The sequence below is a fragment of the Castor canadensis genome, chromosome 7, assembly GCF_047511655.1.
Source record: "Castor canadensis chromosome 7, mCasCan1.hap1v2, whole genome shotgun sequence".
NCBI lineage: Eukaryota > Metazoa > Chordata > Mammalia > Rodentia > Castoridae > Castor > Castor canadensis.
This window is the reverse complement of record NC_133392.1, coordinates 115783143-115852413: the sequence shown is the minus strand read 5'-3', so window position 1 is coordinate 115852413 and position 69271 is coordinate 115783143. Positions and strand designations below refer to the sequence as shown.

Here is a 69271-nt window from a genome sequence, read left to right as displayed (position 1 = left end):
AAATAGCAGCCTCTTCAACAAAAACTGCTGGGAAAACTGGTTAGCAGTCTGCAAAAAACTGAAACTAGATCCATGTATATCACCCTATACCAAGATTAACTCAAAATGGATCAAGGATCTTAATATCAGACCCCAAACTCTTAAGTTGATACAGGAAAGAGTAGGAAATACTGGAGTTAGTAGGTATAGGTAAGAACTTTCTCAACGAAACCCCAGCAGCACAGCAACTAAGAGATAGCATAGATAAATGGGACCTCATAAAACTAAAAAGCTTCTGTTCATCAAAAGAAGTGGTCTCTAAACTGAAGAGAACACCCAAAGAGTGGGAGAAAATATTTGCCAGCTACACATCAAAGGACTGATAACCAGAATATATAGGGAACTTAAAAAACTAAATTCTCCCAAAACTAATGAACCAATAAAGAAATGGGCAAGTGAACTAAACAGAACTTTCTCAAAAGAAGAAATTCAAATGGCCAAAAAACACATGAAAAAATGCTCACCATCCCTAGCAATAAAGGAAATGCAAATTAAAACCACACTAAGATTCCACCTCACCCCTGTTAGAACAGCCATCATCAGCAACACCACCAACAACAGGTGTTGGCGAGGATGTGGGGAAAAAGGAACCCTCTTATACTGTTGGTGGGAATGTAGACTAGTACAACCACTCTGGAAAAAAATTTGGAGGCTACTTAAAAAGCTAAACATTGATCTACCATTTGATCCAGCAATACACTCTTGGGGATATACCCAAAAGAATGTTACACAGGTTACTCCAGAGGCACCTGCACACCCATATTTATTGCGGCACTATTCACAATAGACAAGTTATGGAAACAGCCAAGATGCTGTTTAAGAAAATGTGGTATCTATACACAATGGAATTTTATGCAGCCATGAAGAAGAATGAAATGTTATCATTCGCTGGTAAATGGATGGAATTGGAGGACATCATTCTGAGTGAGGTTAGCCTGGCCCAAAAGTCCAAAAATTGTATGTTCTCCCTCATATGCGGACATTAGATCAAGGGCAAACACAACAAGGGGATTGGACTTTGAGCACATGATAAAAGCGAGAGCACACAAGGGAGGGGGTGAGGATAGGTAAGACACCTAAAAAATTAGCTAGCGTTTGTTGCCCTTAACGCAGAGAAACTAAAGCAGATACCTTAAAAGCAACTGAGGCCAAGAGGAAAAGGGGACCAGGAACTAGAGAAAAGGTTAGATCAAAAAGAATTAACCTAGAAGGTAACACACACGTACAGGAAATTAAGGTGAGTCAACTCCCTGTATATCTATCCTTATCTCAACCAGCAAAAACCCTTGTTCCTTCCTATTATTGCCTATACTCTCTCTTCAACAAAATTAGAGATAAAGGCAAAATAGTTTCTGCTGGGTATTGAGGTGGGGGGGAGAGGGAGGGGGCGGAGTGGGTGGTAAGGGAGGGGGTGGGGGCAGGGGGGAGAAATGACCCAAGCCTTGTATGCACATATGAATAATAAAACAATAAATAAATAAATTCAGGTTCTTACAAAGGTTGTTTTAAGATACAAATTAAGGTTTTAAAGCTTATATGTTTATATATATATGTGTGTGTGTGTGATTGGGTTGGCTATAGTTTAAAGTTTGCCTAGAGAGTTTTCTAAGGTCAAAATTTCAGGTACTAATGTGTATTTTTAAAAAATGGGTTTCTGTTTTATCAAAATAACTGTCGGGGATTTTTGGTGCTATAAGCTGATACAAAATTTTACCAAAACCAAACAAAAGCTTACCCTCCAGATGCAAAAACCCTAAGTTTTTTGTATTTGCATGTATATGTACTAGGGCTTGAACTCAGAACCTTCACCTTGAGGCACTCTACCAGCTCTATTTTTGTGAAGGATTCTTTGAGATAGGGTCTTGCCCAGGCTGGCTTCGAACCGTGATGCTCCTGATCTCTGCCTTCTGAGTAGCTAGGATTACAGGCATGAGCCACCAGTGCCTGGCTGAAACCTTAAGTTTTTTTAAAGTCTACAAAAAGGTAATTAATCCCAAAATACTAAATTATGCACATCATTAACTCCCAGAGGCTGAGTCTGTTATTTTTGGGCTTCAGGGGGTACATGCAGGCCAAGAACAACCCTGCTGTGTGTCCCAAGCCGTGCCATTAGTTAGCATCAATAGTATAGGATGTAATTTCTTAACAACATCCAAGCCATGGCTATCAGTCATTGGGTCTCCTAACTTTATGCTTACCCCTTTACCTCTGTTTCTGTATCTAATCATTTGAGACATTAATCTTAATTGGTTTATTACTAAAAAATATACATATTCCCCCATTTTTCTCAGTTTACAAGCTGACTACAACCCACGGCCTGATGTAAAAACTGACCATGAGCAATGGGTTTGTACCAGCCAAGTTTACCTTGGTGTGACTTGGATTTGATAATTAATTTGGTTAAACAAATTTGGATTTGATAATTAAACTCGTTACAAGAGTTCATACTAAGATGTTTTCCTTTTGATACTCAACAGATTGTCTTCCTACATTTTGTTACCTTTTCACTTTACATGTTGTTTTGGTATCAGGCTCTTTGCCCAATGCATAATAGTTCTGGTGTTTTAATAGTTGGGCTAACATTCAGGATCAACATCCCATCTAAAAACCCTCATGCAGGGGTGGAAGAGATGGGTCTTTAGGAGAACGGTTGATTCAAAGACAGGGTACCCTGCCACTTGTTCCAGAGACATCTAATGGAAATAGGTCAAAGGGACCTGTATTGAGGCTTTTTAAGCTTCAAAGGGATGTTCCACGAATCTCAAAAGCTCTTGGGCAACTTTCCTCCTTTCCTTTTCCTCTCTCTCATTCTCTACCAGCCAGCATAGGGAATTCTAGTCAGGAGCCCTCATGCAGGGGTGGAAGAGAGAATGGATTTTCTCCCTTCCCTTCCCTTCCCTTTCTCTTTCCACCAACCAACATAGGGGAAGCCAACATACTCATTTAGCTGTATCCTTAGGTACTGGGAGATGCTTGGATCCTTCTAACCAAAAATAAGATGACTAGTTCTTTTCATGGCCCATTTGAAACTATTTGCTATTCTCTGCCTCCTGTCAAAACCCTAAGATATTTTTTGGATAACACACACAAAAAAATAAGTTTTAACTAAGAAAAAATTCTTTTAAATGGTTCTAACACTGCTAGTGCCTTGTACATGTATCTAAATGTTACAAATCATTTACAAAGTTAAAAATATATACAGATAAACAGCTATAGTTTTTTTCTAAGTTACATTCTATTTAATAAGGTCTTTCACATTTTTACTATTTATAACAAATGTTAAAAGTTCTACCATTTAGGCCTGACATCTGCCTGTCACATAAACATTGATTTACCTGACATGTTTGTTAGATAAACACTGGTTTATCTGACATTGACTAAATAATACATATGATATACAACTTGAGCATCAGAACAGAGGCTATTTAAAATTACTGATACTGCCTTCTCCTAACCATTGGAAAATTTAGGAGAAATTTTCCAATTGTGGTTGTCAATACAGTACTGACAACCACTAACTTGCTTTACCTAACCAAAATTCAAGGTTTAAATTGTAATTAACCATGGTTACTTTAAGTTTTGTCATTACACTTCTGATCCTTCAAAACATTTACAGGCAAGCCCATGACAAATGGCTCTGACAAGTGCTTATCTATCAACAAGGACAGGCATTCTTAAGTATTGGGGCCATTTTGTATTTTCCTTATAAAAACTTGGTAACTGTTACCTGCTAACATTTTACAGCAATTTAAAAGTTGTCAACACATCCCCTATGGGACAATTAGATTTACTTAGGCCCAGGTTAAGAGATATTTTTAAAATAAATCTCTTTGTTGCTTAATTTGGCCAAAAAGGACACATTAGCGCTGACTTCTGATCTCTTTGATGTGTTGCTTCCCCTACTCTGTGGAACAAAATCTGACTTTCTGGATTTTCCAGGAGAAGCACTCCCACCCCGAGGGACAAAACTGCCAAACTCGCAAAAAATTTCCAAGACAACTGTTCAGAAGACAGTTTAAGAGGATGCAATAGTGAGCATACCCCACCTTCTAAGAGAAACAAGTGGCATTCAGCCACACAAGACAGTTCAAAAGGACTGCAAGAATGAGAGGACTTTTCCAGATCCAGATGGAGTCAATTGCCAGACCTCTAAAAGTCACTAAAGCCAAGAGATTTTAAAAAGGGCTCTTATGCAGGTGTGCTAATATTTAAGCCTTCTAAGCTTCTGGCAAGAAGCCAAGCCATGTCTTTGGTCAAGGCCTTCTGTTTAAATGAAGGAATAAAACTTTCAATGGTATCTAACTTCTGCTTAGGGACACTGTGAATTGTCTTTCTGTACAGAACTAACTCATTGATGTTTATTCTCTAATTGGACTAACATCTGCCCCCGGTACACCTGACCCCTATTGTTGTCAGCCCTTAACTGCCCACTATAGTGACAGTCCAAAATAGAGGGCCACCTAGGAGTTAAAAATAGCTACAGGTATAAACACCTACAGGCAAAGTAACCATAAGACTTTGTCACTTTTCAAAATTACTTTATCCCTCCTGCCACACCTGGCAGGATCCGTTCTAATGCTCCTATCACTGTTAGTGTTCAGGTCATGCCTTCTAAATCAGATTTCTCTCTTCCAGAATAAAAGCCTTTAGGACCCAAATCATGAGGCAACAAGGCCATCAATCTCTACAAATGATCGAGATCTCCATGAGCATCCCAAATATCCATGAGGATCCTTAACTATGCTGGACAATAATTCAGACACCTTGTGTCCAAATGAGCGCCAAGAGAAAGAAATAGGAGAGACAATTTCCTTTATAGGTAGGGTCTGCTGCCCTTTGTCAGCTCGAAGCAGATACTGAAGATGGACTGCCCCCTTCAGCAACCCCCCAAAAAAGATTTAAAAAAAAATTTGCCTCTCAGGGGAATTTGAGGCAGGCTAGAAGTTGAAAAAGTTTGGGGCTCATGTAGGTTGCCCAGGGATGACCCAGACCACACTCACCTGGCTGAGAACCGCCTATGCCCTCCCCACTTGTTCATTATTGGGTGGGAATCTTCTGGGTCTGCCCGCCCATGGGTTAGTATAGGTTTTAAAAGCACCTGAAAAAGAAAAGCACGCTCTCTCTGCTGGCGGATTCCACCTGTGGGCACCATGCTCCCTTTGTATTTCCCTTTCCCTAACTTTTAATAAACCCCATTTATACCCAGGTGTTCGTTCTGCTTGGATTTTTCCACGCTGGAACACAAGAACCAAGGTCTTCTGAAAACAGTTTGCCATCAACATATCCATCTTGGATATGGAACAGAAAGCTCAGTAAGCCACTGAAGTTTAAAAAGAAGTCCTTCTGGCTGCAGTGCAGAAGAGTTGGAAGCAAGGAGATTATGAATTTGTTTTGAAAATATAAGATGTTCTTTATGAATTCACTTCTCCCAGGCTTTGATAGCTATGAGAGAAGATAACCATGTAAACAAACATTTCTATCCACAAAGTCCATCTCTTCTATTGTCTAGGCAACAGACATACCATCACTTGGCTTCATCTCATGCTGGACCACGGGTTGCTCATGGCAGGCAGGCATTACCATGAGGTGCGATTCAGGAGCATGCTACAGGGAATGTGGAAACCTTCACTTCACAATCTGGTCTTGACTGTCTGTGACTTGGGTAAGTCACTTCACTTCGCTGAATGTCAGTTTTTCCATCTTAAAATAGGGAGATTGAACTAAATTGTTCCTTAGTTTCCTTCCATCTCTGAAATCAGTAACATAATAGTTTAGTTAGCTGATTTTAGGGTCATATGGATCTGTTTGCATTCTGTCTCTGCCACTGCTGGCTGCAATGATCTTGGACACATTACTTAAACCCTCTAAAGCTAAGTTTAAAATGAGGGTACAGAAACTCTTCTTGCAAGGTCATTGTGGGGATTAAATGTGATACTGTATGTAAAGCACTTAGCATTCATGGATGCTATCATAAAAGAACTTCTAAAATGAAGATGGCTAATCTGGAGAGACTATGAAACAAGGAAACTCACCCCTGGATCACAACAAAACAAGTGTGCATTGTGGTGCTTACAAATTCAGCCATATATGCAATCTTTTCTGGCTTAAGCCAACCAACATTACAGGTCTGAGGTTGCCAGGCTTAAAACACCGTAACAGAGTGCCCCCTTGTGGCTGTAGACAATAACATTTTCATTAAGATAATTGAGGAGCAAATGTGGCTTTGTGGACATGCAAGTAAACATGGAGGATTTGGGTTTCGTTAATCTTAGATAAAGCTAATAAAGCTAATCTTAGATAAAGCTAGTAAAGTGTCATTAATTATATCACTTCTAACAGTAATTCTTTAACTTTTCCATAAAAGTCACATTCTGGGCATTTATTAGAAAGATCTTGCAATTCTAAAAGAGAAAATTACATTTTAAATTAAAACATAAATTACATTGAACACTTGATTGCACATAAAACCTTTAGGATAGCTCTTTATGCCATGAGATTGAAAATAATCTTGGAATCACCCAAAGGGACTGTGCAATAGTTCTTGGACTGAACAGAACTGGGGTCTGACCAGTTCATAGCTGACGCTGCTATAAACTTGGCTGTGGAACTTTGGGGGAAATTTTTTCATTTCTTGGACTTGTTTTCTCATGTTAAAATACTGAACTCTAAATCTGACATTTCCAAGGTCTTTTCCAGCTTTAACGTTCTTTGAAGGGAATAGTAATCAGTTTTCTTTTAATCATTAGGGTTCTGCCTTAAGGAAACTCAGTGTTAACTTTCCTTAATAAACTTGGGGTCTCAAGCACAGTAGTTTAATGCTCTTCAAAGGAGTATTTATAATGTTTCATAAACTCAGCCTCAGCCATCTGGGGTAAATGGCAAGCCACTAACAAAGACTCACGGTCCCCTTGCATAGGGTAGAGTCTTTCAAGGCAGCTGTCCACTCAGAACTTCATCTGACAACTCCCCCTTTGCATCCAGGTGGGATTATATTACTAGTTCATGAGAATGCAAGCAAAAATAGTATGTGTAGTTCTAAGCTAAAGCAGTTAAGCATGAGCCTGTAATTCTCCATTCTTTCTTTCTCACCTTGTTCTCAGATGGGAACATTTGAATTACCTATCAGAGAGATAGGTCCAGGAGAGCCACCCAATCAAGAGCACCTGTATTGGATTTAGTGAGAGCAAAGGCACTGAAAATTAGGGGTGGTTTGTTACAGCACCTAGTGTTAATTATCCCAACACATGTCATGATGCTGGGATCCACTCTGAGGTGTTGCATAAAAGCAAATGATCTTTCAACTGACAGCGTTAAACTCTGTGGAGGAAGAGAATTGAGAGAAAATGAAACAAAAGTAGGGGAAAAGATTAGTCCAGTCATTATGTTTTATGATTAGGAAGACTGTTCTGTTCTGAAAAGGTCTTGTCAAAGATTTTTGTTTTGTCACACAAAGGGAGTCTGATGTGTGTAATCTTCTAGTTCATTACCTCTGGGTATAAAGGCACAATTACTGCCAGTTATACCAGGTGTGTTGGAATAGAAGTTCAACAATCACTGATCCAGATAAAATGAACTAAGCAGTTGCTTTCTGAAACTTTCCAATTCTGCATTGGTTAAACACAGTAACAGACAATAGGTAAGTTGATGTCTTGCTTCTGACAGCAATAAAATATGGAAGACAAACAAGCATTCTATTTGGTTACATATTTCTGAAAATGGAAGCTACTGACAATACATATACATTTTCAACAAGCATTCTATGGGAAGATAATTGAGAATCAGTGATGTAGAAAAACATCAGCAAGAGTAAGAAAAACCATTACAGTACAAATAGGATTGTGAAACAGTGCAGACTTTCAAAGCCATAGGCTTTTTTTAAGCAAATGCTTAATTAGTAAGAACCCATAACTCTACAAAGGGACTAACTTCCAATGAATAAATGCCTAAAACAATTAAAACCCTCAGGATTCCATTGAATTTTGCTACTTAAATTATGATTTTTACTTAGGAACATGAGTTCAAATTGGTTTCATAAATAGGATGAATATGCCTGTAGTACTATGAAGAAAATTAGCTTATAGGAATTAAAAATTACTTCAGAGATACTAGGAACACTTAAAGGGTATAAAGCTCTTGACCTAGCAACTAAGCTTCTAGAAATCTATTTTGAAAGTATAAAACAACATCACATTTAAATATAAAGATGAGAACAACTTAAAGCTCTACTGTAAACTAACCAAACCCATGATGATAAGTCTGTATTTCAGAATGCTATGCACCTACAGCAAAGAACAAATGTTATCTACCTTCATGTGCTGATAGGGAAGAATGTCTCTTTCCCCCTGATACTGGATATCAAAATCAGGGCCTTGCACAGTCTAGGCAAACACTCTACCACTAAGCTACACCCCAAATCCAGAAAGATGTTCTTAATGAGAGAAATACAGAAGTCAAAGATCAATGATCTTATTTTTAAAATGTATAGGTTTCTCATGTGCTAAAAAAAAAAAAAAAAGACTAGAAAGTTAAAGATCAGCTAATGAGTTAATACTGATTTTAAGGTAAGAGTTTCACTTACTTTACATTTTCTGTAACTTAGTTGATTAGATGTGTGTGGCTTTCATAATTAACATCTTCAGATGAGTGCCCGTAGCTTACACTTTAATCCTAGCTACTTGGGAAGCTGAGATCAGGAGGATCACAGTTTCAGGCCAGCTCAGGCAAAAGTTAGCAAGACCCCTAATCTCAGTGGGAAAAAAAAAAAAGCTGGGCATGCTGGCATGCCCAGCAATGGTGGAAAGGGTATACTAGGAGGATTTTGGTCCAGTCTGGCCTGGGCAAAGTAAAACCCACATTTCCAAAATAACCAGGACAAAAAGGGTTGGAGGATGCCTCAAGCTTAGAGTGCCTGCCTAGCAAGCACAACACCTGGGTTCAAACCCCAGTACAGTCAAAAAACCAAAAACCAAAAACCAAACCCAAACCACATCTTCATATACCTATTCTCTGATGAAACATTCTCAGCAGTCTCTATTTCTCTTTCCTTACCTTCACACCTATGCTAAGATCACTTTCACTCTGTAACATCTTATCCCAAATGCCATTTAACCAAACCGTACCAGGTACCTCTTCTAAAAAAAATTAATCTTACATTACAGAGAATTTCCTCTATTCTATTCATTCTTTATTTACTTTCAATGTCTCTCACAGGCATTTACAGCAACTCTGGCTTGTATCTTAGCTATTTGTATTATTTTTATGTTTTTACACTTATTAGATAATAGGCTTCTTATGGAAAGAAACCAACACTTATCTTTGTGGACTCTACAGTGCTCAACATACAGATGCTCAACAAATGCTTGCTGAATCAACATGAGTTTTCTTTTTGTGATTCAATATGCATACTGCTAATAATTTAGAAAGAGACAAAACTGATTATCCATCATTTTATTTTCAAAATTTTATTTACATGTAATTTTCAGCATGTTGCCTCTTAATTCTTATAAGATAAAGTCCCAAAGCTTAAGGTCAAATATTTCATAGTATGTTACAAATAAGTATGCAAAAAAGAGGTTAATCATTCTGAAGAAAAATCTTTCATAATTCTACAAACAGTGATATTTACAATATTCTTTAATACAGGTATATCCAACATGGCCTAGATAAATGTACAGAATAGTTTAAATCATTATATTGTATTATAGAACATTACAAAATTCAAGCTAATGAAAAAAATCCATCAACACTGATAACATTTGGGAAAAATATACAACAGGTTTATCAACAAGTCATGCAAATATAAATTTATATACAACACATACTGTACATGTCAAATCCATAAAATTTAAGAGATAAATGATCTATTTCAATCATGCTAAAATCTAAATATTATTTATAATTCATAGGTTGAAATAAATATTTAGTGGTAACCTATGAAATAGGAATACGAACTGTGAAAACATATTTAACAGACTTCATAATTCCCTACAGACTAGGAAACCTTGAAGACAACAAATCAGACATTTCCCCCGGAAATTAGAGTTCTTATGAATATATTCATAAGCACCAAAGGAAGAAATGAAAACAAGCCAGATATTATGAATTAATTTTACCTTCTCAAGTTCAGCTCCATATAGAGCTATTGACATAAAACACAATTACAAAGTTAAATAAAAACAAAAACAACACTGAAAACAGTTTGGGGGAACAGCACATACAAAACCTTTTAAGAAAAGGCCAGGAAATAATGAACTAAAGTATACTGCATTATTCTCCCACAGTGATTGTAAAATACATTAATTTATAAGAACACTACTAAGGTACTGGTAAACTGGAGAATCAGGTCAAATTTCTTATAATTTTTTTATTAGCTTGATGGAGCACTGTTATCAAAATGCATGTGCTCTTCTTTGTGCTTTTGTGAAAGTTTTCCTTGATGCCATAATGCGTGATGCTAGATTTGGTCTCTGGCTATTATTGATAGAGGAGTGTGCAGATAAAAAAAATTGGGGGAGTGCCCCAACTCAATTCCCACTGAAAAACCCATCAACTGGATGCCTGTTGGTGACTTGCAGATGGGTGGATCCAAATTAGGTAAGGTGGCAGATCCTGACTGCCTCTCAGCTCCTACAGCTCACCTTGTTGGGACTCAGCAACAAACATGGGAAGAAAGTAAAGAGCAGGAGGCTTGCTTGGGTTAGCAAACTGAAGCCCTGTCTCCTCTCTACTTCAGAGGCCCCAACTGTGCTTACACTCTGCATATCACAGACCTCACTCTACCTGAGGATGGGGAAGGAGGAAGATTCTGAAGAGAAAGCTAAGCAACACTAAGCAGTCACAGGGAAACATGAACAGTTGTATTTATTTTATAGGCCTAGCTTTAAACAAATAATAGAAAGATCTTGCACCTGTCTTTTGAGGTAAGAAGAGGGAATGAGGGTGAAGGAAAAGAATTGGGGAATAAAGAAAGAAAGCAGGATGTTCACTCTGTGAGTCATGGCATAAATTATAAAACCAGGTCAAGGACCAGGAAAAAAATGTCTACTTAACTGCTAAAATTAACCACTGCCCCCATCTTTCTTTCTGAGGATGAGTGGCCCCAAGCAATATTCATGAGTTCTCATCAGAATGGGAAGGATTAAAGTCCTAGTATGTAGACCTGTAACAGTATCTATCAATTGCAGTACTCTTGGACAAGATGGCAATGACTATCCTAGAGATGGTGATATTGTGGGCAGGGAAGAGACTGCTGTTTTTTCAATGACACCCTTCAGAAAACAGGCAGGGCCAATCTATCCATGAAGTACAGTGCCTCAGGCTCATAATATTATGAAAGACCCACTTAAAATGTTTTAATTAACTTCACAAGAAAAAATGAAACTCTTTTTTTTAAATGAAACTGTTAAAGAAAATGTTTCAATCTAAAATTAGTAACTTCATTTTATACCAATAATTATAAAATATAATTTCAAAGTTTATATAGAAAGAATCTAAGAAAGCAAAAGTACTTGGGTTTCATGAAAATTCATACAACTCTGAATCACAGGGCCAAACCAACTGTAGAAATGGAAGTTATAGATCAGTTAAAAGGCTTAGAGAAGAATGATTCAGGCTAAAATAATAGAGGGTGGAAAGAGAAAAGAGTGTTTCATTCTGGTGGTCTTATTGAACTGATTTTTCTTTTCTTGACTGTTATTTTGGAGTATGATTTTTAAAGAAAGCTAAGTCTATATTGGAGAAGCATTAGTATCAATTTTCATTAGCCAAGCCAGAATAAGAAACAAAATTAAGCTCATTATTTTATGGTTGAGTGCAATAATAAAAATCACAGAATTAGAGTAGAGATTCTCAAGCCTTTCTGCACTTCTGCAAATATTATTGGAGGCAGGCTTTTCTTTGGGAGCCTGCCTCCTGCACTTCCTGCATTAAGCATCTTCTTAGCTCTAGTCTTCCTCTATAATTCTCCAAAGCCCTAGGATTCCAACTACCCTCAGGAGCACAAGGTTGGGGGCACCTGCAAAAATGTTTTAAGTATATGACAAGAGAAAGAAGGGATCAGGGAGAATAAGTAGGGGAGGAGGGGGGAAAAAAGTAAATTCTAAAATTATGCAGTCCAGAAAATGGGGAAGAATTTAACTAAGGTCTTAACTGGATAGTTGGATTGAGATATCTGTATTTTGTGTATATTCTCTGTATTTTAAAATATTTTATAAGATAAATGTATTCTACAGTAAGAAAAGAAAACAGTAAATGTTTTAAAAATCATACTCTAAAGGGCTTAAACTCTGATAACTATCATCTCTGAGTTCCTGACAATATGGCTTAGATTAGTAAATACAGTTAGCCACTAGTTTGCAAAAGGCCTAGATTTTGAGAAAGAACTTTTAACTATTTCCATCACCCAAATTCATCAATATTACAGGGAAATATCAATCGAGAAAGCTAATAAATACCAGTTTTCACTGTCCATTCTCCAATACACATGAGGAAACAGTTCCAAAGCAGGGAGAGTACAAAGGAATAATTATTACTGTCTTTTATAGAACCACAGACCTTCTGTACTTGAAAGAAAAACCAAGTCAAAAAAACAGTAACCATTGAGTTAAAATTGAGGAACCTGGAGTTTAAAAAGGTTATGATCTGATCAAGGTCACATAGCAAGGATGGCAACATAATTAGGATAAGAGCTCAGGTTTCCTTAATTTTGGTCTACGGTTGTTATACTCCCAGCCCTCAAGGTAATTTTATAAACTGTTTCATTGTTTATCCTAAATTCAGAGAGATGGAAAAACTACTAGCTTTCTTTTAAAATGTTAATTTGGGGACTGTATAATCTCAAATAGCCTAGCAAACTGAATAAATGATAAAATTTTAGACCTGAAAGGATACTAGGAAGGTAATTTAGAGCTATACAAAAGAATTTAGGCCCAGAAAAAGTAAACTGTATCTCACGAAATCACAAGGTCGAGACAAGACCCAAGTCATCTAAAATTGCAAAGCTGCTTTTTCTACTACTGCCTTATTCTTACAACGAAATAAGCAAAAAACAAAAACAAAAACAAAAACAAAAAACCAGCAGCAGGTAGTTTGAGGATTATGGTTACCAGGTACAGTTAAATGAGGTTTCACAACTGTCAGAGGATACAGAGTTAGAGCTAATTTTATGTGTGTGAAATCCATAAAAAATGTTTTAGGTAGCTAAGAAAATGGCATAACTTATAGTACTATTGCTATAAAATAAAAATAGTATTTATGATTAAAACTGGTAATTTAATTCTTTCCTTTGGTTCTCTCCTCTAAGATTCTCTCCTCAGGTCTCTCCTAGACCCCTACAACATGTTAAGATTTATCAATCAGTAATTCTCAACCATGTTAATTATCTCAGTGACTATCTATCCATACCTCTCATTTGGAACCCCAAATAAAAACACACAAATCTCACAGAACAAGTAGAAAAAAATGGAAGATCTTCTAATGAGCTGAGATGCCAAAATGGAAAATACTAAATGCCTAGTCCAGGGAAGAAGTAAAAATTAGATATTTCAGTTATCAATCTGAATACAACAGTAAAGCTGACCACCTGTGTAAGTTTTCTTCTGTGAAAAGCACCTGTGTTGCTTAATAAAGGACAGGAACTGCAGTGGACCTGGGTTTACATAACATTCTGACAGCCATTACATGAACAAGCCTGTATCTGCTCCTTTCCACATGACTTAGGTGGCAAAGTTTGGATTTCTGTGAATTAGAGGAAAAGCACCACATGGGCCACTATTAAATTACAATCATTTCAACATTGTAACTTTGATAAGTAGGATCTATCATGTTGAGATTAAAATGTCTTACTTTAAAGTAATTACATTAGTAATTCCTTTGTACAGTTCTCTTCAGCCACTTCTTTCCCTTGTTTGCTTTCATAATTGGAAAGGAACAAATTTTCTATTTGAGTCAAGAACTCTTCAGCAATGAAGCAATTGGTTACGTTGCTCAGAGTTTTTCTCAAACATTCCAAAAGCTGGGTAAAAAGAAAAATTTTATATTTCAGTACATAAAAAACATGAGAGTTTGCATAAGTGTCACTATTTTATCTCTTTCCAAACCTAACATTTCTTAAGGATCAAATAGGAAACATTCGCCTTAAATATGATTGAAAATTAACTTGTGTTCAATAATCACATGCTGAGGCTAGGCAGAGGGCTCAAAGGTAGAGCACCTTCCTAGCAAGCATAAGGCTCTGAGTTCAAACCCCAGTGCTGTTAAAAAAAAAAAAAAACATACTGGAACACAGGAAACTACTGCTAAAGAATACATAGCTATAAATGGATGGAACTGGAGAACATCATTCTGAGTGAAGTTAGCCTGGCCCAAAAAACCAAAAATTGTATGTTCTCCCTCATATGCGGACATTAGATCAAGGGCAAACACAACAAGGGGATTGAACTTTGATCACATGATAAAGCGAGAACACACAAGGAAGGTATGAGGATAGGTAAGATACCCAAAAAACTAGATAGCATTTGTTGCCCTCAATGCAGAGAAACTAATGCAGATACTTTAAAGTGACTGAGGCAATAGGAGAAGGGGACCAGGAACTAGAGAAAAGGTTAGTTCGAGAAGAATTAATTTAGAAGGTAACACACATGTACAGGAAAGCAATGCAAGTCAACTCCCTGTATAGCTATCCTTATCTCAACTAGCAAAAACCCTTTGTCCTTCCTATTATTGCTTATACTCTCTCTTCAACAAAATTAGAAATAAGGGCAAAATAGTTTCTGCCTGGTAGCAAGGGGGTTGGGGGAAGAGGGAGAGGGTGGGGGAAAAGGAGGGGGCGGGGGGAAGGGGGGAGAAATGATCCAAACATTGTAGGCACATATGAATAAAAGAAAAAAAAAAAAAAGAATACAGAGCTTGCTTCCCTTACAATGTCACATAAAGGGACAAATTTGTGACTGCTCCTTTTTTTTCTTTTTTTAAGCAGTCACACAGAGCAAAATAATCCTGGAAAATTAATACAAAAGTTATGAGGCTTTCCCTGCTAATAGCACTTCTGAAAAAATGGTGAACATTGTTAAAAACACACTTGATTGTCCCTAAGAAGTAGGGCAAACACCAACCCCACAAAGTAACCCAGGGCAAGAAGGGCAAAGATTCTCTGTATGCTCAGAGAAAGCAGCATTAGGACAGAAAGCACAGGGGCTGCAGTAGGCAGACCAAGCTGATTTTCCAGAAAAAAGCTAAGCCTACAGAGGAGATTGTGCTGGGGCTTGGGCATGCTGAGCTCAACAGCAGAGCTAAGGGAATGCTGGCCATTAAGAGGTGTAAGCATTTTGAACTGAGAGGAGATCACGTGAAGTTTTAAGCTTCATCTTTTGTTTTGCTAAGAAAACAATAAAATCATGAGGTTATATTTAAAAACAAAAAAAAAAAGCTATGTTGCTGAAGTAGATTATGTGGTTACCATATGCATAGCCCTTGGTTCCATACAATGCAAACCACCCCCTCCTTCTCCCCCCCCACAAAAAAAAAAAGAAAAGAAAAAACCAGCTATGTATAAACAAACATAAGATACTCTACTACTTTATTAGGAAGCCAGGGTCTAACCAGGAAATGTGCATATTAGTCTTTCAACAGAGCACATGAAAAAAGTAGGTATTACAGAAAGGGGTAAAAAATAATATTGAAAAGGAAACTTAAATATGTTTAAAGTTTTTTTTCCCAGTTGCTACAACAAATTAAAATAGACAATTGCTGCCAGTCTACTGGTCTTAACTCATTACAGAAGGAAATTAGAAGTGAAACAAAAGAATTCAAAGCCCTCACTTCCTACTAAATAGTTAAGTAAAATGACCATTTAACTTTGCTAGATTTACACTATCATTCTTAAGTATGATTAACTGATAAGGCTAAAAAAGGAAATATGGTGCTTTTGAATTTAATAAAATGGGAAAAATCTCCACTGTGTACAATAAAAATCTGCTAAGAAATTTATCAGTCAAAACTGACAAATTAATTCTAAAATAGTATTATTTCTATGTGCAAGCTTGGGCAACAAAACACATTACTAATTATCTTCTAGAAATTAATTTTAGAAAGGAAAAGGCAATAAAGAACTATACAGAAAATGTATCCACAAAGCACTGGGCATCATGGGAAAACATATTGAGATGAATAGCTTTGGTTTCTATGAACAATGGAACCAATTAAAATGAAAGCAGCTTACTTTCTGCAAACAAGTTAGGTCAGAATCCCGGCGAAAGAGTTTATCCATGGGGACACTGCTGTAGGAAGAAATATGAAAACACACTGATGAAACAAATACTATAAAGTAATCAATTGTGTAATAAACTATCACTGATGCCATACATCAGAATTTTATATTTAACTTGGGTTTTGTCTGAAACATAATTTAATGAGCAACACTGCAGATGTGCAACCATCTCAAGCACATACCTATGGGAGAGTCTGTATTTTTCTATTATCCATCTTGTCTTTTCAAATACTAATCCCCACCGAGGTTCTTCTAACATCTGTTGTATTTCAAATTTGTAAGGTAAACCTAGAAAAGCATAAAGAAGCACATTTTCATCAACTATTTCTTAAATCTCCAATCTCCTTTTAATTACTTAAAATTCTCTTCAGTGTTTTTACAACCACAGTTTGGCAGACCAGCTGAACAGCACTTTAAACACACTGGGCTATCATTTAATATTTATTGCCTGACTGTACTTGGTCCACTAAGCATATTAATGCCAACCTATTAATAATAATGAAGAAAAGTAAGAGTGTTACTTTCCTGACAATTCTATGCAAAGCATTGTGAGAAGTAGGATGATCATGTTAATTTACCACTCAAACCAAGAGATTTTTTGAATGAAAGAAGGACTATTAATAATTAGGCCAGAATCATAGGCTTAACTCAGGACTGTCCTAGGCAAACCAAAACATACTGCCACCCTAGTGGTAAGCACAGGTTACTAAGTTTACCACAATACTGTAACTCAGTAGGTAGCATTATTCCTATTTTACAGATGATAAATCTGAAGCTGAGATGGGTTAAATAAGGTGTTCAAGCTAGCAAAGTGGCAGAGCTTGGAGTTTAAACCCTAAGAAGTTTGCCTGACTCTGAGCCCATATTCTTCTCACTTCCCTACAGGTGCCAATATAAGACTAGACAGAAAATAGGACTAGCATATCCTTCAGATCCATGTAAATGTGTCTGCAGTGTATTAAAGAAAAAGCTTGACTGATTCATTACCAAAGGCTGATACCATCACAATAGCAAAACTTACACAAATGCTTACTACGAGCCAGGTTTTAGGTGCTTCACATATGTGAAGTTATTTAAATGAAGTAGCTATCATTATGGTCTCTGTTTTTTTGTTGTTGTTGTTTTTTGGGGGTTTTTTGATGAAGACCCTGAGCCATGGAAAGGTTATAAACTTGTTCATGGTTGTACATAAGAAACATGATATGAATCCCCAGGCAGTCTGGCTCAAGAACTTATGTTCTTAACTTTTATATTACACTACCTCTCAAATGGGTTTTTGCCATAAGGCTTTTCAAGTAAGCCAGGAAATCAGAAGACATGAAAAAACAAGGGGAAAAGAAAAAAACCCATGAATATAATTCCTTACAATGAAACAAAGCACAGCTTAATTATCAATATGCTATAAAAAAGCCTGCTCCCCTCCACTCCCCTTTTCAGTGTTTAGGAGGAAGAAAGGACAACAAGTCCATTGTTTTTATTCATTTTCATTATCCACTAAGCACAGGTACCAGCTACAATCATAACTACCTACTGAAAACCTATTATTTCCTAAACAATTCACATTCATTACCGACAACACTTAAACTCCCTACCCTATAAGTCAGGTAATGATTTTTTCATATTTTACAAAAGTAGCAAAGGAGAGACCAGGAGAGGTTAAGTAACCTATCCAATGTAAAATAACTAGTAAATATCAGAGCTGGGATTTGAATATAGCTGAGTGACTTCTATTCTTAATGAAGGCTGAAAATGGGAACAAAGAGAGGTGAACAACGCATTTTTAGTCAGGTCTAATAGATAAAACCTACATACACACAACCTATATATAGTTTTATTTGGTATTATTACGAAAATTTTCTAAGTTAAAAAAAAGGAGCTAAGGAAAAATTTCCCTTTGTACAGAATACTTTTATCCACTAAAATATTACGATAAAAGTAATTACTAAGTATATTTCTTGACTGATAAGAACAGAAAATACTTAACCACTGGAGACATTTTAAAGACAGAAGCTGAGTTAAAGGTATTGTAGCACAAGCTACTTACTCCTTGGCTTTTGGAAAACCTTAACTCTTACAGCAGGTTTTGGAGAAGCAAAGCAAAGGACCTAAGTATGATTAAGATCTAATATGCAGTTCTAATAACAGACAAGTCTGTCCAACTGAACTTATCTGGAGATATTTGGCTTGCTGTTTGTTCTTTGGGAACAAGCTGTCTTGGGCTCCTCACCTTGTTACTCAACTCAAGAGTGTGCTAGGCTCTGCTTGGGTTTCTCTTCCTTTTACCATATATGGAAATAAAACCTCCTCCCAGCCCCCAGAACACCACAGCCTTTGGTCTGTTTTGTTTTTGAGGCTGGATTTCTCTAATTTTGTCAGGGTTGGCCTCAAACTCATGACGCTCCTGCCTCCACTTCTTGAGCAGCTAGGATTATAGGCATATAGTGCCCTATTCAGCTACTTCAAAACTCAAGTCAGTACACTAGTATAATTTGGGGCTTGACTGATTTGTCTCCCATCTCTTAGCAACCTTTCTTCACTGCCTGAAGGTGTGTCCTAAATACCATTGTTTTATATATTTTGTCTAGTTTGGTTGCTTCAGAAACACCCTTGTTTCTTCATTTTGGACAGAAGTAGATACACATCAACTGAATTTTAATTTTACTTAATTCTAGTGAACTTAAAGTCACATGTACCTAATATCAACTGTATTAGACAATATCAGAATAGAGGCCTACAGCCAAAATCAAACAACTGTAAGATAAGAAATGATTTAAATTGAGAACAAGTTGTCTTTCTTCTGTAACTTTTTGTATAATTATAATAAGCTAAACAATGATGTATATCACATGCTGTGCTCAGATGGACATTCTGGACTAAAGCCAATACCAGTATTATTCGCTCAATAAAAACCCATCATACTGACCGCCTCCCAGACACTAGAGCTATGAAGATAATTAAGACAGTCCTTGTTTGGTCACTCAAGTTTAACAAGATTTGCTAAACAGATAAATTACATTAAAAGACAAATGTGACCATGAAGACTGGAAATGTGCTACAAAAGTATAAAAAATAGAGCAACTAATAGTAAATGACATGGTGATAGTGCTGGGAAGTCTTTACCAAGTACAACGCATCCAAGTAAATGATTAAGAATGAGGGGAAGTTAAACACATTCATTTATTATCCATTTTATTCCAGGCCCTGTGTTAGAAACTGGATAGAAGGACGAGGGCAATGCAGTATGTACTGGCAAAGATCTTATAATTTAATAGGCAAAGAAGTGTGGCAACTACAGTGAGGGTATCCAGAGGAAACCCGAACTCGAGCAGTGGTGGTAAGAAGTAAATATACTAGAGGTACCAATTGTTTTCTTCCCATTCATGCTCCATTCTTTCTCCTAGTAGGCTATACTAATTATTTATCTAGCCAGAGTTGGAAGGACCACAAGTGGACATAAACCCCAAAGGAATCAAGTTGGATGATGGTCTATACCAATGAAACTAAAATTCTTTCTTCAGTTTGAATGGGAATTAAGACATATATAAAAATAGTCCTTGGTAAGGCTGCTATTATTGGAAGGTGATTTTTCTCTTCCCATTTGTATGACATTGTAGAGAAAGCTAATCTGCATTTACAAAAATATTTTCATTAGAAGAAGACCTTTGTTTTTACTGAAGCATCTCCAGTGTGTACCATACACACTGCTTGTACCTAACTTTTCTCTACACTTTCATTCTTTTGCCCAGTGACCATGGTGACAACAGAGGCTATGATGAAAGGAAAGAGGATGCTTGCACTAGGTAGCACCCTAACAGTGATTCCTTATAGTTTTTCATTAAGTAGTTTTGCATAGTTATAAATTCTTTGTTTTATAAGATTCAAAGAAATGAGGGTAGGAATGGTAAGAAGTTGTTAATGTTGAAAACTTACGATAGGAGCCATCTGGGCTAATTTCCTCACTTATAACCAGGCAGGTAATCTGGGAGTATGGTAAAGGATTGTTTAGATTATAGGGACTAACAATCATCCCAATGAACTTTGCACCTCCTCTGGAAAAGTAACTCTATAATAAGAAAAGTATAATTAGTTTTACTATATAAATTTAAAAGTCAGTATTTACTCACACCAACATTCTAAACATCCAATGGGGGAAAAGCAAACCAAAAGGTACATTAAGAATTTCATATCCAAACAGCAACAAAATGAAATGCCTTATATATTCACTGTAAAAATTTCAGGCCAAAATGGGTCCAACCCAACCTGAAATGAACCTTAAAAAAAATTTTGTATTTGCCATGAATATATTTATTAATTATACTGACCAACTTTAAATGGGAGTAATTTACAAATAGTTACAGCAAAAACACTCATACATGAAACGTAAAATTGCAAAAAACAAAATTTGTTCAGATACAAAATGTATTAATGTTTAAGATTATTTCAATTATACTTAATTTCTGTCCTAGTTATTCCTATTGCATGTATTGTCAATGCTTTGTTCACCACTTTTCTGTACTAATAAAACTGCTGACTTTCCAAATGTAGCTTGCAAATCAGAAAAAAATGCAAGTTATTTCACACACTAGATGTAAAGAATATTAGAATTGCAAAGCTAAAAACATTACAAGTATATTTATTTAATAGAAAGCAATAGGAGGGAGGATGAGTAATAATTTACAGATATATACACATAATACCTATAAACACACCTGGTATTTGGCTTGAGTGTCAATATCTCGTAAGGAAGGATTAGGGTCAAATGCAGGATGAGAATGATACCATCCAATAACGCTGTAGCCTCTAACAGCCAAGGTTTCTGAAGCCTGGGTTTGTGATACAGGGTCCATTTCACACTGTAGTCCTGTACTCAGACTGTTACATGGTTCAGCTGCACAGACCTATAAAAAAAATCGATCCTTACATGATTACACTGAAATCCTGTCAGTTCTATTGCTTACAAGCGAATTACATCCCAAAAGTTGATTGTATGCTATTGACTCAGCATGCATTTTTCTACACTAACAAGGTCATGATAGTGGTTAGTTTTCCAGGTTACACCACATTAATACCTGTACAAAGGTATTCTTTCAATGACTTATTATGACGCTAATTTAAACAGAATGATGCACACAAGTTTCAACTACAAGTATTAGTACTTATTTGTGGTCTCTTAGTTGTAGCTTTTTACTGGTAGTAAAGAGAAAAGGCCTGGTGGTATTCTCTCCTTTTTGGCAGGAAAAGGAAACAGGTGCTCAGTATATGGAATGTTAAGTCACTTCTGAGAGTATATAACACTTTGCATTTGCATACTCTCCCATATATCATAGATGGAGTCTGTATTTTAATTACACTGAGTTCTGTAAAATAACTGGTATGGCAGCTAGAATAAAATAGTGCTTAAAACGTTTTTTAAAAAGAGAGAACTTACTTCAACTATCTTATCATCTTCTGAGTACCTTCCTCCTAAGAGACCAATTACTTCTGCCATAGAAACATGAGCATGCTAAAAGAAATAAAGACAGAATTAAACCACATGCACAAACCCATCTGACAAAAAAATCAGAATAAAACTCACTATCATAGTACAGTCACTCTAAGTATGGTAACCATGCTTTTCTAAAATAAAATAGTATAGCAGGGGAACAAGATACTAGGCCCAGCCATGGGAACTTAAGATTTCAGGTCTACCTTCACTGTTGGCTGAGATGCTTTGAACCAAACACTTAACACTCCATGACATACTTTTTCACTTACGTAGTAAAGATACTATTTGCCTGTTCAAGACAAGCATTATAAGGATACAAAGTAAAACTCACTCTGGGCCCTTCTACAGAAAAACACCACAAACAAACACAACTGTTAGAGGTACTGGTAGTTTAGTACAAACAAGGAACCTCCAAATTATAGGAGTTGTGTTTTCAGTAATCTAAAAGGCAGCAGACATGGGATATTAGAAAATGAAAACAGGGTTAATGATGGTAAACAGTCTGCAAAACTCACATTAATTTATTTTCTCTAAAATATGGAAACATGCAATTGTCTGGCTTTTCTTCAAAAGAAAAGACTTATTTTTAGATTCCTTGTAAAAGAGGATAGTTAAGATCCAAAATACACGTCTTCCATACTCTCTTATGCCTGTAATAAAATACATAAGAATAGAAATCAGAATGACTAAGTAAACACAATAGATTATCCTTACCAAATCCATTATTAAAAGTGCTTCTGAAGCCACTTTCACCTGAAATGGCTCCTGAAATAAAAACAAAACAAAACAAAATATGGGGGAGCATAAAAATAGAGATTTTGTTCTCTTCAAGTGCAATGTCCACCCTTTTCTCCTTTACCTAGCCCACCGAGTTCTCTAGTTTGCTACTGAAGTCACAGCACAAACTAGACTTTTACTTTTTAAATTATCATTCAAAACCCAAGCAGGGAGAAATTCCTTCTCATTTTCCATCTCCACCATTCACCAGGCCATTAAAAGTCCTTGCCTTGGTTGATTCTTCCCCACCCCTAACCAGCCCTCAGTACTGGGGATTGAACCCAGGTCCTCCACTTAAGCCAAGTCCCCAGCCCCATGTCCCTCACACATACAGAAAAAGAAGAAATACTTCCTTTCCATGGGGGGCATTATTTATGGTCACTCACTGATATATAAAGAGTACCTGCTTTTCTTCACTGAAAAAATTACAAGGTATCAGTTGGAAGGGATCGAATGAGCTGAAAAAGGAGAAAAAAAAAAAAAAGAACAACTTACTTTTAATATAATCTCCACATGATTAGGAAGAAAACATTTGTTTACAAATTTGAAAACGTATTGGTAATTTAAACTCAAATTTTGCATGGATAAGAAAAATATTAAACTAGGAAAATTTCGCAGGATATTCCATACATTGCTTTGGAAAGAAGCACTGTTCTTCTCTGACAAACAGAAAACTTTGGAAGAAAGTAACTGTTGCCTTAATTTCCTTAACTAATTAACACCTAAAGGGACATGATAGTCAGAAGTGCCCTACACTGAAAGCAGACTTTAAAAAGTTCAATGAGCCAGGTGCTGGTGGCTCACACCTGTAATCCTAGCTACTCAGGAGGCAGAGATCAGGAGGATCGCGGTTTGAAGCCAGCCCAGGCAAACAGTTCGAAAGACCTTATCTTGAAAAAACGCATCATGAAAATAGGGTGGTAGAGTAGCTCAAGGTGAAGGCCCTGATGCAAACCCCAGTACCACAAAAACAAGTTCAATGAAACATAACTAATTCCCTGACAAGAGACTTGAAAGAAAGGTCAAGAAAGATGGAAGTTTCTTGAAAACACTTCTGTCAGTGTAATAATCTGACTACCACAGAGTAAAGACTCAATAAATATTTGCTGAATAAGTGAATAACAAACAGCAATGTATATATATAAAGTCCTATGATAAACTTATTTTAAAATCTAAAGAGATGGAAAGGGAGGAATCTAAACAAGACTAGATTCAAAACCATGTGCAAGCCTGAAAAAAATGTTACAAAGGCTTTTATCAGTGAAGAATTGAGGTTTGAGAAAAAAATTAATAATACAAAGTTTTTTTAGGCTATGTTTACAGAAACACACTAATGTTAACACAACTGGAAAGAGTAGAGACTGTTACTGCTAAGAGGACACCTTGTTTTGCTTAATACTGTGTCCCAAGAACTTTAAACAGTACAAATTCAAATAATATTTGATGAATTAGAAAGACGCTTAAGTTAATTGAACAAAAAGGAACCAAAGGCCAAGACAGATGAGAAAAATAAAGAACAGAGCTTCGAAGAACATTCCAGAGCACTTAAGAAGCTTGAATGTGAACCACTTTCAGTATCTTTTGAGAGGCTACAGAGAAGCGTAAAGTGATAAGAAGACTATCAATAGGTAACTATTAAGTTATAACGAAAGCATACATCAGAAACAGGAATTAGATGCTGAATACTGGTAAAATTTTGGAAAGGATTATTCAGTAGCTGCTTTTAAAGGTTTACCAAGTGAAGAAATGGCTAAGAATATTAATGGGATTGTGAAAATTAAGTCATAATAAATAGACTATCATAAGACATTTTTGATAGTGATGATCTTCTAGAAACTAGCAGACTACATAATGACTAAAATATTTTATCTGAACTTAACTAAGACATCTGCTATGATTATCTTTCTGCATAAGACAAAACACAGGTTAATTGTAGCACTGTTCACAGCTGAATGAACAATGATGTCAGAGGTTAACATTTTCTTCAGTTAAATATTTTACTTGGTGATTAATTACAGAAAAACCAAGCTTATTGAAATGTTGATAATTCAATGCTACAAAAACTAAAATGAAAAAAGTAGATAATGGGTTTAAAAAGGTCCTAACATGCTGGAATGACCTGAAAATCACAATAAAAATAAGCCTTGCATATAAATTCAGAAAATCAAATATGGAGGTGTGGCCTAAATGGTAGAGCACCTGCTTTGTGAAGTCCTGAGTTCAAAACCCAGTTCCACAAAAAAAAAAAAAAAAAAAGCAAAAAATGAGTCCTGGCTTATGGGTGATTCTATTTTTACACAGTCTATCTACTTCATTTTCATAATGACAGGGTACATTTTAATTTCTTTTTTGGAAAGGCAATAAATAAGGTAATGAATTATATATTACCAGGAATATGGATTCTTAAGCCTTCCTGCCTGGGCTTAAATCCCAGCTCCATCCCTAAATAGCATGAATGGGTTACTACACCTCTCTTTGACTCTTTGTTTTCTCATCTGTAAAATGGGATGATAATGTTAACTACTGCAGAGAATTATGAGGGGTAAATGAGTTAAAATAATTAAAGTGCTTAAAACATAGTTAATAGTATTAGCTAATTTAATTATTATTTTATAAATGAGGACCCAAGGCTTACCCACAGAATTAGATCTGCTAAGAAAATGATCTCTTGAACATCTTGTTTTAAAAGGGACACTAACAAAATTACTCTATTGAAGGGGGGCACCTGCAGGAAGTGAGAGGTCTAGAAAACCAAGGTGTTTAACTTGTTTGGTGATCCTTAATTTCACAAATTACAATTTTTGCCTTATCATATACCCATCAAAACCCAACAAACCCCAACTACTTGCAAACAATAAGCCCAAAGAGAGAAGCAATCATTTCATGAGGTTACCTTCCATAATATCTAGAGGTAAATTACCTGTCATAAACAAGAGTTCTTTGTAACATATATTAGATCCCATGCTCACTCAACCTGAACTTTAGAATTCTGGCTCAAGGTTTCCCAAACTGATAATCAGTGAAATAAAAAAATTTCTGAATTTTTATCAGTTTTCTCATAGTTTCTAAAATTAGAAAATTTTAGCTGATACACCTTATATGTGAATACTATAACTGGGTATTTTCCCATACATTTCTAACCATGTATGGTAAGTTTAAAAAATTACACTTACATAACCTAACACTGTACCTTTTTGTTGGTCTTGACACTTTTGAAGATTTAATAGGTTTGCATTTTTCCTCTTCTCTTCTCTTTGCAAACTCCTCAGCAGAGAGATGCTAAAACAAAACAGTTAATCAGAGTCCACCAACTACCGAAAGGCAGAATTAATAAAAATACTTTTTTTTTCCCCTCAGTACTGGGGATTGAACTCAGGGCCTCATACTTGCTAGGCAGATGCTCTACACTTGAACCCTTCCACCAACCCCAAATACATCAAGGGTGTGTAAGAATAAGGCAGACTAAACTGGTATAGAGAGTTGCCTTCTTACTACTAACAAATACAGAGGAATGTTTTAAAAACTGGACCAAAATACATAGCCCTATCTAAATGAAAATTTGCTCCTTCTCTTGACTTGCCATTTTAATCAATGATATCAGTCATCCAGGCTCAAACACCTCCTCAGATCACCTGAGTCTCTTTTCCCCATTTCTAGTTACCAAGTCCTGCTGTGCTGAATTTTCTTTCACAACTGAGATAAAACACAATGTAATGATTAAGAACACAAATTCTAAGGGGTACAGGCAGTGGTAGAGTGCTTCCCTAGGATGTGTGAACACCAGATTCTGAAGCCAGAATGCTGGCTCTATTAGTTGGTTGAGCACAAGCCAAGTTCTGAAGCTTTCAAGATTGTTTCTCCACCTTTAAAAATGGTAGTAATAATAATAGTAATAACAACAATGTCATGCTGTTATTGTGAAGTAAAATAAGTGAATGTTTATGCTACAGTCATTTCCTTTTTACTACCAATCTTTTTTTTTTTTTTTTGTGGGCCTGAGCTTGAATACTACCAATCTTACACTCTAGTTGAAATCAACTATGCACCTTTTCCAAAATAGCCTGTATTCTCCATGTCTGTAGCTTTGCTTGTGCCACTCCCTCAGTCTCTCATCTGCTTTCCAAGACAATTCTTCTACTGATCCTTTGAATGAGAGATCTCCTGTCTTTTGTTACACCTTCCCAGATCACACCTTTTGGAAGTATCTTATAATTCTTGGACCAATCCTATGGAACTTACCTCACAGGTTTTTGTCTTTATTACTAGACATAAAAAAGTTCATTATAGAAGGAACCATGCACTACTTATTAATATGTCTAGAAGAATGCTCAGGTGTGATACTGAAGCAGGAAATGAGGAAGAAACACAGAAAACTAGTATTTATGGAGTCCCTTGTGCATGCAGGCTTACTGAATACCTAATACTAGGACCTTTTAAAAATCTTTTCAGAGAGGTAAGAGCCACAATTCATAAATTAAAATATGAGCATTCGTGAGGTTAATTAGTTGTTCAAGGTAACTATCCACACATCCTTTCCATTCTATTGGTTATGGACAACAAATTACATATTTAGGACATGTGTGTGCCTGTGCATATATGCACCCAAACACATGCACTGCCTGTGTTTCATTTTAGGATCCCAGTTTATTAGTAGAAATAACAGTTCAAGATTTGTAGATCAGTATGTCTAATTCTTAGAGCAACATTTTAACTGGTATATCAGAACATCATTTAATAAGCACTTAATGAAATGAATTAGGCATACCAACTTGTTGACCTGGCATATATTTGTGAGCTACAGATACAAAGGTAGGACAGAAAATCAGAGTTCTGAAAATAAGTCAGACTCCTAGTTAATTATACCACCAATGCCTTCTACTTTGTTGTTTATTGGCACCTTCTAGACAAAATGACATGGGAATGAAGGCACAAAAATGTAAGCATATGAAATAAATGTAATATATGATATGAAAATATACAAATTGTATACTGACAAAACAGTTTTCATAGATGAGCCATGCAAGAGGTCAAAGTTACCTCAAATGTTTGTCCTTCTAAGTCTTTTGCATCACACCAGTTTCCCCATGGGTCTCGGACCCTACGTCTCCTTGTGCGCTGTAGTAAGAATAAAATAAAGGTAACAAGATTAATCTGGAAAATCACAGCACATCGATACACAAAACCCAAAACAATAATTATCTAAACCAATTACTCGATTTAATATTGTGATCTATGATCAATGACTAAACACATTAAATCTCTGTTCAATAGTTAGCATTCTGCTCAAAAATCTATCAGTGATGATAAGCTAAAACTGGCACTGGCAGTAGGTGGGCAGGCAGGACGTGAGCCAAGAAGTAGCAGCCAGGAATTTTTTTTTTCAAATCACTGATGATTTTCTATATTTTACTTATGTTTCTTAATTTTAATTTCCATCCATCATAAGATACTATGACAAAAATGTTTAAGACCAAGAAAATGGCTTCCCTTTCAACCACTTCTAGTAGAACTTTCCAAGAACACACAGCAAAAGGCACCATATTAAAAACGAATAGCAAAATAATTACATCTCAGCTTTAGAAGGGAGATTGCTGAATCAACACAAATAGTGAAAACCACAAAATTTACTGACTATATTACTAATACCAAGATTTGCAAGCCTCAATACTGAGACGTTTAAAATGGACCCGCCGCCCTAGGGCAGTATTTGACTTGTACTATCTCCAGCTAGTCAATTTGAAAATATTCTTTGTTAAGATAGCATATCTAGATAGAAACTGGTTACACGCTAAATACTCTGAGAAAATAGCTACTCTATCATCTATACTTTTTCCATTTATGTTACCTATTATCAATTTAAACTGTATGCAAAACTAAGAAGACTGTATTATGACTCATAGAAAACATACTGGTTTTTATTTTTTAAATAACAATTATAAATCTTAAAACATGAACTTACTGATTTTAAAAATTATAAAATAAAGGCAAGTTATTCCTAAAAACTGACTCTAAGGAAGGAATTTTTAGAAACAAAAATAAAAATAAAAGAGAAAAAAATGAAGATGAATTATATAGCTTTAAAGGACATAGTAGTTTTAGAAATCAAAACCAAGCAGTCCAAGACCACTTTAGCAAAATAAGGTCCTGCATGGTTTGCAAATGAATTTTGAGGGTGTTATAGTTTGTTTTGCCTCATACACCAAAATGAAATAGAACAGAAACAGAATAGTTAGAAAAGTAAATAGCTAGGTGAGGCAAAAGAGAAAACAGCTTCTTCCAAATAATGGCCAACTGTTAAGCATTTAAAGAGAAGCAGGCATACCTTACCTAGTAGAATTAAGGAGTAAGGAATAACAAGGGGAGATTGTTTTGTGAAAAAGATGGCTGCTCACCACAGACTGCAGACACTGGGCAAGTTGGTATGCTTCTGCTGCGTCTTTTTTGTCTCCGACTCGGACTTTATCAACTGGTTGTGCTCTATTATATACGGCCTGTTCTATTGCAATTCAGGAAAGTAAAACAAGCTATTATTTTGTGAAACTCATTTTTTGAATAGGAAAACACATCTACATTTACTATAGCTGAGCTCCTATGATTCTTATTCCACAATCATGTATTTGACGTGCTACTTAGTACTTCTCAATAAAATAATTCTGTCATTCTAAGGAAATGTCAATAAAATGGAAAAATGAGTAATTCTTAAGAAATGAGTAATTGGCTTAATTTTTGCTAACTATGTCAGTCAAATACAGAAAACATAATTTCATTTTTCTCTTAGTGACTGAGGAAACTAAAATGTCTTGGTTTTCCTGAAAGGCTAGTCTCAAAATACAGGGTTTTGGGCAAACTGAGCCATCGATGTGAAGAACAGATCATGAAGCAGACTGTACGTTCTCTACCATTATATGCAACTATGGCTATTAGCTTTCTACAAAAAGTTTTTGTGGCTTTAATTCAATAAAAGCTTAGAATACATTTTGAAATGTGCATATTCATCAGCTTCAAATTAAAAAAAAAAGCTAGGGTGACAGATCCTTTCTTCCATTAAAATATTTTGGTGCTTTTATTACATATAAGTATAGAGGCGCATAAATTATTTCCATTATTTAATCATTCTAGATAGTATTTCTAGCAAGAACACAGTACAGGTTCAGTAAGCCTTATCCAAAATGCCTGGGACCAAACGCATTTCAAATTTCAGGGTTTTTTTGAATTTTAGAATATTTGCATAAAAATGCTCCCAATATTAAACATTTAAAGTGTCATACTGGCCTCAACCTGTATTTGTATATTAAAAGGGCTATTACTATTTCCATAAAATTATTTTACTTTTACTTAACAAAGAACTATATTTCTCAAATTATTCCTATTACTTAGATCAAATATTTTTTCTTTAAAATTACACCTTCAATTTTCATCATAGATCAAAGGGAAACACAGTTCAATCGGCAGAAATCTGGTTTATATCAAAATCTTATTAACACATTTTTTCCATAATGTTATCGTTTCTCTCTGAATTCTACATACCTAAATCTACTGAATTATAATCATCATAGAAATTAACTATAAGAATACAAAAACAGTGAGTATAAAAGATGTTGTTGGGTTTTCATTTTTACCACATCCAAAATTGATCGCTCCTATCAACTCGAGGTATGTATGAATCCGTCCAATACAATTAACATCCCCACAATTCTTCAGGCCAGGACGTACTGAGGTCTTATTTAAGTATTTCGGTTTGCATATCTTCCTAATTAGGGGATAGAGATACAATTATTTTGGATGAATAAAAGCATGAAAAAATATTTTTTGGGAAAACTTAATATACAAGATACCTTAAAATTTTACCTCCTCTCTCAATGTGTAAATGTGTAGTATATATAATACATAATTCCCAAGCATACTTTTTCCTGAAATAATGTGATCACATACAAGTACATGTATTTTTTTACATGTATTATTCTTATTTGATTATTAGTTTTTCTCAATGTTAAATTCTATAGGTTCAAGTTACCCAAGTTAGCAGCTTATTTACGTTATGAATTCAAGTCTAAATCTTTGAATAAAAAGTCTAAATCTTTGATAATATATTGAAAAGATTTAGTAGTGGATATTGCCAATTTTTTTTCCCCTGTAGTGCTAGGAAATGAGCCCAAAGCTCCACACAGCCTAGGCAAATGCTCTCTACCTGAGCTACGACATCCTCACTCCCTAAACTCCTCCAATTTTTAATATATTACTTAGGTTCATCTACTCTACCTTTGCCACACAAAGATTTCAATTTTAATCACGATGCCAATAATAACAGCTTATTCTTTGTGAAAAACAGAAGTTTTACAGAGGATTCTGAAGGAATCAAGAAACTTCCCAAGATTATGCATGAAAGAAAGATGTTCGTTTAAGAACACATATTAAATATACTTAATGGGTCATGCTAAATAGCAAAATTAAAATTTAATAGTCATAGAGAACTTAGTAATAGTAGAAACCAGTTACTGAATGCTTACATATCTATCTTCACAACTCTATAAGAAAGATTTTATTATTTCTATTTTTGTAAGGAAACCAGTGGGATCGGTGATTAAACTCCTACTTAAGGAAGTGACAGACTTAGGATTCAAGAGCACATATAATAACTAAACATTCAGATATATGTAACAGCTATTATTTATTCAATTATTTTATTCTACGAATAGGCATTTTGTGTCCTATGCATCAGACATTTTTCCAGGAACTAGGGACATGAGCTGGACAACATAAAGTTCCTGATCTCAGGGATCTTCCATTCCAGGGGGAAAGACCATCAATAAACCAATGAATAATATATACTACATTGTCAGACAGCAATAATGCTGAAAAGGAAAAAAAGGAGGATAAGGGGATACGTGTGTTAAACAGGCACAGACTTATTTTAGAGTATTTAGGGGAGGCCTCCCTAAACAAAATTTTAAATTACCTTCAGGTTAGGTAAAAAGTAATTTGTGATTTCAGAGTATCAGAACTTCCAAGGAAAAGCTGAGATTTCAGTGTGTCTTGAAAGAAAAGGAAACAAGCTGTACAAATGAAAGCAAGAAAGAGTATGTCTACTAAAAAATTATGAGAGTATGAAAACTGGATTGATCTAAAGATTATCCAAATCAAAAGGTTAAAAAGAACTCAGTAATTTACTACATTGGTGAGCAAATGCTAAGTACTTTAAAAACTTCTGTTCATCAAAGACTGATGATCCATACATTATTCTTTTTTACCTAACAGAGTTCCTTCTATATTCTAAGCATTATCCTAAGCAGAAGAAATTTAACAATGAACAAAACAGTCAAAAATCTGTTCTGTGTTGCCAGCATTTTCAAGGGACTGAGGGAGGTAAGGAGACAATACACAAAAATGTAACATTTTCAGTGGTAAAGTTCTACTAAGAAAATAAAACACGGTATAAGAGCACAGAACAACAGGAAGAGGACATATTTTAGATAGGGTGGTCAGAAGCCTCTAGTTTCCCTTGAGCAAACCTGAAGGAGACAAGGAGGCACAACTCTCCAAGACCTGAAGGAAAAGAAGATCCAAGGCAGAGCGGTCAAGATTTTGAGATGGAAGTGTGAAGGTACTAAATCAAGACTGTATGTAGCCTTGCCTGGTGCAGTGGTGCATGCCAGTAATCCTAGCACTTGGGAAACTGAGACAGGAAGATCATGAGTTCAAGACAGCCTGGGCTAAGACCCTATCTCGAAATCACCTTCACCTAGGGATAGCTAAGTAAAGTTCTTATCCTACGCGAACTTCATTTTCTTCATCTGTACAATGAAGATAAGGTTGTCAAGAGGACAGGAAAGGATTTAAATATAATGCATGACATTTGATAGGAATTCAATAATGGTACTGGTTACAATTTTAATAAAAAGATTCCACTAAACAGGGAGTCAACTGCATCTGCTTTTATAGAAAGGATCTTTAAGCTATAAACAAATCTGTCAGATCCCTTTTTATTTTTTAAAACTTTAACTTTTTTTCTTTTCTTTTCTTTTTTAGCACCACCTCCAGTCCTTAACCATTCCCTCTTCTATTTCTGAAAAGAATAGATTTGAGCTCTGTGGAAAACATTACTTTTGGCTTTTACACTGTTCTACTAAATCATCATGTTTAAATATCAATATTGAAATGGTTCCATGAACTAAGGTAGATGACTTAAAGTTACAGTAGCTATATAAATTATTTTGCTGCATTTAGAATACAAAATTCAAAGTAACAAGTAGAAATTGATTAAATTAACACTCAGTACAAATTGATTGTATGTACATTTGTGAAATTGTTATTGTTTTGAAGTCCTTCAATTTTGGCTGATTATCCTCCTATTTCCAAAACAAAAGTAGATACCATTAGAATTCTAATGTAATTAGCTTTTTAAAAACATTGTCAATTAGGAAATATAAAACAATAAAATAACAGAAGAGTGATTTAGACAGTTAAGACTTGGACTGATGTTTTCTTGCATGGGTCATTGGCTGGTTGTATAATCAAAAGCAGATCCCTGTACCTCTCCTGATCTAAGAAGGTTCTGATCTCTATTAAATAGATTATACCATCTGCCTATTTCACAGGGTTATTGTAAAGAATAAATGAGATGGAAAGCTTTCTGTAAATGCAAATTCCTATGTAATATCAAGATAAAATAGAAATAGTAATTATGAATGTTTTTATGATGACTTAATACACTACTAAGAAAAATTCAAATTACTTTTAGAGTATATAAGCTAATAAGGTGGGAAGTATCTTGATTTCCAACCTATCCCACATTATGCTACTCAAATAAAATGTACCAACAATTTAGAGTACACTTCAAATTATCAGAAAATTCTTGTATCTTGATAAAGCTGGATGAAATTACTAGCACATTATACAATAAGCTCAAAGTTGAAAACATTTCAGGCAACCTAGTCACCCTTAATGACACACTTCAGGTACATGATAAACCTGGAAAGAAACTGTTCCCTTTTCCCAGTAGAGTTCTCTACTTATAGCTTCCCAACACTGCCCCAAGAAATTCCTTCTTAAAGCAATCATCAGCCTTTTTTTTTTTTCTAAGCTCAAACACTGAAGAACAGACAGATGGGTTATGATAGAAATAGATGACAATGTTTACCAAATTTTAAAAAAAAACTTACTGAGAACTTTTAAGTATTGACTACCAAAATGGTAATGTATATGAAAGCTCTCTGGATCATTAGCAAAATTCTAAATTCTGCATAGGCCTCATTAAAATACTTGAGTATATTAGGTTTTTAAATCATCATCTAAAATGTAATTCTTACCACTGATCCAAAATGTAATTTCGAATTTTCAAATAGCGCTCTGGTGTTTTAGCTTGTCGCCCCTCAAAAAACTCGGGAATTGCTTGTTTTTCTTCTTCTTGAATGCTATTTCTATCTATTTCTACTTCTTGTTCTGGTGGCTTAAGTTCTTCCTCCTCATGGCTTTCCTCCACCATTTGGCAAGAAGTAGCAAAAAACCTTTCGCTGTGACGCCAATCTTTCTGAACCTCACAAGGCTCTGGAGAATACTGCCTTTCGTCTAGCACTCCATCTCCACCTTGTCCGTCACAGTTTTTAATCAGTTTACTACATTTCTGATCATTTAAGTCAACTGAGCTTTTCTCACTGCTGTTCTGCTTTTCATTCCATAATGTAATTTCTGAGCCTGCAAGTATTTCCATTTCATCTTGCTTTATGTTCTGAAGACAGTCCATGGAAGACTTAGAAAAGAGACTTTCTGGGTGTATGACTTCTCCCTGACTGGTTTCATGTATTTTACTACTAGGAATGTCTAATGAGAGACCACTGCTAGAATTCTGTTGTGGTGTTTGAGAAATAAACTCATCCATCTCGTCTGTGATGTCTACTTCTTCATCATCAGATAACTTCTCAATTTTCACAGCATTTAAATTGGGATCAGCACGTCCCCTTAAACACGATGTTGTCCATGTCTTTGTCCCTTTATCATCATTTTTAACCTGAAGATCAATGCTGCTCCTCTGAGTTGGTGTTTCTTTCTCCAGACCCAATTTTACCTTATTAAAAATCAGAATAATATTATTTTATATTAGTTTGATATTATTAAATTGTGTACTTGTTAATTTACATCATACCTTTATTATACTTTTTTTGGAGATACTGATGGTTGAACTGAGGGATTCACACTTGCTAGGCAGGTACTCTATGCTTAAGCCATGTCTCTAGCTCTTTTTGCTTGGGTTATTTTTTGAGATAAGATCTTACTTTTAGCAGAGGCCGGCCTGGACTGAAATCCAACTAATTTTGCACTTCCCGCCGTCACTGGGATAATGCATGTGCACAACCACACCCAACCTTTTCTGTTGAAATAGAAGGCTAACATTTTTGCCCAGGATGTCCTGGTACAGTGATCCTCCAGATCGTAGCCTTCCACATAGCTGGAGTGAGAGGTACACACCAGTGTACCCAGCTATTTGTTGAGATGGAGGTCTCATGAACTTTACCCAACGTACCACTTGCCTCACAAATAGGTAGGATTACAGGCTGGAGGCACTATACCCAGCCATTTTACTTTTCTTTTATGGGCTATAACTGCTCTTTAAATGTAAAAGATCAGCATTTTAAATTTCCATAAATATGACTCATTCATATTTAGCTACTTTTATTAGTAAGATAATCATGACATATATAGAGGTATGACTTATTTATTTCTCAATATTATATTTAAAATAGGATTCTCACTCAGCTCCACCATACTAACATTAACACCATACTACAACTTTCATACTAAAGTATTCTATAAGGTAGTAAGTATTTTTAAAGGCTTATTTTGTAGAATGTCTGATAACCTCAGCTGTTTAATACTAAAATAATCTTTTAATTTAATGGAGTCTATCTCCCATATTTTTCACTCAGTAAATTAAAAGCATCTTTAAGTACAGAAACACTGTTTGTTGCAAGTTCATTTAATAACACAAATATTTGGTAATGTAATAAGAAAAAAAATGAGAGGAAATGAGTAAATACGACTTTTTTTTTGTGGAAGAGTGGGAAGATTGAATCCAGGGTTTCATTCATGCTAGGCAAGAACTCTTTACCACTGAGCTACATCCCCAGCCCCAAAAATGACTTGAAATAAAAATCTTTATAAACAAAATTTTTGATAAACCTTATAAATGACTGACATATCCGAGGATATCTCTTGGTAAGAGATTATCTATAGATTCTTTATCACAGTAAATTCTCAGGATCATGTATTTCAGGTTGAATGGCTTACTATGCAGAGGACAAAAAGGGAAAAGGAGATCTGCATATACAGTCTAAACAGTCTTTAATAACCTTCCTATTTATTTGCAGTTTCTTGTTTTTAATCTTAAAAATTCATACACTTTACATAGATTTCATAAAATACTATTGTCAGTTATAATATTGAAGTGTATCCTTCCACCCCAAGTCTTTGAGTACAACTGATACTCCACATACACTGTATGTTCCAACCTGAGAAGCACAGTGGTAAAAATAAGTCAAACTTTTATTTTATTCCCTAATACCTCCATCTTGAAATTGCTTTTGTTAGTTGGAAGAGGGAGCAGATGATTGCTGTATAATGAATACAGTGCATTACTTACCACCTATCCCTAGCTAACACTAAGCTAGAGAAATCTTCTAAGCATGGAAGAACACATTTACATTAAAACATCAAATTTCACTTAAGACACTTTCAAATTTTATAATCATGTTCCTAGAGCTCAAAGAAAACTTGGAATTAAAAAATTCCAAGTATCAAAACTACACAGCTGAATACAGCACAAATCACTTAAAAGATTAAGGAAATAAACTGTAACTACATCTTTCTGAACAATACAATTAAAACTTTCAGACAATTCTTCAAAACAAGTATAAAAACTCCTTTGCTATTAAATAGATTTCATAATTGTTAGTGTTAATATCCCCTAAGCTTTAAATTTTTTTTAAAGTTTCTATAATGAAAACACTTTAAAAAGGAAGGATATTTTCTAAAGCAAACAGTAAGATAAGAACTCAAAGATTTTCTCTTAGGAGAACTATTTGCTTTGTAAGAGGTTGTTAAACAATATTTTGTTCTTCTATTCAGCCACATGAAGTGCAGTAACATAATTTCTACTTAATACCAACATTGAAGATATGCTCTCAGATGTTTTAACAAAACATTTATACAGTATTTTATGAGTATGAAATACTTTCACATAAAAACTTTTAAGTAAAACTTTAATGTCCACATTAAATATTTCTGCTTTATAATTATGTTTGTCCTAAAAATTACTAAGTAGGATATTTATATTCTGCTTACCTTGTTTTTAAAGTACTGTCTGGCATAATTCTTCACTTGTAAAACAGTGCGACTTCCAATTAGCTTTGCAATTTTGGTCCACCTTCGTCCAAATTTGGACTGTGATATCAAAATGGAAAAAAATTACTTTGGATTAGTTTACTCATTATTATTTCAAGTAAAAGTCACATTAAAAAAGTAACAAAAACTCCTATCTATTTTCTAAAGCGAAAACCAAAGCCCTACCTATTGACTATGCTCTTGATAATCAAAGCTCAATCTTTCCTTTGAATTTGGAATTCTGAAAATGGATCAAAATGATCCACATTTTTTACATCTAAATGAAGATACATCACTTCTATTACCTAACTGAATTCAAACTGTACATTATGATGTTCTAAATCTATGATATCTTTTTAAAATAACTAAGTGCCCAAAAGGAAGGTAGGTTACAACATTTTCCACTTAGAGGATCAGCTGAACATGTTCTGCACTAATTGCAATTTTTTACTCAGATTCCGCATCTTAACATTTCCCATTAAGTGTTCCACAGCAGATACATTACACTGATATCTCAGTAAAAGGACTTTTATGATTGAATTACAAATGAAGTAGACCTGCAACCAATATCTCCCTCTTAGTGTCAAAGACTGTGCAACCTCTAATACTGAAGTTATGGTGAGAAAAAAACTGAGAACATGAGGGCCTCCTGTTTGGTTCTGAACTACAGAAAGGAACCCACACAATTTTAGAGATGAAGCAAGAGTTTTAGGTATCAAGTTTAATTCTGATTTAACATATATAAATCTTCTTTATATTATCACCAACATGGTATTCTCTATTTTTCAAAGCTCAACAGTTTTTAATTTTTTTTAGAATTCTTAAAACCATGACAAACAAAAAACTAGCAACAACTCTGGAAAGCTGATTCCAGGGCCAGATCTACAAAACTGGTAGCAATGCCTTATGGCAGCAAATCGTCTTCAAAGAACTGACCCAAATGACAACCCTTAATTTATATTTATCTCTGATAACCATTAGAAAACCTGACACATGAACAATTTCTTAAAACTCAAAGTACTTCTGAGATTACAATATAATTATTTAAGATTAACACCTAGTTAAGATTTAATTTATTGAAGAACTAATTATCATGAGGTAGAAGCAAATAACTTGGGAGCATGGAACATTTGAAGACAGCAGAGTGATAAGGTGTGATTATTTGGGATAGTAGGAGCTTGGACACTAAGAAAACAAGAGGTGACACCACATAAGAGAAGCAAAGAAAAGAAAACATTCACCAATTTTAAAGCAGAGTAACATAGTCCTATGTCAAAGAAAAGGAAGACTCTTCCTTCTTCATTCAGTATCACAGAATTCCCTTCTTCCAAGCCTGAGAGAATTCAGTCAGTAAGCAAGCTTTATCAATGAGCTAAAAAGACAGGGAATCCAACCAATAATTCAATGTTTTTTCCATATATAAATAAATACACCTTTGCTTATATATGGACCAAGAACGTCTAGAAGGATACACAAAGAGATGAAAATGATTACCTCAGCAGTGAAGCGGGGCTTAACACCCTATAATTTTTAGGTAGCAGTATGAATTTCGAACATGCAAATGCAGTCCCCATAACTACCACCAATGTGAACAATAACCAAAAAAATGAACCTTAAGTTCACAAACCATTTCCATATATATGCATATCTGTCTGTCTGTATGTATATATATTTTTTGGTCTTTGATAAGGAGCAAAACGCCAAAGCTGTCAGCAATCTTAAATAAATGAATGGTTAAATCACCACACAACAAACTGAAATGTTAACATAAAAGACATCACCAGTACAATGAAAAACTTCAAAAGATTAAAAAGATTAAAAAATATAGTGTCTATATTTATATGACACTAGAATATATACATATATGGTGTTAAATAAAAAAATACATTTTATTTTCATCAGAGATGTTGATATTTCAATTTGCATTCACAAATCTCACATACATATTATACACTCTATATTAAAAATATACATAATTTCAAAATTAGCAAAATACCAAGTAACAAGCACCTTAAAAGAAAATATATAATATACTCTTGATAATTTTTAAAAAATCCCTGAACATTTTGTTAGATTTCTTCACAATAAGGAGTATTTTCAGAATTAGAAACCAGCGTACATATTTTTTATTCATAACTTGTGTATACTTAAATAGATCTAAATGAAACATTCATGCAAAAGAAATGTTTCCAATCTTCAAATATATGTACTGAAATACATGGACTGTACACAATACCAAATAGTTGAATAAAAAAAAAACTACTCAGCTTACTACACAGTTTCAAATATACAAGTTTGGTTTTTCTTTTTTTTGGTTTTGAGAAAAGACATCAGACAATTAAATCCAATGGTTGGCATCACATATGCAGATACAGCTCAACATCTCAGATTTTATCAATACCAAAAAAGTGTGATAACTATCAAAATATTGATCCAAATCTATTTTAGTATTTTAGTACCTTAGATATAGGTTAAAAGGAATTCTCTTCTACTACACTATAAGTATTACAGAAAAACTAAAGTTTAATTATAACAGTAATTAAAAACTTGGTCTCTACAAATTAATTTAACCTTATAACTATGTCAATAGTTGCTTCTAGAATCATTTTACTATAAATTAAAAAATTGCTCTATTTACCAGCCCTTGTTCAAACAGCTCTTTTTCTTCTATCGTCCACTTTAATGAGAAACTGGCTGGTTTTGTAGGAGAGTGTACCCTGAGGGGAAAAAGAGGAATTGCAAAAAAAAAAAAAAAAATTCTGAAATGGAACATTCCATATTTATGCAGCTAACGGTTATAGATAGCCATGGGCTCAATTCAGTACTTTCAGTCTAAGAATTTTTAAAAATTGAACAAAAAAAGAAGGCTGCAGACTCTACCTGCAGTGAGATTTACCGTCACTTATTTCTACTCAAGATGATAGTACCCCAAAAAGCATAATCTTGGGTCCGAGTGAGGATAACAGAAAGACATCAAAAGGGTAACAAACTGGCTTCCTTAAAATGAATATATAACACATTTCCCAAAACTAAAGGGCATATAAGAGTTTAAAAAGGTTCCAGAAATATCTCTCTGGTTCTTCTGTGTAAATGCATGTAAATATTGAGCCAGAAAAGTAGTCACAAAACTATGGTGTTACATTTATTGCTTTTAAAATTCAGTGTCTTAAGAAACTGACAATTAAAATACGGATGAAGCTCACTAACTTAAGCCACTAATCTTCCCAATAACTTGACTTTTGTTCTTGTTCATTCAGAGAAATAAAAAAAAAAAAAAAACAAAGGCCTCACAGTGTTCTAGTTCATCCTTTAATGGGCCACAAACTTGCAAGTTTGTAAGTGGTAAACAATGTTAAACTTTATCTAATTATAAGGGAAAGATATTTACTAAACCTTTACATATAAAAGTTAATTTCTTGTAAATAATTTTTGAAAGCCACAAATCTAAATTAAGTTTTGTTGAAAATAATTAAAAGTTGGTAGAGCAACAGAAATCAAGTCAATTAGTAATATATTAGATAGTAGCCTTTTTTTTTTTTTAACGTTTTCATGAGTACATAATAGTTATACAGGGGGTTTCATTGTGACCTGTCCATATGTGTATACAATCTATCATGGTTTAGATAGATAGCAGCTTCTTAAAATTTCCCCATAAACTCTAGAAAATCATTTTTTCTATGATGACTTGCTTATATAGGATTAAGAAATTCTGGCAAATAACAACATAAAATTATGCTTTCCAACATCTGTTTTATTCCACTGCTTTTATTGTATTTACTTTGTTTTTGAATTGAGAGGCCTTTTCCTCCAGCTAACTACCATTTTCAAAAATTCTCCCATAACTTCCAACCAATCAAAAAGGCTTTAAAAATATAAAACAAGTACATACATGATTTTTGCTGTTTTCTGCAGACTGCACCACATGAAAAAAGAAAATAAGGAAGTTTGTAAAGAAGTTTCTAAAAACACAATTCAAACTTTTAATAGTTCTATAAATCAACTTTACCTGTTCATGTATTTTTTATCACCTTCCTTTTGATCAAGCCAGAATTTTCCTGGAAGTGATTTGTTAGATAAATAATATCTGTATGGTTATTAAAGAAACTCTTAAAACTGTATTAGTCATACAATTTTTATATGATGTGTAAAATAGCCATAGATTCATGAAAGTTATACTTGGACTCAAGTAAATACCAATTCCTCCCAAAGCTTTTTCTGGGTCTGTTAAACTTAGGATAGAAATATTTATACCTTGTGGGGTTGTTATATGGATTAATTACATATAAAATCACATAATGCAATGCCTACACAAAATATGTGCTACAAGAAATACTAGTTTCTCTTATTTTCCCTATTAGAAGTGTTAGGAGAAGAATATCCTCAATGTTTAAATCTTTCTTTCCTAAAGTATGAGTATAATAGGTGAATTTGATTGGTTGTCTAAGGTAATATAGGAATACCTGCTTCCATACTTCTATAGTTAATAGAGAAGTTCAGGACTTTTCTTTACCCTAAAAGAAACAGCAAACACTTAGATCAAATCTAAGAAGTTCCTTTACAAAGTTCCCTTTCTCAAAGTTCGTGAAACTAGCCTACTGCAGTAGTTAGTCTGAGACTTTCTTCAATGAGCAAATATTTATTGACTGTAATATATACACACTAAGTCCTAAAGACAAAAATACAAATAACTAACTAAATAAAACACTGTCCTGGTCTTCTAAATGCTTATATATAATCCTTATTCTCATTACTTGTTTCCATATCTGGAGGGGAACAAGTGACTACCTAAGTGTTCTTTAATCTAGAATTGCTGTTTAATACACTGGCCACTAGTCACATGTATGACTTTTGAGCACTTGAAACATGGCTAGCATGAACCGAGATTTACTTTAAGGATAAAATACACACTGGATTTCAAAGAGTTAGTATGACACAAAGACTGTAAAAAAGATGTAAAAAACAAAGATGTAAAACATCCCACTAATAATGTTTTCATATAGACTATATATAATAGTTTGAGTGAGATATATTATTAAAACTAATTTTATTTGTTTTGGTTTTAAGTGAGGCACCAGGAAAATCTAAATTATACATGCCTCTCATTGAAAAGCAATAAGCTAGGTTATACCTGCAATGTTTGGGGAGAGTTAAAGATAAGCCTAAAAGGAGTTAACCTATAACAATTAAAGGTACAGAGACATTCTAAAAATAACAGCAATAAATAAGAATAGAAAGAACAGAAATTCTGGTTTAAATAGTAGGTAGAAATCCATGAAATACAGACGGGAGAGTTAAAAACAACCATAAAATCAGAAATGGTTCTGTTCAATCCTTTCATTTTACATATAAGAAAACCGAGATTCAAAGAAGTTAAATTAACTACATCAAGCACAGATGAAAGAAATCAAGACAAGAAGCCACTGGTTGAACCAGGGATAGAGATCCACAAATTTGGAGGTAAAATATTCACTCTGCAGTATTTGCTTTGTGTTTTTTAATTAAGATTCCTCCCACATAACACCTGTAAACTCTATAAAGTAAAACGTAAGAATTTATATATTTTAATTCTATGTTCTTGGACAAATGAATCTCTTTAGGTTTTACCTTATATAACTTTGAAAATGGAAGTTTGGACTTAAGGTTCTGACTTAAATATTCTATAATTTCTACTCAATATTCACATACAATAAAGAATTGGCTAACAGCAAAAACTCAAGAATGTTAAACCAGATCTCACACTTAGAAGTTAAATAGAACCTGAAGACTAAATTCTATTTTTTACATAGAGAGGTTAACACATTATATAATATCAGTCTGTGGCTAAATAATACCCATCTAGTAATTATAGTGGCCTCTTCCACAATTTTTGCATTAGTAGATTCTTATCCCTGAAACCTTTACTTTCTTCAGAAGGATACTCTTCTTCCAACAACATTTTCTCAATGACAGCTCTGTTTTCTTCACTGATGGTAGTATCGAGAGTCCAAGGCTATTAAAAAAAAAAAAAAAGAATGTATGTATGTATATGTATATATACATGTAAATATAAATAATATATGTTTTATTACTTTAAAAATTCTCGTTTTGTTACATAAAAATACATGATAATTACATTAAATTACAGCATCTACTATTTAATGAACACAGATATACCTTTGATTCTCACAATAACACTAAGAGAAAGCATTAATATTTCAGAGATGGATTCACCGCACATAGAAAAGAAGAGACCTATACTCAAGTCCCTCGGATTCCAAGGCTCATGATCCTGCCCGTGATGAGGCAGTAACAGCTATCATGTACGAAGAATGACTAGGCATAAGTCACTCACAATTCTATCTCCTTTCAGCCAGTCTCTCTGCAGATGATCATACTCATTTTAAACTACCAAAGTTACATATTTTCAGCTCATTATTTCTTCTCCACGCTCTAGACTGTTATAACCCAAATCTGTCCATTGTTTTTCTTGTGCTACTACCCAGGTCAAGCCACCATATTAAATCTTACTGAAATTATTGCAAATGTTTCCTAATTGGAAATATTCCCTTTGATTCCACTGCTGCTTCCCAATCTAATTTTTACTATAGTAAGCTAAATAAACTTTGTAAAAATGAAACACATGCATGTATTAAAATCTACATGAAATTTTTCAGTGATAACTCAGTTCACTTACAATAAAATTTAAACCTTTACATAATCCATCCCATAAGGCTTGTATGACAGAGCTCTTACCTGCCTTTCCAACCTTGTTATTATATACTTGCCTACTATATTCTAGACACAGAACAGAGTTCCTTCAAACAGAGCTTTGGCATTTGCTATTCATTCTGTCTCTTCAAGTACCTAACCATTCTTCCTGTTATTTTTCAACTCCTCAGATTTTCCTTCAGTGACAACATTATCTCAACTATCTCTCTGCCCTTCTCCAGTATTCTCAGTCAGCAGTTTGCTTTATTTCCTTTATAATCTACAAATGTTTTCCTACTTGTTTATCAGCTAACTCCCCTTGAGAATATAAGCTCCTCAGGAGCACAGTCATGTTTGTCTGTATTACAATTATACTCACCAAACCTGGACCAGTGTCTGCCACAAAGTGAGTATTCAACAAAAAAAAAAAAAAAAAAAAAAAAAAGTGAGCCCTGTGATAATCTCCATTTTTTACTTGAAGAAACCAAGGTTCACAAATTTAAAGAACTGGCAGAGTAGATTTGTACCTAAATTCAGCAGGCCCCAATTTTGTTCTCTCAGTTAAAAACAAAAACTTTTTTTTAAAGGGGGGTTTCTTCTATTTGTAAAGTAAGAAAAATGTTTTTTTATAATTACCCTTGTGACTTTTGAGAACTAGAACTCAGTTTAAAAATAAAACAAGTACTCTGGGCAATGAGCAAATTGAGTCACCTGATAATTTCATAAAACTTACAATAAGACCATTCTCATTCCTCCACGATGAATCAAGATAGTGATCTTGTTGTAAAACTGATGCTGCATTTTCATTATTTCTGTAATATTAAGAAAATGAATAAAAGTTGTATCAGTTAATGGCTATAACTCACATAGCAAAGGGCTGGCCAGTTGTTTGTGTTAAGCGAATAGTTCCCTTCTCCTCTTAACAGATTTAACACTGCAAAAATGCTTACTCTACCTCTTTGGCCTGTGAAGGAAAAAATGCCCCAACACATCAAACATAACATGCTCTGTGGACTTGAAACAACACTTTAAATTTGGCTGACCAGTACCCATATGCAATACACAATAATTCTACTTAGCAATAAATCTTTTAGCTATATCTAAAACATAAAAACTACCATCCACAGCATCACTGTCACAATGAAGAAAATACTGTATGTGTGAAGTTACAAAGTTTCCCAGTTAAATTATTTTTGTTTAGACCTAATCCAGTAATAGGAACTTTGGAGATACAAGATAGCAAGAAATTATCAATAGGCCAAATCATTAGTTAGTAACCACATGGTAGTTAGACTGAAGTGCTAATGGATTATTTTCTGCAATGAACTGAAAGCAGTATTTTTTTTCACTTGTTGATAGCAAACATGTTTAAACTCAATGGTAACTCTGATTTAGAAGGATTCTGAGGCTTTTATCAACAGAAGGAAACCTTTGCACAAATTACTAGGTCTTCCAAGAGTGCAGGAAGTAGGACTACTATTATTTCAAGTTCATTGCAGAAATCCTTTCATATAGCATTCCTTAGTAAGGATTAACACCTCCAAACTCTGGTGTATGCATCCTGGCACCTACCTGAATCGCCTCCCCAGGTACCACAAGTTAACATGTTTCAGTCTAAAATCACCTTTCCTCCCAAATGTGCTACTCTTCCATTGTTCTCTATCTTAGCCAACAGCACCTTGATATCCCTAGGTACTAAAGTCAGAAGTCTGAGCCTGCCCTTTTTCCTTCACGATCTACATCCAGTTCATTGCCAATGCTGCTGCTTGTCCGTTGTTAAAGCCCAGTCCTTCTAGTGAACTATTCTATCCATATTCAGCTATGGGGTCCCATAGTTTCAGACCTTAAGAGTTTTCCTTGGTAAGTGAAGGGATAAAGCTGAAAAGCCAGTCATCTTCCTTTATTTTTCTCCATTTGCCTCCATCTGACACACATGTAAGGTTTACTGTTTGTCTCATCCAGCAAGAGTATTAATTCTGTGAAAGCAGGGACTTGGTTTCTTGGTAACTGTTATATTCCCAGGGCTTGGCATATAGATGGTAGGTGCTCTATCAATAATTTTTGAATGACTAAATGAACAAGGTAGGTAGAGCAAGGATCACACAGGTTTCCAGTAGTTTGAGAAAACAACTGGAGACTGAAGGGAATAATATGGTCAGATCTGGATGTAAGAAAGGGTTCTCTAATTTCAGGAAAGAATGAAGGAGTCAAGCAGATGAGCAGTAGTAAAAAGGAAATAATCACAAAAATCCTAGAAAAAGGTGGCAGTAACTTATACCTAAAGAACCATGAATGTGACCTAAGAGTAAATACATTTGAGAGGATAATTAGACAAAAGGAACAGGCCCTTAATAACTGATATGATGGACAAAGTGGAAGAAAGGAGGTAAGGAAAAGGGATGATCATGTCTGTGCTTTGGATAACTGAGCAAATGTTGGTGCCATTCACTGAACTAGTGAACACCAGAGAGGCAGGTTTGGTGGGGGAAATTTATAAGGTGAGACCGAAGTGCTTGTGAGACACCCAAGTGCTTGACAGATTCAGAGAGTTAGGCAAATCGATCTCAAACTCAGAAGAAAGAGTTGGGTTAGTGAGAGAGTTTAGAAATCACATCAAGTATTAGTTGACTTTAGTAAAGTCATAAATGGTAGAACACTGTCAAAGTTTCATATGGTTCAACATAACAGAAATTAAGTCTTGAGAAATGGTATGATCAGGTTGGTCAGTGAATAGAAGTCCTATAATATAATGACTTAAAAACAATCAGAAGAAAAAGAAGATGAGAGGAATGGTAGGAGTACAGGGAAACCAAAATGCCATCTTTTAATTTTGGTACCTGGAAATTACCAAGTGCTTAAAAGCAGTATGTTCTAAATTCTCAAGAGTTCCTCAAGTCCTAACATCCACTGTAACTATACACCTCAGGGGGCACTAGTCATACCAAATGTCTTATGACTGTACCCCGGACACCATTCACCAGAACACAATGTTAATGATGATACTCCTTAGGGTTGTATAAAGCAATGTCTCTGAGCATCAGGAAACAATAACCTTTGTAATTCTGCCTGTATGAGACCAAGATTGCAAGTGCCGCCACTAGACCTAAGGTTCAAGAAAATAGAAAGAAACAAAAAGAGAAAAGTGAGAAAAATAAAACACAATCAGAAAAAAATACAATAAACCTATAGAACAACTATACAGCCAATACCCTTAGGTGATCATTAGTGTTCCAAACATCCATTTCTTTATGGACTGCAGGTTAGTACCTCTATTTATCTCACTGACTTGTGAAAATTAAATCAAGCATTCAAAAAAGCACTTGGTCAAGATTTAAAAACTACATCAATGCAAACGATTGCTGTCATCAAGGGCTCCCTACTGTTGGCATAGCTTTGGACAACTCTGCCTAAGGACTGGAAGGAGAATGACTATATAAATTTTGCTACCTCTCATATGTAAATAGTCTTTAGAGCTCACCAGACACTTTTAAACTTCCAGTCTTAGTGCCTAATGGGTAGGGTAGTACTCTTCTTAATTCAGAGTTTGTGATGTCGGGATGAATTATATGAAATTGCCACCTTCTAGGTTAAAAATGATCCAATTTCAAATGGTTCAACTTAATACAGTTCTAACAAAATTGCTGACGTTACAAGTGACATAACTGGCTAAAAGGAAACATTTCTTACTCGGAAAACAAGGAGTCAAAAGAAGGTTCTGTTTAAAACCACATTGGCCCATTCTACAGGAATCGTTATTGCAGTGATCCCTCACCATATCATCACAGGGCATTTACCATATGCGTATGTTAAACCATCTTCTACAGTTATTTCACTTGACACTCACAACCTTATGATGTACGTATCACGATCCCAGTCTACACTTGAGCGATATGAAGCTCCGACAAGTGTGTTCTCAAGGTCACACTGAAAGTGCGGGGTAGGAACAGCAAATACACAAGGGAAGTCCAGAACCGTCAAACTCTAAAATCTGGCCCCTTCCGAATCAAGGTGCCTTTCAGAAAGTTTGTCAAAACTGTCCCTATGTAGAAGAAGGAATATAACGACTTGCCCAAGGTCCCAAGGTTTTCAGGCGACCAAACAGGTAGGTGTTCCTGAGGCCAGGTCCCGTCCATTAAGGCGCCCTTATTCTAGTTATGGTCGTGCAGATTCTCAGGTAGAGTTCTCTACCTTCGGAAGAAGGAATCGAATTGTTGGAGCAAGTGCAATACACCAGCCGAAACTGGCGCCCTCCCTGCATCCTGGTAAAAAGCTGTCCCGAAACTTGAGTATTTAACACCACGTACCAGCCAGCTGGGCTTAGGAAAGCCGGCGAGCGGAATCGCTGCAGCGACTTCCGGGCCGAGAGGAGACCCTGGCCCGGCGGACAGTATTTTATTCCCCTGTTTCCTGCAGAACAGGGGGTCATTCCAGGGTTTTTGACTCGAATCCGCGACCCTCCCCGCCCCCGCGACCCCCAGTCTCTAAGCCTCACCCTGGGGGTGCCGCAGCCGACACCACATCACCTTCAATATCCACATCCGCCTCTTCCGCCGCCATGATGGCACCTGACCTGTCCGTCTTCCCGCGAGATCCCACGAGATCCCGCGAGAGGTGGAGGCACTGGAGGCGGGGCCGAATCCGTCATGGGGCGGAGTCTAAGCCTTGTCCAGCCCCTCCCGAGGTAGGGAGGCGGGGCTCCTTAGAGAAAGGCTCCAGAAGCTGGACTTGGTCATTTTGAATTTATTACTTATCTTGGAAAATAGTCAAGGATGGCCTTTTAAGAGTTTATGTTGTTAGGCAAATTCTTTGGCGTCTCACTTCCTTCATGTGTAAGGTGGGGATAACAGCAGGTATCTTTGTAGACTGATTTTAAAAAAAGGCAAGCCAGATCTAGTTTGTGAACTGTGCAGATTCACAGGCAACAATGAGGGACCCTTGCCTGCTGGTTCAGCCTCTCTCTCAGTCTCTCTCTCTTTCTCTCTTTCAGAACAGGGTCGTTGAACGTTTTAAGTAAATGGAAGGACTTATATGTCAAAATTCTACAAACATATAAGAATATAAGTTAAGATAGTGTAATTTTTATAGAGATCTTTGCAATTTAAAAATGACTCGTGACCACAAATCCTTAGACTAACCCAGTGATGTAGACAGGGCCAGTATCATCAGTTTTACTTCATAAATAAGGAAACTGAAGCTCAGAAAATTGGCATGATTGCCTAAGGACAGAGCTGCTGTTAAGATCTGTGGAGGATAAACACCATTTCTGCCAAAGAATTGGTGACTTTTGAAGACATTAACATTGCTTTTAGGCATTCCTCTATTTTAGCATCTATCACTCACATGACTGTAATCATGTAATCTTGTCTGCTTCCTCTACTGGATTGTGAATTCCTTAAGGACAAAAAATACCTGCTGGTCTTTATATTACCAACATTCCGCATGGTGTCTGACACATAGTAAGTACTAAGTAAATATCAAACAGGAAATGAGTGAATGAACCAATTAATAAAATTAGTTTATTTCCCATACTTCTCTCAGTTTGTCCCCAGCTCACTTTGGTTTGTTCTCAGGGCAAAAGATGGGCTATACTATCGTTGTGATGCCAAATGATGGAGAGAAAGATTTGCAGAGAGGCAGCAATCGCAGTGCTCAGAAACTGAACACTGTGAGAGCCTCTTTCTCAAGCCACCCTGAGGGGCATGTTTCCATGGTCATTGTTAGCTAATGGCTACTCCCAGTGGCAACACCATGCCTGGCAGAGAGTAGGCTTTTTAAGATGTCTGTTGAATTTAATTTACAGCAGGGATTTGTTGCACCTGAACTAAATAGTTAAAAGAAATGTGGCTGGATATGCCTTTCATTGATCTTTATGTCACAGGTGGGGATGTGGACCCTGGTAGGATTGTCTGGATATATGTCATATCAATGGAGAATGATGCCTACCACAGGATAATGCAGAATAATGTGTGAACAGTGTTTCCTGCAATGCAGCAGTAAGACTGCTCTCGTCTAGGGACAGGCATCAGCAGGCACTGAAATATATGTGGAAGGAAGGAAGGTCTTGCACAAAATTCAGATATGCTCCAAGTCATTTTAAGGTCTCCCTCAATTAGAAGCCTCCCCGTACATGCAGTATGTTCTGAGTTAGTTGGTTTTATGGGAATCTAGTTCCATAAGGATATCCACCTGATGATGGTGCTATATGATCACATGCAGATGAACTGCGGAGGCCTGGTCTACTTTTAAAAATTCTTTGTTGTAGAGACTTGCAAACCTGGGAGTTGTTGAAAGACTCATTTTCTCATCAAATAGTTTGAAGGCAGTATGAACAATTCAGAATTAGCATTTTAGAAATACTTGTGTTTCTACTGCGCTTGATATTAAGGAAATGGCATTGAATAAGCCTGACTCAGTCTCTGCCCTCATAAACTTGATCAAACATGCAATTTCAAGACAATGTAATAAGCTCTATAATGTAGGACTTGTAGCCTGTCTTAGCCCATTTTCTGCTTCTATAACAGAAATACCACCAACTGGGTAAATTAGAAACAACAGAAGTTTGACCACATAATAAAATAAGCCATCCAAAATGAAACACAGAGAAATTTAAAATTTTTAAATGAACAAAGAATCACTAATCTGTTTACTGAGCAACTTCAAGCATCCCAGTGTATGTGCAATTGGAATCTCTTGGAGAAGCAAGAGGACAGGAAAACCATTTGAAGAAACAATAACTGAAAAGATTTCCAAATTTGAGAAACACTATAAACTCACAGATCCAAGAAACTCCAAGCAAACAAAGAAACAAATGAAATTATACTAAGGCCTATTGGAATCAAATTGCTCAGAACTAGTGATAAAGAGGAAACCTTGCCAGAGAAAAAAGGCATGCTACCTAACTATGGACCATAAGAAGAATGGCAGTAAATTTCTTGTTGAGAGCAATAGAAACAAGAAAACTGTAAAACAAATCTTTAAAGTATTAAAAAACAACCAAAAAACCCCCCAGAATCTTTAAAGTACTGAAAGGAAAAACAATCAGTCAACTTAAAATTCTATGCCTAGTAAAAGTATCTTTCAAAAGGGAGGACAACTTAAATTTTTTATTTTTTGAGACAGGGTCGTGCTATGAAGCTCAGGCTGGCCTTGAATTTACAATCCTCTTGCATCCACCATAATGCTGGGATTACAGGTGTGCACCACCACACCCAGCAAAGACTTTTAGAAGATATACAAAATATAAAAGAACAAGAGGCAGTAAAAGACACCTTTCAGACAGAAAGAAATAACATGAAAATATGTGTCTACATAAAAGAATAAAGAACACAGGGAATAGTAACTACATGGGCATGTATGTAAGTTTTTTCTTAGTATTTAAATATTTTTTAAAAGCTATGAATCTAATAACAAGGTAGTATGCTATTTATAACATACAAGTAAAATATGTGACAACTATAATGTAAATTCTAGGAAGAATTACAGCACAGTATTGTAAAGTTTCTTATATTATACAAGAAGTGGTTTAATGTCACTTGAATATGCTACTACTGTGATATCTTAAAAATGTGTAGACTATAGTGCAATGTTAAAAATGCATTAACATGTTACTCCTATTTTTTAAAGCAAAAATAAAGTGGCAGAGGTTGTTAACTTGTTAGCAGTTAATGGAGCAGGACTGCAAACCAAAGACAACATCAAAGATATTATTTTTCCCATATCAGACATATTTTCTCCAGTGTGTGTGTGTGTGTGTGTGTGTGTGTGTGTTCAGAGTCAAAGGGGAGACCAATTCATCAGAGCAGAAATATCAAAATAAATGTAAAGAAATAGAAGAACATTCAAGCACAAAAGTTATTGGTGATAAATGCTGTCAGTGATTTTTCCAAGCAAAGTCAAAAGAGAAGTAAGCTGGAAGCAGTATTGCAGATTTCTGCTTCCAGGATGGAGGAAGATTCTAATATTTTCCATTGTATCTGGCAGACCACCTATGGTATGATAAGCTCCATGAGAGAATGGACTTGGTTGTTTTTATTTCTTTATTTCTATGGCTCATAGCAGAGCTGACTTCATAGCAGGCTCTCAATATTTGTTGACTAAATGGTCACAAAAAGCCATGGTTATAATGGCTTGAAGACACTACATTGGATACAGCTGAACTCTTCCCTTACTCTAACACCACACTCAGAAAGCAGCCAACCTTCAATGTTATGATTTATCTTTCTACAAAACAAAGGAATGGACAGATCATACTGATGTGTGCTTTATAGATGCATGGCAGTCACAATTCTCAATGTAAAGAACAACATGGCAGGCTGGTGGCCATATCAGTCTCGTGAGTCTTTCACTAGTGTGAGTCACTTGGGATCTGGCCACTCAGCACATTGAGAGGACAAGCCAGTCTGTAGGCTTTTCTTGTTTTAATATGTGCATTGTTGAAGTATATATTGACTTACAAATGGGTTACACCATGGTGTTTCACACATGCATATATTGTACATCAAATTAACCCCCTTTATTGCTCTCCCTTTTCTCCCTTCCTTCTCACCTATTTTTAACAGCTTTCAGTGAGCTGCCTTGTGCCATCTTCAGACACAGATGACACAAAGTACTTCAGCATTGTTCTCTCTCCCCATCGTTCTCTTTCCCTCTCCCTATTTTCCAGTAGGCTTTTCAAGTGCATTTCCCACAATTGTACCTTGTCGCATCACTTTTTACTCATCTTGTACAAAGACTCAAGGGCAAAATGACCAAACTCAAGTATCTCTATTATAATTTCATACTGTTAAAAGGAAAGTCTTCAGATGGTTGTATATTTAGATTTTTCTCCTTAAAATGAGCTATTATTTTTATTCTTAATACCCTTAAAATGAATTTACATTTAAATGTAAATGAATTTACATTAAAATGAAATTACATTTATTTTTGTGGTGCTGGGGAACCAAACCCAGGGTTTTGTGCATACTAGGTAAGTGCTCTACCACTGGGCCATATTCCTAGTCCTATAATTATATATGTAAAAATACACAACACTTCTACAGGAAAGAATATTTTTATTCACTATGGTGTTCTAGAAGAGACTGGAAGGGACTCTGGAAAGGACTGAAAAGGGAGGAACTTGAGTTAAGGACAGAGAGGTTATATGAGGGCCACTATGACCACCTGACCTATCCAGATACAGTGTAAAGCAATATCTTGTTTTAACCTCCCAAAATTCCTGCCAAATAATTATTTTCCCCCATTTTAGAGAGGAGAAAACTAAGATGCAGAGAGTTATGATTACATAGCTTATGAATACCCAAACTGGGATTCCAATCCAAGCCTTTCTGGCACTGTATTTTCTCTGTTGTTATTTTCATGTTACTATGGAAAGAATAGGGTTTTTTTTTTTTCAGTGCTATGTCAGATAGTGTTTTCTTACTTGGTTTAAAAACAAATCACAAGTAGTTGATTTTCTGGTTTCTTTGAGATGTTTAAGTCTAGAAATGAGAAGAAAGTATATTTTGAGGATTAGAACCTTATCGTGGGTTTACAAATTCCTTTTATGCAGCTATAATATCCTCTATTTCTTTTGCTAATCTTAAAACAGAGTTTGCAGGTAGTGTCATGTCTATAAACATCCTCATGGATGTTAGGCAACATTCAGTCAATAAAGTGCATGTCTCATTTCAACTACATTGTTTTTTAATCCATTGGGGAGACAGCTTATTTACTTCTTGGTTTTTTTCCCATTTCTAGTAAAAAAAGATCATTGCGTTTTTATTGAAAAGGCAAAGTATGATTGCAACATTAATCCATAAAAAGTTGGCATGTTAACATTCATGCTAATTAACTCAGATTTGTAAAGTGCTTTAAAAGCAGGAAGTGTCATACGACTGCTCCTAATGTTATTATTAACTTTTGAGCTGAACTGTCAGCTAAATGATTGCCAGGGATTCAAAAGAATTCCTGTTTTAAAAATACAATAGCTAGTGAGCAGGGAGGAAAACCACTTTATCTATGTAGAGGTAAGATAATAGATGAATGAGGACATAGACTTATGGGCTATACTTGGCAGGCATTGGACATGACTTGAATTGTTCCAGGAAATCAAGCTGCATTTTATTTGCTTTTCCCTCTCCAATTCCCTGAAATCACATAAGGTAGCTACTGAAAAAGCTGTTCTCAATATGTTATAAGGAAAGTCTGCCAATGCACCTCTTACATTTTAATTACAGTAATGCTACATCCATCTGACGTTATTTGGAAGAGGAAAAAAAGGATGCCAGCATTAATGAGCTCCTACTGTGTGCCAGGCATTTTACATACATTATTTCTTTACAGCAAGACCACAGTCCTTTGAAGTGGGAATTGTTATTTCTGTTTGTAAATGTGATAACTGAGGATCAGCATGGTTAAGCAATTTACCTAGGGAAATGTAGCTTATCATCTTCTCATTACATCATGCTGTCTTAGCCTGGGTACCAATAGCATCATTCAGACTTACATCTTTTCTTCTTAGCCACCCCCAGTGGAAGGGTTATACCTTGTTCCCAATAGTGCAATTGCAACTTCCCAACCAAAAAGGGTATGGTTTCAGAGAAAGAGAATAGGATGATGCTGAGCAGACAAAACAACAGATGCCCTCTATGCTGTTCTGTGTTGTAATTACCCTTTGTTCCTCTTAGCCTTTAGTCCAATCTGTTAACCACTGTGGATCTATGTTAGGGTTTACATAGGGGCAAGCTACTCAAACCATGAAGATTCCCTTTTTTATCATTTCTAAAATGAAGATAGTTATATGGCCTATAAAATAATCTCTACCAGGGTAAAATTCTTTCATAATTTATTCCTCTCCCAGACATTGCTGAATCAAACATGCATGTGGGTTACATTGTTCCACAGTTTATAACTGTTAACATACATCATCCTCCTATGCCACATGTAAGGTGTCACTGTTCTTATTGGCTGATGTGTCTGTTTGTCCCACTATTATGAGCATCCTAAGACTGGGAAACATGCCTCTCTGCTTCTTTGTATTTGTAGTATGTACCACAATGTACAAATTAGGCACATTACTAACTAGGCACTTTGTAAATTTTGTTTAAAGATGGAAGAATAAGGCCAGGATTTTAACAAATTGACAATAGAAAACTTGTTTTTTAAACAAGTTTATAAACAATCAGTGGATACTTTAGATGACAAAGATATAGAAAGATTCGAAAAGCAATTGATACCCCATTAAGATTGCTACTATTTAAAAAAAAATAGGAAATAATGTGTTGGGTAGGATGTAGAGAAATTGGAACACTTGCACATTGTTGGTGGGAATGTAAAATGATGCAGTCACTATAGAAAATAACATGGCAGGTCTTCAAGAAATCATGAATTACCAAATGATCCAGCAAATCTACTTCTGGGTGTATATATTCAAAAGAATTCAAAACACAATCTTGAGATATTTGTACACCAATGTTCATTGCAGTATTATTCACAATAGCCAAAGACACAAGCACTCCAAATGTCCATTGATGGATGAATAAATAAACGAAATGTGGAATATAGACACAAAGAACATTATTCAGTCTTAAAGGAAGGAAATTATGTCACATGCTACAACATGAATAAACCTTGAGGACATTATGCTAATTGAAATAAACTAGTCACAAAAGGACAAATACTGTGAGATTCCACCTATATGAGGAATCTAGTTTCACCAAATTCCTAGAGACGGAAAGTAGAATTGGAGTTTCAGAAGGCTAGAGGAGGAAGTGGGGGTTAGTGTTTGAAGGGTACAGAGTTTCAATTTTATAGATGAATAATGTGAATGGTTGCACAACAGTGCAGATGTTCTTAATGTGACTGAACCACACACTTAAAAATGGTTAAGACAGTATGTGGACATTAGATCAAGGGCAAACACAACAAGGGACTGGACTATGAGCACATGATGAAAGCGAGAGCACACAAGGGAGGGGTGAGGATAGGTAAGACACCTAAAAAACTAGCTAGCATTTGTTGCCCTTAACGCAGAGAAACTAAAGCAGATACCTTAAAGCAACTGAGGCCAATAGGAAAAGGGGACCAGGAACTAGAGAAAAGGTTAGATCAAAAAGAATTAACCTAGAAGGTAACACCCACGCACAGGAAATCAATGTGAGTCAATGCCCTGTATAGCTATCCTTATCTCAACCAGCAAAACCCCTTGTTCCTTCCTATTATTGCTTATACTCTCCCTACAACAAAATTAGGGATAAGGACAAAATAGTTTCTGCTGGGTATTGAGGGGGGGGAGAGGGAGGGGATGGAGTGGGTGGTAAGGGAGGGTGTGGGGGCAGGGGGGAGAAATGAACCAAGCCTTGTATGCACATATGAATAATAAAAGAAAAATGAAAAAAAAAAGACAGTAAATTTTTTAATTTTTTAAATTTTTATTGTTGTGCTGGGGGTACATTGTGGCATTTGCAAAAGTTCTTACAATATATCAAATACATCATACTTGAATTCACCCCCCTCCATCATTCTCTTTTATGCCCTTGCTCCCAAGATGATACATTTTGTTATGTGTATTTTACCACAATTTTCAAAACTAAACACAAGAACAAGCAATTGGAGCATGATTTTTACCCAAAAATATATAACCTGACAGGGAAGGGAAAACTAAAACCAAATATACTTTGAAAGTCCATTCCTATTCCTGAGAGAGACACGTGAAATTATACTGCCCATCTACTTATTTAGTCTCTGCTTTCCAGGGGAAAACAACTAAGAAAGTAACAGAAAGAATACAACTAAGTTTGGAAAAATAGCTCATCTGTATTGATTCCAAAGGGCGTTTGGGGATAAAATGTGGACCTGTGCTGGCTCCCTTATACCTATGTGATGGAATACATGTACCCAAAACCCAAGTCACTGTGTTTCCTTTTGTTGTCTAGGTAGTGTCCTTTCTACATGAAAAATCAGCCTTCATTTGGCTCCTTTGGCAATCCCTGTTCTCCCCCTTCTGTGACCTTACAGCCACTGTGCCTGCTGTGTCACTATGGAGGATAATTGTCTGGGGCCCTGTATGTATCCACATGAACCTGAGAGCACCTTCAGGACAAGGCTAATATCTCAGTTATCCATTCCTGGTCCTCAGTAGGTGACTAATCAGTGTTTGAGGAGTGGATTAGTGACATGTCCATTGCATTATGAAACCCATTGTCATCTCTAGGACTTCAAGATATTCAACTCAATTCCATATTCATATTTATTGAGTGCCTAATATGTGCCAGACATTGCTCTGGATACTTGTAATATACCAAATGAATAAGAAGGACAAAGTTCTGCACCCTGATGGAGCCTACTTTCTAGCAGAGAATAGACAATAAACCATTAACATACCAAATTAATTGCAAGGGGATTGAACGCTAGGGAAAAAGAAAATCTGGATAAAGATAATAAGTTCGAGAATTCAGGGGAGTGGGTCAGAGGACTGCAGGATTTTTTTTTTTTTTTGTGGTACTGGAGTTTGAACTTAGGGCTTCATGCTGGTGTTCTACCATTTGAGCCATACCTCCATCCTTTGGCTTCAGGTTTTAAATAGGGGTCCCAGATAGGCCTTAGTGGAAAGGTAGCATTTGAACAGTCTTGAAATCTGAGGGAATTTGCAAAGATGATATTTGGACAGAAAGTTCTAGACAAAAGGAACAGACAGTGCAAAGGATCCAGGCTGGAATGTGCCCGGTAAAGGCCAGCAAGGTACAGGGAAAGGAGCAAGGGAATGACAATAGAAGAGGAAGCAAGATAGAGAGCAAGGTCACATTTTTAGGGCTTAATTGTAAGAATATTAGCTTTTATTTTGAATGAATCAGAGAGTTACTGTAGGGATCTAGTGAGATTAAAGATAGATTTTACCATTTATTTAGGATTATATACTCAGTGGTTCATAATACATAAGTGATATTTCTTTTCCATCAGGCTTCTTTGGAAAAAATTTCCAACAAATATGACTGATAGTTTTTTTTTTAAATCCCCCTTTTTCCATGGTCATGGGTGATTGCATCTTTGTCTACACCAATTCTTTCTCAATCCCTTTTTTTTTTGCCCTGTATTTCTTTCATCGTAAGATTTCCCTTGAACAGTCAGACAACTACTTGACAAAGAGAGTGGTTACCATAAAGTGATCCATTCATTTAAAATTGCGTTTTCACTTATTGAGAGACCCTGAGAATATATGCAGGTTATTGTGCCAGGTTCAGTAACAACTAGGTGGACAAGATCTTATTACTACTGCTAATAAGTTCATATTCAGTATAGAAACTATTGATCATTACAAAGCAACAGCACAAACACTGTGAAACAGAGGTCTGTGCCTGGCATCAAGAAAGTCTGATAGGCCAAGGTTAACCTCAGTCATGTTATAAAAGTGACGTCTTCTGTACTGCACCTCACCCTCTCAGTCCACGTTTTATTCAATGGCCAGCTTCACACAGGCATACATGACAGTACTGTACATCTCTCGCTTTCTGCACCAGGGTTTCTCTGACTCATGCACAACCTGGAACAGCAAGGATGTTCATGTTCCATAAGGCAACCATGACCAAGGACAAGCAAGAACTGATAAGTAAATCATCCTCCACAGATCCTCAAATGGCCAGTAGGGTGTGGCCTGAGTTGCCCACAGAAAGGAACAGTGCAATCATTTGCTCTTATATTGACCTTTTCTCCTTTATTATTTCACATTTTCAGTCCTCATTCCTAATCCTTGAGGATCATTTCCTAAATAAATTACTATCTGCAGGTACTGTCTTAGGCTAAGCTTTTCTAGAAAATCCCACACTAAGACACTGATGTTAGACCTGAATTTTGAAAGATGAATATGAGTTTCCAAGTAGAGAAACAGGGAAAGGATATTCCAGGTAAAAGGAAAAGCATGAACAGCACAAGATGTGTTTAGGAGTCATCAGTAACGTGCTGTCACTGAGGCATTGGGTATGTGGAAGGCTTGAAGAGGAGAAAAGTACTGCAGAGTTTGTCAATTGAGAAACACTTGACAGATATACTAAGCTGAAATTATTGAGCGAATGTTTACCCAAAGTTTTGCTTATTGTTTTTCACCTCAAGCCTAAACACTATTCTTCATCTCTGGGAATCAGTAGATCATGGACTGGATATTTGAGCCATGCAATCAAGACATAATAAGAGTATTTAGGTAAAATTTTGGAGGCTGTAAGATAAAACTGTTCATAGTGTGCATGTGATCTGCAGGTGAGTAAAATTTATTTACATTCATTTTGTTATGACTGAAAGAGGAAGATTCTGAAAAATTTCAAGGAAGTAAAGAAAATGGAAATGAATTGAGGAATTGGTAATCCATGCTTACCAATTAAAATTATGAAAATAGCAGTGCATTTTCATCATTTTCTTATTGTGGACAAAATTGTGTAAGTGATTTTGTGAAACTATTCATTACTTTACTATCTCATTTATCTATTTGGACTTAAGTTCTTCAACTATGAATATTCTTTTGGGAGTAATTTTAGGTTATAAAGGGAATTTCAAACATCTTTATTTTAGCACTATGCTCTGGCTTATGTAGTAACTAACATATTTCATCAAATATAAATTTTATTATAACTGATAGTAAGTTACTCTATTGTTTTATGTGCCAATAAAGAAGACAAAGCTTTGTCAATTACATTTTGGCACAGTGTCAATTGTAAGATAAACTCTGGTTTCAAAGATTTGAGAACAATTGTAGCTTGAAGTTTATGCCTGCAATTTCATTTTCCCTACTTGACTAAGTTCTGAAGGGCAGGGATCTAATTTGTGCAATTGGCTTTTTCTAATACTTGGTACAAGTTTGGGTACACATATGGTTCATATGTGTGCAAATGTTTGTTGAATTAAAATGAACAGGTCTCTATCTTTACCCACTTTGACATAGCTTCTAAAGCCTACATCATACACAAGACATTTTATAGGATGAGAATTTCATTAACCAGCTCAGAATTCTGCATAGTAAAAATGAAATATACCTAGTAATAGTCAGCATCAACAAAAATCTCACATTACCATCTTTTTGTTTATGTCAGTTTGAGAACTTAAAACATGGAAGATTTTCCATAATATGTTTAATGTATGTTAGTTTCCATGCCATGGATTATATTCTACACATTTATAAGAAAACCAAGGAGCCCTCTTTTAAAAACAATCATTGTTTAGTTAAAAATGATTAGTAAAAATGGTTTTGAAAGTATAGATATTGTGTTAATTATTTATATGTGAGGATGTATTTGAAAAGCTATATGCTGTCCCTAAATTTTCTAACCCTTTGAAAGGATTTACTTTGAAAGAAAAAAGCTGGACATCAAGGAATTATTCATATACATTTCTGTGATTTTCATTTAGGATGGGAAGGGATTTTCCATGCCTTTATTTGATTTAATTTTATGCTCACTGAAGCCCGCTTCCATCACAGTCTCTGACACCTTGAACTTGCCGTGATTTTCTTCTGTTAAGTAGCCCAGAGGATATTTGGTAAGATTCTTGGTTTCTAAGTCCCATGTCTTGGAAACAGACCTCATTGCATTAGTGAAGATTCTGGGGCATTCTTCTTACTGATCTGACTAAGCCTTTGATAATACACTATGACCACTAGGATTTCTTACCCTGCATAAAAGGAGTTGGAGTCTTGGAAGGCTCCAATGCCTGGGGTGTAATGGTCACAGCTCATTAGCCTTGGAGAAGGGGTCCCCCCTCCCCTTACCCTTGGGCCTCTGTATCTTCCCATTCTGGCCTAGGGCCAAGGCTGCCTGGGCCATGGAAAGGGGGACAGAGCCATCTGAGATGACTCCCAGGAAAGGCTGTAGACACTTTGCAGAGATTTCTCCTTCTCTTTTTTCTCCTCCTCCTCCTTTTTTTTTTTTTTTTTTTGGTGATAATCTAAGAAAGTAGTTCACACTGGTCTCAAACTTGCTGTGTAGCTCAAGATGGCCCTGAATTCACCATTTTCCTGCCTCAGCCTCCCAAATGCTAGGATTACAAGTGTGTGCCACCTCACACAGCTTCACCTTTATTTTTCTTTGTCAGCTCATGAATTATTCTTACTTAAGCATTTAGACAGATTCTCAGAATGGAAAATGTGATGTTTGAAAGAGTTAACAGTGAGTGGTAGTGGAGTAGAAATGAACAGTATGGAATTTTGGCTTTGCCATGTAATAATATATATTGTATTATTGTATATATAATATATACCATATATACATACATATATATATGTATATATTATATATATATATATAAAATATATATATTCGTATGTCTTTGAAAGTGCAATAATCCTCAATCAGTGAGAGATACGTTCCAAGACCTCTCCCCTACCACATGGATGCCTGAAACTATAGATAGCACAGAATCCTATATATGTAATATTGTATATATGTAGTATATGTGTATACATTTATATATACTATATATATACATATATATATAACATATTGCTTATTTCTGGAATTTTTCATTTCATACTTATAATCTCTGTTGACTTCTGGTAACTGAAACTGCAGATAAGAAAGAATACTCTTCTCAGGCTCACTGGGCCTCAGTTTCACCACCTGTACTGTCAGAAGGCTGTTGTAAGGATGAAATGATATGAGACAAAGATGATGCGAGTGAAAAGGACTTACCCAGGATCTGGTGCCTGGCAGGTGCTCCTTCTATCAGAGCTCATCCGGTTCTGCCTGCATCCTTCTTATAAATGAAAAAGGTGGACAGACTCTTAAAGCTATAGAATGACAACAAACAAACCAACAGCTTGGGGGTACTAGTTCTTCCTAAGATTGTGTAAACCAGAATGTTTAAAATCACATAAGAATCATCTAATGGAAAACACACACTTGTTTCTGCTTCTGAAAAACACAAGCAGTTCATGCCTTACTGACCTGGCTTTCTTAAAAGATTTATACTTTGTAAGTATCAATAAGCCAGGGAATATCAGTTTCAGGAATCTGCCAGCGGGAAAGAAACTTGCAGTCACTCTGTGTTGCAAATGGCCAATGACTCAAGTGCCTGCTCTGGTAGGCAATGGCTTCTGAGACCTGTACCATGTTGGCCATCCTCCACCTGCAGGCAAGGAAGTCCTGCGTGTACATGTTTCCTTCTCTTCAGAAAATATATCCTGAAAAAAATAGTAGAATGACTGCTTACTATCACTTTTCTCCTCCCTTTCTTTATTTTCCCTTAGCTTTCTTTCCCTTGTCTCTGTCTCTCCTGCTTCTCCCTACTCTTGGTAAAATCTGAAGCAAAGTATTAACTCAGAGCACATAGCCTTTTGTGTTTATCACTTAGGGCTCTCTGACCTGGGTCAAGTCACTTAACTCTTTTGGACCATTTCTATGGAGAACAATATTTTTCATGTATACATGTATTTGCTAACTCACTTATTATACCTGTGGATGGAATGCCAGACTCTAAACTGAAGATACAAAGGATGTGGATACAAAGATGATTAAAATATGGTCACTACCCTCTAGATAATCACAAAAAAATGTAGAATAATACTTAGCCCACAGTTTTGTTTCAAGAATTAAAGTTCAAAGTATTTTTTAACTTAAACAGCATATTATGAGAAGCAAGATTTTAAGACTTTTTAGTAACTTCTAAATGGCTTTGTTTTGCCATAAAAATGTCCCTCTTGGGTTGACCTGGATTGTTAGATTACAGGATAAAATCCTGTTGGAAAGTAGGAAGTGAAGAACATCTTAGGGGCCATTATTTTGGGCATGATGTTCATTAGACTTAATGAGATTTGAAATGTGGCCTAAATATGTTAGAAGTGTCCTTTTTAGTGTAACAGGACATGCAGCAGCACACTAGGATTAGTGAGTCAATTCCTCTACATATCACTTGGTGGCTCCCTAAGGTTCTGTTTTTCTGTATGATCCAAGATTGCTGCCAGGGATACAGTTGAATGGCAGCCAGTAAGACAGAAGCGAGAGGGGAAGTGTTAGGTGTGCCTCTTTCCTTTGAGAAGTTGCTCACCAACTTCCACTTATGTCCCAGGAGCCAAAATTTAGAGTTAGAGGGCTCCCCTTTGCTTCAGTGAAGACTAGGATGACCTTATCCTGGTCTATGATAGAATTGTCATAGCCACATATTACCTGTCAAAATGTGCCTGGAATCCAACCCCATTATCACTGTCACTGCTTTCATAATGGTTCAAGCCATTATCACTCGTCTCTGGATAACAGCAAGAGCCACTCAACTGACTTCCTGCTTCTACTCTAGCCCCCTTTAGACATCTTTTCTCAACATGTGTATACAATAATTCTTTTAAAATTTAAGCCAGACTTTTTAACTCTTCTGCTCATTACATACCAATGGCCTATGAGGTCAGCTAGGATGGGACTTTTGTTACCTATGGCCTCCTTTCTTTCTTATCTCCATACTTGCTCCTTTGTTGGTCCTCAATATGGAAGAGATGCTCTTTTGTAAATCTTTTACTGGCCATTTCTTCAGTCTGGAAGATCCTTCATCTCAGACACCTATTGAGCTGACTCCCTCAATGCCTTTCTCATAGAGTTCTACCTTAACTATCCTATTTAAAATTGCAAGTTTCTCATCACTCCTGATGTGCCTTTTCTTGTTCTATTTTTTTTTTGCATCAGGTACATTTTCTAATGTAGTTGTCCCTGACTATCTATGGGGGATTGGTTCCAAGACCCTATTCAGATAGCAAAATCTGAGGATTCTTAAGTCCCTTATGGGACTTGCATATAACCTACATACATCCTCCTGTGCACTTTAAATCATCCTAGATTACTTACAATAAGTACTTGTTGAACGTAAAATTGAATGAAGAAAAAAAAGATTCAATGAGGAGATGGAGGAAATGGATGACAACTCTGATGTCATCCATTTGATCCATTGTACCTGAAGCAAGACAAATTCTAGACTTTTCAGTTCCATGAGTCAAAAGCAGAGTTCCTTTGCTTATTTGTTTAATTAAAGACTAACTAAATCAACTAGAGTTGTGTTTCTGATATCTGTAAGAAAAAAACTCCACAGGTAGCTAATGCAGCTTGGGAAGACATGGAAGACCTCTCTAAGGAAGTGACATTTAAGCTGATGCTTGAAGAAGAATAGAAACTAGCAAAAGAATAGAAACAAGGAGGAGAGGCAGTGCAGGGGGATTATTCCAGGATGGTAGATGGTGGTGTAACTGGAGCTCTGGACCAGAAGCCCACCTCCAGAGGTTCCACATCAAGTCTGGCCCCTGGACATGTTGTAGGAAGAAGCAAAGGAATCACTTCAGCCAAACTTTGGGAGACAGACATGAGTTTTAGCTTTAAGTAGATAAATAATTGGGGGGGAAAAGAATTGAGGCAGAGAGCAAGAGGTATGCTACTTATTGAACAGTCCCAGTCACAGGTATAGTCCAGTTGATCATCATCTCAGGATGATCAGGCAGTGCCAGGTCACGATAAGAAAGGCACTGGTGCATGGGGGGCAGTTTTGACTCCTATCTCAAGATGTCATCAATCAGTCCTGCCCTTCCTGGATTGCAAGGTGGCTGCAAGATGACTGCAGAATGGCTCAGAACAAAGACAGGTACAAAATAGAGGCAAGCATGTTAAGTTTTTCAACCCGTTTTAGTTACCCTTTGGACATTTACAGGCCTAAGTGAGGAGTCAGTACTTTTTAGCAAAAGCAATTTCTAACTACTTGTTATAGTGGGAGCCCCAAGGCAAGGAGGAATTGAAAGCTGGTTACTGAGAGTAAAATAAAGTGAATGAAGTTGAGATTGGTGTCAGGTAAAGCCAAGAAGTAGGCTGAGGCCAAATTACAAGAGCCCCTGGAAGCAACAGGGAGGATTTCTAATGATATTCTGGCAGCAATGGAAAACCACTAAGGGGTTTTAGTCAGGAAAGTGACATGACTAGCATACTTTTTAAAAGACCACTTTGAGTATTGCATGGCTAATGGAATGTGAAGTGACCATGTGTGTGTGCATGCACGTGAATGTGTGAGTATGTGTGTGTTTTCAGGGAACTATTGTGCAAATGGAGACAGGTCCAGATGGGAAACGATGGTGTTTGGCTATGGATAGTGGCAATGGAGAGAAGTAGATGAAATAGAGATATATTTTGGAGGTATAATCAACAGGATTTGGTGACAGATTGGCTGTGGGGGTGAGGAGGAGGAAGGAAACAAGAATAACTCTTAGATTTTTGGCTTGAGCAATGCGAGGGATGTAGGTGCTATTTGCTGAGCTATGGAAGACTGGTGCCAGAGCAGATTGTGGAAGAAGGTCCTGGTCAGAGCAGCCTGCCCCAAACCGATGTGCTTATTTGCTGAGCATTGGTGACATTTTCTACCATAGTTAGATACTGTTATATCTTGAACACGTTGGATGAGCAGTCTTTTGCAGCACACTAAAATTCCTTTTTTCATGAGGAAAATATAAGAATAGTAAGTACTCTGTTTACTCTATTTTTCTCTGCAGGTAATTTGGTTGCAGTAAATTCTCACAAAGTTAGAACACAGCCTAGCTAAGAGCTGTCAGTTGGGAACATGGTGCTGAGGGTGAGGTTGTTCCTAGAGGAATATTCAAGGAATAGTTAGAGCACTATTGTCGGAGAGATTTTGGAAGGTAACATCAAATGAATACTTGGACTACATGGTCTTTGTGGTCCTTCCAACTTTGGGCCTCTGTATTTCAACAGTTCTACCAGTGAGAAGGTGTTGTTAAGAAAAAGCAAGAGATGGAAAGGGTGGAAGAAGCCCCTTGAATGAAGTAAGTTACCGAGTGGCCTCTAAGGATTTGTTCAAGTCCTCAAAATGAGAATTTATTCTCTCAGGGCAGCCTGGACTTTTGAACCACGTTAGTAGGTTTATTGTCAATATCAAAATGTGAATACTCGAATGAACGTTAAAATTTTATAGTAGCATAATATTTTGGGAATGTAAATATGGGGTAAAGGCAAAGAAGAATATAAATTTGATTACTTTTGGCACTTGAAAAGTGTGGGTTGTAGAGTCAGACAGGCTGAAGTCTGAAAGTTCACTTTGTTATGTACCAGCTGTGTGATCAGAAATTACTCACCTCCCTGGATCTCACTTTTCCCACATGTACAACATAGGAATGTATAGTTTCTATCACACAAAATTGTTGTGAGTACCAATGAAATCCTGGATGCTGGCACCAAGGAAGTATTCAATAGAGATTGAGATTAGCTACTTACTGTTAGCTATGTTATAAATGCTTTAAAAATAGAAGTCAGAGAAAATATTTTCACAACCTAGAGGAAACAATTAATATTTTAGTTCCTTTTTCTACATATTTTTGTTCTGCATGTTTATATTACATAGTTATGATTGCATCAAATTTTGTATCCTGTGTCTTAGCCTTCTCAGGCTGCCATAACAAAATGCCATAGATGGGGTGGTTTAAACAACAGAAATGTATTTTTCATAGTCTGGAGCCTGGAAGTCCTTGACCAAGGTTCTAGCAGATTCAGTGTCTGGTGTGGGCCTGTTTCACGGTTTGTAGATGGTGCTTTGTCTCTGTGTCTTCAAATGGCATTTCTCAGGGTGTGCTCTGGAGAGAGAGATAGCACTCTTACACTTCTTAGAAGTGCACTATCCCATCACGAGGATCCCATTGTCATGACAAAAGCTAAACCTAATTCCCTTTCACAGGCCCTGCTTTCTAATGCCATCACATTTCAGGGTAGGGCTTCAACATGCTAATGTTGTATTCAGTCTGTAACACCTGCTTATGTCTTTTAATATTATTAGGCCATCAACATCCTCCTGTCTTGTTTTTCCAGTAAGGATGTCATTTTTTAAGTAACAACATTAAGATGTAATTCTCATACCATGAATTTCTCTTTCAAGGCATACTTCAGATTTTTTAAAATCATAGACACAGAGTTGAGTAATACCACCATTATCTAATTTTAAGACATTATCTTCTCCTCAAATAGAAACACTTACTTATCAGTAGTAACTCCCTACTTCCTCCCTCCTCTTAGCATCTGGCAACCACTAATCTACCTGTGTCTCTATAGATTCTTCTGTTCTGTATAGTTTATATAAATCAGAAAAATAATATGTGGTTCTCTGTGAGTGATTTCTTTCACTTTGCCTGACATTTTCAAAAGTTCGTCCACATTACAATGTATCAGAGTTTCACTTCTTTTTATTGTCAAATAATATTCAATTGTGTCATTTTGTTTACCGTTCTTCAGTTAATAGACATTTGGGTTGCTCCTGTTTTGGTACTGTGAATAATGTTGCTATGAACATTTGTGTACATGTTTCTCCCTATTATTTTTAACTCTGTGCAAACATATTTTTCGTAGGTGCTTAATACTAAGGGACAGTATAAACTAGAGTTTACCTAATGGCTCCCATATTTTTGGACGTTTGGAGTAGTTTCAATATTTTTTTCTTCCCTGTTCCCTGTTCTTTAAGTTTACCTTAAAGGTTATTTCCCTGTAGTTATATATGATATTTTTTCATGATTGATATAATTTCATCATGTTTATTTGTTTTGTCTCAGAAGCTGATTTGACTAATAACATTTTATTTTTCTGCTGTGCAACCAATTCTTGATGACTGCTACTAGGGCTCCTTGCAGAAGTGACTTTCACTCTATAAACTGCACCTTTTTTTTTTTTTATTTTGCTGGGGTTTGATCTCAGGTCTTTATGCTTGCTCTACTGCTTGAACCATGCCTCTAGTTCTTTTTACTCTGGTTGTTTTGGAGATGGCGTCTTGCTTTTTTCCCAGGCCATCCTGGTCCACAATCTTCCCATTTTATGCTTCCCACCATAGATGAAATGATAGACATGAGCCACCACACCCAGCTATTTTTCCTATAAGATGGGGTCTTGAGAACTTTTTTTGCCCTGGCTGCCCTGAACTATGAAATTCCCAATCTCAGCTTCCCAAGTAGCTAGAAGTACAGGTGTGAGCCACCAGTACCCGGCTTAAACTGCTCTTTTGTCTTGATCTAGTTCACCAGTGGTCATGCATCTATGTCTATTATCCAGGCATAACCAATCACTGCATGCCACCCTCCCCCAGTCCCCCCCACCCCCTGCTTCACAGTAACCTCAACTAGGTCAATGAAAGTTCTTCTCTGGGACTTTCAAACTTTCTTTGGGGAAGTTGCTCCTCAGTCTCTCATCATGCAGCTGCCAGAATGTGGGTCCACACACAGGATGCTGGTGAGGAAGAATGAAGTCATTACACAAAGAAGCTAAAATGAGGGACAGAGGAAACCAGAACTGCTACAGTTTGAGTCTGTGGCCCAAGTCATCCCTATGGTAAATGCACCTTTGTCTTTTGTGGAGTTTGGTTAATAATCCAAGTTTTCTTGGTTAAATTCACTTCACTACTCCTAGCTTTCTTGGTTTAGTGCACTTAAAAGTAGGATTTCTGAACAGAATCCTAATCCTAATGTGCTCATAGCAGCTCCATTTCCCAGCAGCATTGAGATCAAATGTCAAGTGACCATGCTTGCAATTAGCTGCAAAATGTTAGGGGTGGAGTTGCTCTTTCTGTAGAGTAACTTTCTGTAGAGTTTGAAAAAGTCCTGGAGAAGGACTTTCATTGACCTAGCTGCGGTTGCTGTGATGAGGAGGATGAAGTACAATGATGGGTCCTGCTTGGATGATGGACAGGGATGTGTGACCATTGGTGATTTAGTTGTAGTGTACAGGGTGCAAGTCACTTTCGCAGGGAACTCTAAAAACAGTCATTAAGAACTGGTTGCATGGCAGGGTAGAGAGAAAATGGAATTGACCCACACAGGCCCATTTTCAAATCTTGTTTCTATTTACTGTCTTGCAGTTTGGCAGGTTATTTAATCTGTGCAGGCCTCAGTATCCTCTTCTGTAGAACAGAGATAATAGGTCCTTCACAGGGTTGCTGTGATGATTAACCGGAACAATGCATATCACAATCACCACTTGGATACATTTCACTAGAGGTTTCTTCTTCACTATTGCAATCCTGTTGACTAAGGTTTTGTAAACAAGCTGCTTGAGGGGCATCACATGTGGTGGTGAACTCACCCATGAGCTGAGTTGCTAAAGGATTTTTGAAGTTTGTACTGGGACTCAAATGCTCAGAGGTGATAGGTATCAGAAGACAATGTCCTTGGTGGTTCTGCGTTCTCTCTCCAGAGCCCTATGTACTTTCTGGTCATAGCACTCATCATGTAGTATTGAGATTGACAGCTCAATTGTCTATTCCCATTCTGCTGATGGGATGGGACTGAGACTATTTGATTTATAGTCATATGTCCAGGATGTAGCTCAGGCCATAGTTCAGAGAAGGTTTTCAGCTGATGGAGAGACTCAAGCAGTAAAAGTGCCTGTCTAGCAAGCATGAGGCCCTGGGTTCAAACCCCAGTGCTGTCAAATAAATTAAATTTAATATTAATTTAAAAAAAAACCAAAACAGAGAAGGCACAATTCCTCTGGTTCAATCCCCAGCACTGAAAAGTAAATAAAATTAAAATTAAAAAGATAAGCAAACAAACAAAACACTCTGCATTTGTCTATAACTTCTTTTTTTTCTTTTTTTCTTTTTTTTTAATTCATATGTGCATACAATGTTTGGGTCATTTCTCCCCCCTTCTCCGCACCCGCTCCCTAAACCCCCCCCTTACCCCC

At 36.0% G+C, this 69271-nt stretch overlaps 1 protein-coding gene across 7 annotated transcripts; it reads right to left on the bottom strand.

Annotated features, from left to right (window-relative positions):
- Window positions 1-9471: 9471 nt before the first annotated feature.
- Mysm1 (Myb like, SWIRM and MPN domains 1) lies at window positions 9472-48212 on the bottom strand. 7 transcript variants are annotated; one of them, XM_074079982.1, is made up of 21 exons: window positions 48118-48212; window positions 47695-47813; window positions 44359-44437; window positions 42857-42927; window positions 40945-41022; window positions 40828-40851; window positions 39577-39655; window positions 36900-36998; window positions 33872-34626; window positions 30185-30315; window positions 28958-29061; window positions 27603-27680; window positions 25756-25844; window positions 22969-23023; window positions 22503-22553; window positions 21732-21806; window positions 21013-21201; window positions 20234-20366; window positions 16486-16591; window positions 16256-16313; window positions 9472-14050 (listed from the first exon to the last, which is right to left on the bottom strand). In XM_074079982.1, the coding sequence occupies exons 4-21, from the start codon at window positions 42871-42873 to the stop codon at window positions 13892-13894; spliced, it is 2280 nt and encodes a 759-aa protein (XP_073936083.1). In that variant the 5' UTR covers window positions 42874-42927; window positions 44359-44437; window positions 47695-47813; window positions 48118-48212; the 3' UTR covers window positions 9472-13891. The 7 variants fall into 7 exon arrangements, with proteins under 7 accessions (XP_073936083.1, XP_073936077.1, XP_020040672.2 ...); XM_074079976.1 differs by lacking the exon at window positions 47695-47813 and having other exon boundaries at window positions 9472-13773; window positions 13882-14050; window positions 48118-48206; XM_020185083.2 differs by lacking the exon at window positions 47695-47813 and having other exon boundaries at window positions 48118-48206.
- Between the last annotated feature and the right edge of the window lie 21059 nt (window positions 48213-69271).

Bases quoted from the DNA above. Each gene is read 5' to 3' on its own strand.
- Mysm1 (XM_020185083.2), bottom strand. From the start codon at position 48,182: ATGGCGGCGGAAGAGGCGGATGTGGATATTGAAGGTGATGTGGTGTCG. The intron at 29,062-30,184 runs GTAAAAATGAAA...GAATTGCAATAG, and splicing joins AGCGATCAATTTTGGATGTG to AACAGGCCGTATATAATAGA. The intron at 21,202-21,731 runs GTAAGTTCTCTC...TTTTTTTTATAG, and splicing joins AAGATGATAAGATAGTTGAA to GTCTGTGCAGCTGAACCATG.